The sequence below is a fragment of the Homarus americanus genome, unplaced genomic scaffold (assembly GCF_018991925.1).
Source record: "Homarus americanus isolate GMGI-L3 unplaced genomic scaffold, GMGI_Hamer_2.0 scaffold51227, whole genome shotgun sequence".
NCBI classification, from domain to species: domain Eukaryota; kingdom Metazoa; phylum Arthropoda; class Malacostraca; order Decapoda; family Nephropidae; genus Homarus; species Homarus americanus.
In genome coordinates, this window is record NW_024744790.1 from 4,346 (window position 1) to 76,434 (window position 72,089).

The window sequence follows — 72,089 nt, forward strand, 5'->3', positions numbered from 1 at the left end:
TAAACATATAAACACGTGGTTTTGTTTACATAATATAGCGAGAGTTTGGAAGGCCGTAACACGTGGGTTTGTTTACATGAGAGGTGGGTGAGGGAAGGGAGGTGTAGTAGGCCCATAGACGTTGAAAATTCACACCAACCACACACACACACACACACACACACACACACACACACACACACACACACACACACATCAAGATAGAGATAGATAAAAAAGGAAAAAGTTGATAGAGAGAGAGAGAGAGAAAGCAAGAGTAATTTACAAGGTGTAATAGACAGGTACTTCGCGTGTCACTCACCACCTTGGCTCACCTGTTGACTTGTCTTACCTGTGTTCTTCATTTGTTATGGTGTTCACTATAATGTTCGTCTTAGCTGATTAGATTTGCCTATTAACGCGTTGGAAGTTCATTATCTAAGTGCGTAATGTTCACTCAGTGTTCAATGTAGAATCTTTACTTTCCTTCAGCTAGTGTTCATAATTATCTACAGTATAGTGTGTGTGTGTGTGTGTGTGTGTGTGATGTTCTTCTTGTTCAAAATGTTCAAATGTTCCTTCCTCTCTCTAATATCGCCTGATGTATCTGAAGTATTAGCCAGCTTGCGTGATGTTCATTTTGTACATGTCATCCATAATCGCGATCTTGTTCTGTTCAAAATGTTAATCATAGAACAAAAAATAACAATTCTTCAAGCTCATCGACTCTTATCTTCACTATTAACTAAACCACACACGAGACACGATAAACCACGATAAGCACTGATAAACCACAGAGACACGATGCTATTTTGTTTTGTTCTTTTACACTCCAAGGTGGCGTGTAAAGAGAAGAGAGAGAGAGAGAGTAGTATATATGTATGGGACATGACCTACCCGCTTATAGGTTGACCTGCATCACAGCAGCAGGTAGGTTAGGGCGACGACCTGCCAAGACCTGTTCCGTAAAGGTAATTGTTGTTGTGTCCATCAGGTGTTTACTGTAACCTGATCGTGTTTCTGAAAGTACAGTTTAATTACAGTAACCTGTAACCTAGTCGTGATTTTACAGGTACAGGTGAATTACTGTATCCTGTAAGTGTTTCTACAGATATAGGTTAATTACTGTAACCTGGTCGTGTTTATACAAGTACAGGTTAATTAATGGCTGTAACCTGGCGCGTTTCTACAGGTACAGGTGAATTAATGATTGCAACTCATGACCTATACTGTACCTCCGTCTGGCTGGCCCAGGGGCAGTATTAACATAGACAAGCATAGTTCCTCACCAGGGTCTTTCAACACCTCCTGACCTCTCTCTCTCTCTCTCTCTCTCTCTCTCTCTCTCTCTCTCTTCCTCCTGCATCCTACGGAATCCTTCTGCCTCGTGGAAATCCTTAATAGTGGTGATGATGATGATGATGATGATGATGATGATGGTGGTGGTGGTGGTGGTGGTGGTGGGGGTGTGTGGTGTGGTGGTGGTGGTGGTTGTTGTTGTTGTTGTTGTTGTTGTTGTTGTTGTTGTTGTTGTTGTTGTTGTTGTTGTTGTGATGGTTGTGGGTTTGTAGTGGGTGTTAAGTATATGTATTTGTGGTTTGGTTGTGGTGGATTTATTTGTGATTTGTGGTTGTGGTTTGGTGGGTTTGTTTTTTGTGATGGTGGTTGAGATATGTTGGTGATTGTTGTGTTGTGGTTGTAGTGATGGTTTTGTGTTGTGGTTGTAGTGGTTAAAATATATTTGGTATTGTGGGTGTGGTGGTTGTAATGGTGGTTAGGACATATTGGTGATTGTGGTGGTGATGGTTGTTGTGTGGTTGTAATTGTGGTTAAGGATATGGAGGTAGTAGTGGTGGTGGTGGTGGATGTAGGGGTCGTGGTTGGTGGGGGGAGGAGGGGAATGGCCCAGTTCGACCTGCAGCTTGACCTGTCGGGGGAAGCTGAACATCAAGCTGGGTGTGACCTAATTCACCCCTACCCCTACCCATTCCCTCCTCCTTGCCTCTCACCCTTTCCTTCCTAGCTCTCATCTTCTCCCTCCTCCACCCTCCCATCTCCCTTCCTCCTCCACCCCCCCACCACCTCCGATTCTCCTCCCCTCCACATTCCCCCATTCCTCCTCCACCCCATTCCCTCCCCACCCTCGCATTCCCTCCCTCCACCCTCCACATTCCCTCCCTCCCACCCTGCACATTCCCTCCTCCACCTCACATTCTCTCCTCCACCCTCCACATTCCCTCCCTCCACCCTCCATTCCCTCCTCCACCCTGCACATTCCTCCCTCCACCCTGCATTCCCTCCCCCCACCTCCGCATTCCCTCCTCCACCCTCCACATTCCCTCCCTCCACCCTGCACATTCCCTCCCTCCACCCTGCACTTCCCTCCTCCCCCTGCATTCCTCCCTCCACCCTCCACATTCCCTCCTCCACCCTCCATAAGGCCTCCTCTTCCTGCATGACACTCCAGTAATTAAGTCATTTCAAAATCAGTTCTGCATTGCAGTCACTCGCTTGACCTGAGGGCCGGAAGGTGTGTGTATGTGTGTGTGTGTGTGTGTGTGTGTGTGTGTGTGGGGAAGGGTTAGTAGTCGAGTGAAAAAGTGTGTGGGTGGTAGATGTTCTGACACACACACACACACACACAACACACACACACACACACACATTTTTCTTGGTGATATAGAATTAAAAAGACCCAGGATATCCTCCTCCTCCTCCCCTCCCCTTCTTCCTCTCTTTCTCCCTTCCCTTCTCCTCATCCTACAAGCCTCCTAACTTTTTTTTTTTTCTCTCTCTCTCTCTTTCTTGTATGTGTTTTTGTCTTTTGTTTAAATCTTTTCTTTTTTTAGTAAAATTTGAGACTTGCATTTGTTTTTCTGTTTGTTGATGTTTTTTGTTGTTTTCTTCGTCTATTATCGTTATTGTTTTTATTTTCAATTTTCTCATTTTCTATGTCGACTCTTTGTTTAAATCACCACCACCACCACCACCACCACCACCTCCACCACCTCCACCACCACCACCACCACCACCACCACCACCACCTCCACCACCCACCACCTCCACCACCACCACCACCACCACCATCACCACCACTAGACCGTGTAGCTTTCTGTTGTGTGTGTTGTTAAGTGTGTTGGATCTTTCACCGTCTATACATACCACCATGATAGTCTTAAAACTGTCTTATATATGTGTGTGTGTGTGTGTGTGTGTGTGTGTGTGTGTGTGTGTGTGTGTCTGTGTGTGTGTGTGTGGTTTTTAATTTGTTTCCTTTGTTTTTGTTTATTTTTATTTATTTTTTATTTTGGTATTTCATTACTATCACCACTCATTATCATCATCACCGTACCACAACCCTCCACCACCACCACCATACCTACTGACTCACACCACCACCATCAGAGTATGACCAAGTATACCGTCCCACGCCACCGTCCCACGCCACCGTCACGCCACCGTCCTCCACCGTCCCTCTACTGTCCTCCACCGTCCCTCCACCGTCCCACGCCACCGTCCACGCCACCGTCCCACGCCACCGATCCACGCCACCGTCCTCCACCGTCCTCTACTGTCCCTCCACCGTCCCCTCCACCGTCCCACCACCGTCCTCCACCGTCCCACTCCACCGTCCTACTCCACCGTTCCACTCCTACTGTCCCACTGTCCCTCCACCGTCCTACTCCACCGTCCTCCACCGTCCTCCTGTCCTACTCCACCGTCCCTCCACCGTCCTCCACCGTCCCTCTACCGTCTACTCCACCGTCCTCTACTGTCCCTCCACCCTTCCACTCCACTGTCCCAACCAGTCAGCATAACCCCGCCCTCTCATTTACCTTCTCCTTAACATACCTGACTGCTTGGTTGACCTTCTGTGACTTGGTGGATGATTGACCTTGGTGGATGGTTGACTTGGTTATGGTGATAGTTGACCCTTAGGATGGTTGACTTGTGGTTATGGTGATAGTTGACCTCTTAGGATGGTTGACTTTGGTTATGGTGATGTTGACCTCTTGGATGGTTGACTTGTGTTATGGTGATAGTTGACTCTTGGATGGTTGACTTGTGGTTATGGTGGATAGTTGACCTCTTAGGATGGTTGACTTGTGGTTATGGTGGATAGTTGACCTCTTAGGATGGTTGACTTGTGGTTATGGTGGATAGTTGACCTCTTAGGATGGTTGACTTGTGGTTATGGTGGATAGTTGACCTCTTAGGATGGTTGACTTGTGGTTATGGTGGTAAAAAGTTGTTGATTAGTTCACCTTGTTTGCCCTACAGTTGTGCAAAACCTCGCCTCACCACAACGTAACCCAAGAGGCCAAAACACTGACCACCACCAAACAACAACAGCCACTATTTACAACACTCCTTAAGAGCTATAGTTAAGTTACATCCCCCTTGCAGAGTTTCATTATCAGCCATTTGTGTTTGCATTATCGCATTCACAAAGTCGATTATTTACCCATTCTGGAAAAATAAAATAAAATGGTATAACTCTCTAAGGTATTAAGGGATAACATTGATATTTATAGTGATTTAAGTTCTTGTTGTGATGTGACCGCACACTAAGTTTTGTTAAGTTACTTTGTTATTTGTTCGAGTTATGGCGTTTAAAGGTGTCGGCCACTCCCCACCCTCCTCTCCCCCTCGGCCTGCCATGGAAAACAAATCAGCCACAACTTTGCAAAATAAAGAGCAAAACGACTGAAATTTATCCTGATTTAAAGTCTTGTCGTCATCTCCCCACTTACCAAATTTAGTTAAAATCCTTTGTAATTTAATCGAGTTATGGCGTTAAGGTAACAGAACCCTCCCTGACGGACGGACGGACGGACACACGCACACACACACACAACACACACACACACACACACACACACACACACGATGAAGTTAAAGTATGCATTCTTAAGCCTTCCTTCGGGGGCCCACGCGGAGATGGTAAATCACTCCTCGGCTGTCAGCCTAGTGTTACCAGGCAGTACAGTAGCCGTGTTACCACGATCACCATCACTAACCACCACCACTACTGCTACCACTACCTACCACTAATCAATACCAACACTAACCATTAATCATTGTACGGTTTACATATTCCTACTATTTATAACCACTAACACCATACTAGTAACCCTATCAGCTACTACCACCACCTTCCACCACCACCCTACCCCTACTCACATCCTACCACCACTAAGGTACAGCCACCTGTAGCTACAACTAATCACCAGCCGATACCACCACTCACCCTGCCACTTCACTGCCCACCACCACCACCACCACCACACTTCACGGTCATTGCTACTCTCTTTCACACAATTTATCTTCTCACACCCTGCTGGATCTTCCTCTCTCGCCCACACAGAGAGAGAGAGAGAGAGAGGTAGGGTGAGATATAGAGAGTGATAGTGGGGAAGTGTGTGTGTGCGTGTGAGAGTCATGGCCGTGGGAGGTGGGGTGCGGAACCACATGCATGACTGTGTGTGTGTGTGCACTAGACCGGAAGTAAGTTACTACTCCTGTTTCCTGTGTTATGTTTTTTCTTGTTCCTCTGTTTTCTGTCCGTCTGTCTCTTCCTTCCTTCCTTCTTTTCTTTTCTTCCTTCTTTTTTGGAAGAAAGAGGTCATTTGGCGGCCATTTTTATTTATTTTTTCCTATTTTCGATTAATTAAAAAATAATGTAGTGACGCTGGTGAGTACAGGTTGTTGACGTTGTGGCGTTACTGTTGTTTGTGTTCACTGCTGTGTTTGTTGCTGTTAATGCTGTTTTTTTATTGTGTTTGTTGCTTTTGCTGTTTTTGTTAATGCTGTGTTTTTTTTACTGTTGTTTGTTTGTTTTGTTTGTTGCTGCTAGTGCTGTTTGTAGTGGTGTTTGTTTGTAATACTGTTGTTTTGTTTTTGGTTGTTTATTCATGTAAGGTGTGCATTCGACGACCAATTGAACAGATTATTAATAGGACTTGGCTGGACTGGGTGGCTGTGTCATGCACCATTGCCCAACCACTTGCCTCCCAGTGCCCCTACCCCACACCCCCTCATTCCCTCACCCCCACCCCAGCCGCCCTCCCCGTTGCCTCACCCCCCACCCCCTTCCTCTACCCCACCCCATTCCTCTGCCCCCACCCCACCTCTCAGCCCCCTTACATGCAGTTTGGGTGGTTGGTACTGGAGCCCTCACCCATACCCACGTGTCCTACAGGCTAAAGGTATGGTGGAATGATCTCTGTACTGACCTCCCCATGTCCATACACTGCCATGATCTTCACTACCCCATGAAGCCTTATGGGTGGTCGTGGGTTAGTGTCGTGGGTGATGTTTGGATGGGTGTGGTGGTGAAGGGGTGAGTGTTGGTGGGTTCGGTGGGTGGGTTTTACATAGGTTGGTTCAGTCGGTTGGTATGTACGGTGGCGGTGGTGCATGTGAATGGGGGCGTGAAACTATCTCACGGGTGGATGGGCGGCGGACAGTGATCGACACGATACAAAACATCATCTAACCTTTTTGCCATTACCACCTGCCCCTTCTCCACCACCACTACTTTCTTCTCCACCACCATCAACCTCCTTCTCCTACCCACCACCACACTTCCCCTTCTCCACCACCACTTCCTTCTCCACCACCACCACTTCCTTCTCCACCACCGCCAACTTCCTCCACCACCACTACTTTCTTCTCCACCACCATCAACTTCCTTCTCCTACCCTCTTCCTACCTCCCTCTCTACTTCATAAGAACATAAGAACATAAGAATGAAGGAAACTGCAGCGGGCCTATTGGCCCATACTGGGCAGTCCCGTTTACACCCAACCCCTATTGCTCATATAAGCATCCAACCTATGTTTGAAGCTATTCAGCGTATTCGAGTTAATGATGATATTTGGTAACTTGTTCCATTCATCCACTACTCTGTTTTCAAACCAGTGTTTACCTATTTCACGCCTAAATCTAAATTTGTCTAATTTAAAACCATTGTTGCAGTTCGCTCTGGTTGGATAGTTTGAGTACCTTTAGCAATGTCCTTTGTTTAGCCCTGACTTCCACTTATACACCTCTATCAACTCGCCCCTCACTGTACGTCTCTCGAGGGAGTGCAAATGAAGATGCTTTAACCTGTCTCTATACTCAAGGTTCCTATTGCCCGGGATTAGTCTTGTCATTCTCCTCTAAATTCTTTCCAATGATTCTATATCCATCCTGTAATACGGTGACCAGAACTGAACTGCGTAATCCAGGTGTGGTCTCACAAGCGCAAGATACAGTTTTAGGATGACCTCGCTAGTCTTGTAACTAACACTCCTTTGTATGAACCCAAGTACTTTATTAACCTTGTTACGAGCAAAAACACATTGTTTACTTGGCTTGAGGTTCTTACTTATCATTACTTCTAAATCTCTCTCGCAGTCGGATTTCTCTATGGCATCGTTGTTCATCTGGTATCTGGTTTCCCTGTTTACATCTCCTATACTGAGTACTTTACATTTGTCGACGTTGAATTTCATCTGCCATTTTTTAGACCATTCGAAAAATTTGTTTGGATCTTCCTGTAGTTTTGCCGAGTCCTCGTCAGATTTCATAACACGTCCTATTTTAGTGTCATCAGCAAATTTACTTATGTTGCTGTCTATGCCGATATCTATGTCGTTTATGTATATAATAAATAATAATGGTCCAAGTACTGAGCCTTGGGGAACTCCACTTGTGACGTTGCTCCAATGGGACTTAGTGCCATTAATGCTCACTCTCTGTTTCCTGTCCTGTAACCACGCCCTAATCCATTTAAGGATATTACCTTTGATGCCATGTGCTTCTACCTTTCTAATTAGTCTTTCGTGGGGGACTCTGTCGAAGGCTTTGCTAAAGTCGAGATATACCACATCATAATTGTGCCCCTCGTCCACCGATTCAAAAACTGATGAAAAGAATGTTAATAGATTAGTTAGACAAGAACGTCCGCTTGTGAAGCCATGCTGGGAATCATTGATCAACTTGTGCTTCTCCAGGTGATTTCGAATAGTGTTTGAAATGATTGCTTCCAGTAATTTGCCTACTATTGAAGTTAGACTGATTGGGCGGTAGTTAGAGGATAGTGATCTATCCCCCTTCTTGAAAATCGGTATTACTCTTCCCTCTTTTCACTCTCCACACCCTCCCTCCCTCCCCAATCTCACCTCCTTCTCCCTCCACTCCCTCCCTATCGTTCCCCATGAACCTCCTTCTCCCCCCCTCCCCTCTGCCACGGTCAGTCAGTGGTAGGCTGAGGTGCCCCTGGGGTGTGGCCAGCCGTCATCATCCTGCAGATGCTCAGGTGAAACTCTTGCTAATTACCTTCCTCACCTGTAATTACCCCCGCCCTCTCCCGTGTTACCTGCCACTACGGCCCCTGTTGTCTCCTGTTGTGTTGTCGTTGTCTGTTGCTCCTGTTTTAATTTTCTTCTACTGCTACTGCTCGTCCGTTGATGTCTGCTGTTACTGCTGGTGCCTTTGTCTGCTGTTGATACTGTTGCTGTCTGCTATTGCTTTTGTTCTGTTGGTGTGACGTTGCTGATGTTGTTGTTGTGGTCTGCTGTTTGTGCTGCTGTTGTGGTCTGCTGTTTTTGCTGCTGTTGTGGTCTGCTGTTTTTGCTGCTGTTGTGGTCTGCTGTTTTTGCTGCTGTTGTGGTCTGCTGTTTCTGCTGCTGTTGTGGTCTGCTGCTTCTGCTGCTGTTGTGGTCTGCTGCTTCTGCTGCTGTTGTGGTCTGCTGTTTCTGCTGCTGTTGTGGTCTGCTGTTTGTGCTGCTGTTGTGGTCTGCTGTTTTGCTGCTGTTGGCAATTCTCTGCTGTTTTTACTGCTATTTGGTCTGCACAAACACTGCTCTTGTGGTCTACTGTTTCTGCTGCTTTCAGGCTGTGGTCTGCTTCCTGCTGCTGTTGTAGTCTGCAGCTTCTGCTGCTGTTGTGGTCTGCTGTTTCTACTGCTGTTGTGGTCTGCTGTTTTGCTGCTGTTGTGGTCTGCTGTTTTGCTGCTGTTGGTCTGCTGTTTCTGCTGCTGTTGTGGTCTGCTGTTTCTGCTGCTGTTTTGGTCTGCTGCTTCTGCTGCTGTTGTGGTCTGCTGTTTCTGCTGCTGTTGTGGTCTGCTGTTTTTGCTGCTGTTGTGGTCTGCTGTTTCTGCTGCTGTTGTGGTCTGCTGTTTCTGCTGCTGTTGTGGTCTGCTGTTTCTGCTGCTGTTTTGGTCTGCTGCTTCTGCTGCTGTTGTGGTCTGCTGTTTCTGCTGTTGTGGGTCTGCTTCTTTTTGCTGCTGTTGTGGTCTGCTGTTTTTGCTGCTTGTGGTCTGCTGTTTCTGCTGCTGTTGTGGTCTGCTGCTTCTGCTGCTGTTGTGGTCTGCTGCTTCTGCTGCTGTTGTGGTCTGCTGTTTCTACTGCTGTTGTGGTCTGCTGTTTGTGCTGCTGTTGTGGTCTGCTGTTTCTGCTGCTGTTGTGGTCTGCTGTTTCTGCTGTTGTTGTTGTCTGCTGTTTTCGAGACGTACCCGAGTGTGCTCTCTTTACCATTTTCTTTCTTTTTTCTTTCTTTCTTTCTGTCGTTCGTAGTGTTGTCGTTCACTCGGTGGGATTTAACACCCTGTTTACCTTTCTTCAACAGCTTCACACAGGTAGACAGGTCCTCGGGCCTCTGTGTTTACCTACCCACCACCACCACCACCACCACCACCACTCAGCTCATTTCACCTGATGATTCTACACCTTCCTACCGCTACCTGGAGAACTTAGGTTAGGTTAGGTTAGGTTAGGTTAGGTTAGGTTGAGATATTTAATCACCAGGTGGACTAAGCTTAACGCCCACCTTATTGCGAATGTATCTCACCTAATTACAACTGAATTTTGTGGTAGTGATGATGTTGGTAGGGGTGGTTGTAGTGGTAGTGATGATTATAGTGGTGGTGATGGTCGTGGTGATGATGCTGGTAGTGTTGGTGGTTGTATGATGGTTGTAGTGGTGGTGATAGTGGTAGTGATGATGGTGGTGATGGTGGTCCAGAGATTAAGGTAGAATGACGGAGCATTAAATAGACTTATCCAGCGCCTTTAATTAAGATTAGTATCAAGGTGGTGGTGGTAGTGGTGAGGGAGGTGTGGTGGTGATGGAGATGGTGGTTACTGGTAATGGACATTGTGGTGGTGTGGTGAGGGAGAGGTATGATGGTGGTGGGGGTGGTAATGATGGTGCATGGTGGTAGTGAGGGAGGAGCATGGTGGTGTTGGTGTCGTGGATATGGGTGGTTGGGTGGTGATCAAACCAGGTAGTAATGCGGACATCCGTGGCTGGGCGGACACACACACACACACACACACACACACTAAAGTATAGTGTGTGTGTGTGTGTGTGTGTCGGTCGTTCATGCCTCAAGACTTGTCGTTCTAGTCGCTTACTTTCCCTTCACGTTCAAGGTCACACACCTCTCCCTAGCCGCGTCTGTCTGTCTGTCTGTCTGTCTGTCTGTCTGTTTGTTTGTTTGTCTGTCTGTCTCGGTGTTTACTTGTTTGTCTTTGTTGCGTGTGCGTATTTTTGTAAGTTTATATGTGCGTAAGTAGGATTGTTTGATTTGTTTGTGTGTGTGTACAATACATATATGTGTGAGTGTATGTATGTATGTATGTATGTATGTATGTATGTATGACACCAAGACACCTCAGGAAGTCCTTCAATGTCTTTGTTTACCTCTGGGTGGGCGTCCGTTACCTGCCTGGCATTGTTGTGGGGTGGGTGGTCAGGGGGGTGGGGTGTGGGAGCGGTTGTGTGGGCAGGGAGAGAGAGGAAGATGGCAGGTGTGTGTGGGGGGCGTCGGAGGAGGCGTGGGAGGCATAGGGAACTGCCATGTGCCCACTAGACGTAATCCTCCAGCACTATATTGTTATTAAATACCCACCTAGCCCACCCACCCACAATCCCATCTATCCTCCTTAGAATACCGTTGCTATCCACCACCTTCCACCCATCAGTAGCATCTCACCCATAAGCACCATCACTACCCACCCACCCCTCCCCGCCCTTGGTGAACAAATATCAGGTAGAGAGAGAGATGAATCATAATAACCACTAATTACAACACAGGGACTAATTATGACCTACTATACGTCACTTCCGGTATGGTAATGACGTAAGAACCATTCGCACCAATTAAACCGCGACCTTGTTACAGACTTAATGGTTGTTTGCGGATCATAACGAGCGGGCAGTTGTTGCTGGGTGGTGTTTTTTCTTTTCTTCAGTCGGTTGAGTTGTTAGTTAAGGATTGTGAAGAAGGTTGTGGTGTTGTGGTTGTGGGGTTGGGAACAGTGGTGTGTGGTAGTGCTAGTGGTGTGTGGTAATGATGGTGGTGATTGTAGTGGTGTATGGTGGTGTTGATGGTAGGGATGGTATGGTAGTAGTGATGGTGGTAGTAGTGTGTGTGTGTGTGTGGTAGTGATTGTGGTAGTGGTGTGTGGTAGAGGCAGTAACGGCAGAGGGACCTGGAGGCTGGTGGCTGGTCAGTTGCATGGAAGGAGAGGTGGCGAGGAGAGGAGGGGCGAGGAGAGGGAGGCGAGGAGAGGCGAGGAGAGGAGGCTTGAGTGACCCGCTAGACAAAAAGGAACTATGCTACTGCTCTACCTGTGTGAATCTTAATTACTCCCCTTCACCTGAGATCACCTGATGAACTCCTTTGGTCAGCTGATTAAGGGGAGACTCACCTGATACATTCACCAAGTCACCTGTTACCTGGTGATGCTGGCCTCGTCGTCATGGTGACCAGCACGTTCCAGCTCCCGCCCCCAACACACACACAGTACCGAGTCATTAATACAGGTGTGTAGGCTGGGGCTGTAGGCTAAATGAACGCCAGTCTAACCTAACCTAACCTAACCTAATCCCGACAGATAGATTTAGGTCAGATTGGGGTCGAGTGGGAGTTAGGGGCCATTTGACCATTCAACGTGGACCTCAGTGATGGAGGGGGGTGGAGAGGGGGTCAGTATGGACAGGCTGATGTACAGGTGTTGGTGGGAGTTAATTAAAGGTGTCTGATGGCGCTCCCTAGTCTTACCTGTGATGCTGATTGTGTAGAGTAAGTTGTTGTTGTTGTTGTTGTTGTTGTTTCTCTTCCTCTCTCATTTACCTCCCCCTATCTCCTCTTCTTCTCCTCCTCTCTCACTTGTCTATCTCCTCTTCCTTCTCTACACCATTTCTCCCTTTTCCTTTCATCTTCTCTCTGTTTCTCTTATTTATCTTCTCCTCTCAATTTTGTTTTATATCTCTCCCTTATTCTCTTTCTTTCTCGTTTCTCTCCTTTCCTCTCTCATCTCTCATTGAGTCCTTATTGGTACACCCCGTTCCATCTGTCCCTCTCCCCACCCTTCCCCTCCCCCCACCCCTCTGGCCCCCCCCACCCCTCCTGGCCTCCCCTCCTGGCCTCCCACCCCTCCTTCCCTTCCCCCACCCCCTCCTTCCCTTCCCCACCCCCTCCTCCCCACCCCTTCCTGGCCTCCCCACCCCCCTCCAGGCCTCCCCCACCCCTCCTTCCTTCCAGGTGTTAATCCGTTACGTCATAACTGTTGATGCTGGTTGTTGTTGTTGTTGTTGTTGGGGTGGTGGTTGTTGTTGATGATATGGTTGTTGTTGTTGTCATCAACGGTCATCTGATGTAGGTCTGGTCAGCTGATTCTAAGACTCATAGCTATATTTTTCAATGTGTGTGTGTGTGTGTGTGTGTGTGTGTGTGTGTGTGTGTGTTCCCAGTATGTAATCTGTATCCGTCCCATCATAAAGACAACCTTGGATAACTAATGAACGAGACGGCAGGTGTGTGTGTGTGTGTGTGTGTCACTATACTAACACAAGACAAGGTGACACGCCCATCCCCACCATAAACAAAGCGGGCACACGCACACACACACCTTGAGGTAACCGTAATATTCAGCACAAGCAAACACCTCCTCCCCTTCCCCCAACACCCCTACCCAACTTTATAATGGATAACTGTAGGTCAGCTGAGGGCAGGATGTGACCTTGCTCTGGGCATTGGAGGGGGAATTATCGAGTGTGCAGGTGACATGAGAACCATTTGAGGGCGAGGTGATAAAGTGTGTCTTGTATGTGGGTCTCGAGGTGCCTATGTGGGGTCTCAGTGCCTATGTGGGTCCTTGAGGGCCTATGTGGGGTCTCGAGTGCCTATGTGGGGTCTCGAGTGCCTATGTGGGGTCTCGAGTGCCTATGTGAGGTCTCGAGTGCCTATGTGGTCTCGAGTGCTATGTGGGGTCTCGAGTGCCTATGTGGGTCTCGAGAGTGCCTGTGTGGGGTCTCGAGTGCCTATGTGGGGTCTCGAGTGCCTATGTGGGGTCTCGAGTGCCTATGTGGGTCTCAGTGCCTATGTGGGGTCTCGAAGTGCCTGTGGGGTCTCGAGTGCCTATGTGGGGTCTCAGTGCCTATGTAAGGTCTCAGTGCCTATGTGGGGTCTCAGTGCCTATTCTGGGTCAAGTTATTTATTGAGTGTATTATTCCCCCAAAAAAAATCTTAATCATATTGAAATTTATAGTTTTATTTTTTCTTATAAATAAATTGTATGAGTTTTATCAGTTATTTATGCTAAGTAAATAAAGATAAATAATTTTTTTTATCAATATTGTTTATACTAGGAAAATGCGTTTTGTTCCTTTCTGTATTCAATTTATTAGTTGTATCTGTATAAAAGGTGGGTTAGGTTAGGTTAGGTTATATGAGGTTAGATTAAAGTTATATTACGTTATTATAGATTAGTTAGGTTAGGTTAGGTTAGCATTCGAGTGTTTTAACAGGTGAAATAAACTAGGGTGTGTAATCTTCACATGAGTCCTATAGTGTGTTTACAAGTGTTGCGTTAAGTAGAAAAGTATTGGGGTCAGGTGATCACTACTGGCTACAGGTAGTGTTGGGTTCAGGTGTGTTAATTGGGTGCTGTAGGTACGTGCGCCACACCTGACTGCTGCTGCTCTACGTGACTACTAGTAATATACCTGGTGTTTACGAGTACACCTGAGTGACCTGACTACTACCACGACAGTTTAATGACGCTACAGAAGTTTACCATCATGATTGTTACATCTTGTTTACCACTACTCCTCTCTCTATCACCCTTACACCTGGGTGGGTGGGTGTGTGTGTGTGTGTGTGTGTGTGTGTGTGTGTGTGTGTGTTATTATACGCAACAGGATATATGACCCATGATTCTTTCCGTATGTCACGATGAAAGGGGAGGGAGGTAGTGGGGGAGGGGTGGGAATCTCTCCTCACCCCTCCTCACTGTGTGGTGTTTATGTTAGGGAGGGTGTGGGTAGAGGTGAAGGTGGGAGGGTGTGACAGGGGAAGGAACAGAGGTGGGGGAAGGGGTGGGTGGGTGGGGGGTAGAGGTAGTAAGAGGGTCAGGGTGTCACGGAGGTCGGACTGAACCGTGCCAGGGAAGTCATGCCCTCCTCCTTACCCCCTCCTCTCTCTACTCATAGCACCCCTTACCCCATTTGTATGGGGAACAGATCCATCACCCTCCCCACCCCCACCTCCTGTTGTGTGTGGTGAGGATGTTGCCTCACCCCACACCAACACCACCCCTCTCACTCCTCCACCCCCCTCTCCCTTCCTCTTCTCTCTTTATCCATCTCTACCCCTCCCCCCTTTCCCCCTCCCTACCCTCCTCATCCCCTACCTCCTCCTCCTGCTCCCTCCTAAAAACAACCCTCACACACACACACACACACACACACACACACACACACACACATACATCAATCACCAATACAAGGGTGACCAAGAGTGGGTAATAGTCACCCTTGAATCTCCCTCATACTGGAAAAGTAAGATCAGTCAGGTCAGCCAGGTCAATCTTAAATACCTGTACCTTCCTTAATATGGAGTTACCTTTTGTCTATCAAATGTAAATAATAATAATAATAATAATACCCGTAATAATAATAATAATAATATAAGCATTAATTTGTATTATTACGTGTTTCAAATGTCCCAGGTGTATTAATTTAAGCTCGTAACCGGAAATACACCTGTAATTAATCCCTGTAATGATTAATAACACACCTGTCCGTATTATCCAACTGTAATTTACACTTCTTAACTGTATAACCGACACACGAACGATGCCTTTGTGAATCTAACCTTTCAATCGTCTTAACCTATAACAATAACAATAACTATAATAAGAACACTAACAACAATAGTAAAGATAATAATAACAATAACAACAATAATAATACAGTAATAACAATAACAGCAACAACAGTATCAACAATAACAAAAATAACAGCAACAACACCGCGATATATTTCATTGGCAGGGAAAAAAACACAGATTAATACTTCCTGCTGTTATAATTTCCCCCTGTATTTCCCCCCTGTATTCCTCCTCTACTCCCTTATACTTCCCCCCCTGTGTACTTCCTCACCCCACTTTATTCCTCCTTTAACTTCCCTCTGCATTCCCCCCCTGTCTCCCCCCCCCCTGTATTCACCCCCTTTAGTCATTACACACAAGGCACAGTAACACACCATGGGGGAGGAGGGGGGGGTATTGGCTCACCGCTCATTGTAGTGTTGTGAGGCCATTGTTTACAAGTGTGGCCAGACAGTCATTTGTTTGTTTTTTTTGTTTATTGTTTTTTTATTCAGGTGACAGTATGAGAGGAAATGTATCTGGACCTAACCTAACCTGACCTAACTTAACTTAATCTTACCTAACTGAGCCTAAACTAACCTAACTTAACTTAACCTAACCCAATCCAACCTAACCAATCCACATGTTATCCACCCTAAAATCATTCTATCCATACGCTATCCACCCTAAAATAAGCCATCCACCTCAAAATCACGCTATCCACCCAGACACGATCCACCGCTCAAACTCCGTTACAATAATTACCCCTTAAGTGCTGGTTGGTGTACCTGTATTCACTTAGGTTAGGTTAGGTTAGGTTTTTACAGGTAATAACAGTTAAGGTACAGTACGTGTGTTTCTGGTCGATAAATTAACACAGCTTCTTAACTTCTTTTTAAAAATAAGTTAATTCATTTTGATATTTTAGTTGATTATTAATTTAAATTTTTTTGAGTTGTGATTTTTTGACGCATTTAAATGTTTTTTGAAAGTTTTTAAAAATATGTGAGTTATTGAGTTAGATTTTATTGGTGTTTTTATTTTCGCTTATTTTTTTTTTTTAAGGAAGAGTCTAGCAGGTGGTAGGGGGTAAATCTTGGTGAGGTGACCCTGACCCGTGTGTGTGTGTATTGGAAGTTAGTATTCTATTTAAGGGAGAAATGTATCTATGTTGGCAGGAGGGGAAGTGGCTGGCAAGTAGTGGTAGTGGCCATGGAGATGTGGGTTAGCAGGGTATTGTGGCAAAGGGCAGGTAATTATACAGGTGAGGGGGAGGGGAGAGGGAGGGAGGGAGGTGAGGGAGGAGTGTGACCATATATATATATACGCCTGCTGGTAGTGGTGGTGGTAGTAGTTGTCGTGGGGGGGGGTAAGGTAGAGAGGGTGAACAACTTGTGTCACCCTGATTCATCCTTCATTAATTAACATACGAGTAGTTTTTATTTACCTTATGCCAACAGGTAAAGAGAGACAGTCTTATTGGTTCATTTAAACGTACAATATTTTTTTAAGATGTCTACGTTGATTATATTTACTCGTTACTTATATTGCAACTATGATTTAATTTACGAGTTTTTTTAGATTAAATAAGTGACTTAAATATACGTTGCTATGTGATTTGTATGGTAATTATTGTTGTTTTTGTCGTAAGTTAAGATTAAAGAAGTGTCTTGTATGTATGTGTTTAAGGTAAGGTGCAAAAGAAGATCTGTTAATGTTTCAATAATCGTAAGTGTTTTTGTATCTCGTAAACATATATTGATATTTACGTCTGTGTGGTTGACTATAGTGGTGACGTCTGTATCTTCTCCAATAATGGTTCCTTTTACTCCACCATGAATTTCTCTTCTCCAACAATGGTTCCTTTTACTCCACCATAAATTTCTCTTCTCCAACAATGGTTCCTTTTACTCCACCATAAATTTCTCTTCTCCAACAATGGTTCCTTTTACTCCACCATAAATTTCTCTTCTCCAACAATGGTTCCTTTTACTCCACCATAAATTTCTCTTCTCCAACAATGGTTCCTTTTACTCCACCATAAATTTCTCTTCTCCAACGATGGTTCCTTTTACTCCACCATGAATTTCTCTCCTCCAACAATGGTTCCTTTTACTCCACCATGAATTTCTCTTCTCCAACAATGGTTCCTTTTACTCCACCATGAATTTCTCTTCTCCAACAATGGTTCCTTTTACTCCACCATGAATTTCTCTTCTCCAACAATGGCGTCTCTCTTGCTTAACAGTGAATCTTTTCCCCATCACTGAGTCACTGACCAGCTGTTTGGGGTCTTTAGTTGACCATCTGGCACAGCTGGTAGTATTAGGTCACGGTCACCAGCTGGTAGTACACTTGTCTGGACCATCTGGCACAGGTGGTGATAGTACTGGGTCACGGTCATCGGCTACCATCCACCACACCAGCTAGGTCACGATGGCCCTGAGTGTTGTGTTGTGTTAATGCAGTCGAAATCCCTACAGGTGTGTGTGTGTGTGTGTGTGTGTGTGTGTGTGTGTGTGTGTGTGTGTGTTGTCCTCTGTGGCCACAACACACACGAGAGGTGGTACAACTGTAGGTAACAAGACGTGGTTGGGTGGCGTAGTTTCAGTGGAGGTGGTGTAACTGTAGCTCAAAGACACTTGGCTGTAGTTAAGAAAGAGGTGTGGTCGAGTACAGTAATTGTAGGGGGGGGGGTGAGGGGATGGTGTGACGCTACCTGTAATTTATATCATTTTCTACCTGTTGTGATTTTTTTGATTTAAGGTATTGTTGTTTTTATTTTGGTTATTGTTATTATTGTTGTTATTGTTATTTATTTATAAACTCACATACTACAGACAAATACAATGGGGGGGAAGGGGGGGGGTGCATGACCAGCACAATTTACCTGAGAAAATAGTTGGTTATGACAGATGGTGATGGTTAAGAGTTGACAGCTGGTAAAACCCCGCCCCCCCTCTCTCTCTCTCTCTCCCCTCTTTGTTGATGTCTCTCTGGCCCTGACCCGACCCCCATGACCCCAAGGGAACCCCGAGGTGACCCCAGGCGCCCGAGCGTGGGAGTGTTGGTAACTGTTCAGCTCCCCTTCAGTAGTGGATTACACCTCACTACCCACAGACCACAGGTAGCCATTTGGGGTCATTAGCCAGGACGTAGGTAGATAGGCAGGTGTAGTAGGTAGGTAGGCATTTGATTACTCCTTCTCCTTCTCTTCCTTCTACGCCCCCCTTACCCTCCATCTACGCTTCCCTCCTCCTCCTCGTCCTTCGCCTCCTTTTTTCCTCTCCTTGCTCCTTCTACGCCTCTTTCCTCCTCGTTATACTCTTCCTTCTTCCTCTTCTCCTCCTCCTCATACGCACTGAGCCTCTTCTTTCTCCTCTTATGCTACGATCATGCCTCCATTCTCTCTTCTCCTCTTCCTCCTCCTCCTCCTCTCACTCCTTCTCCTTCTCCTCTCACTCCTTCTCCTTACTCCTCCCCTCCCTCCACACCACCAACTCCACCTCTTCCCATATACACGCACGTACGCTTAACTCTAACGCACTCGGCGCCATTCTTGGATTTTATTGCGTTAGTTTCCGTTTTATATATATAACGGGGATGTGTGTGTGTGTGTGTGTGTGTGTGTGTGTTATCATTATTTTAATCACCATCATCACTAGAACCACCACCACCACCACCATTACCACAATTACACTAGCTGACTAGCGATTGGTGGCAAACTATCATACAATAAATGACAAACAAACACTTAGTAAATCATGAACCATTATTATGATAGGTTAATGGTGGAATTTCTAGATCATTGACTGTGTAACTTGTCTGTTTACATTCCCACGATATAATGCAGTATAATGAGAGTATGATGACTTCAGGGTGTAATGATATGATGATGTGTATAACAGAATAACATTGGGTATATCCAGTATAATGGGGTGAAGTATATTATGACTGAGTATGATAAAGTGTATTTATTGGTATAACGAGAGTATGATGGTGTATGATAGGGTAATGTTGGGTATATCGGGAGTATAATGAGGTACAGTATGCTATAACTACAATGAAAGTATGATGGAGTATGACGGGATATACTAAGATTTATCATACTGAAGGCAGTAAGTTATTATACTCAAGGGGTTAAGTCATCGTACTCAAAGGGTTAAGTCATCATACTCAAGGGGTTAAGTCATCGTACTCAAAGGGTTAAGTCATTGTACCCAAGGGTTAAATTATCGTGCTCATGGGGTTAAATCATCTTACTAAAGAGGTTAAGTTATCGTACTCAAGGGATTAAATCATCGTATTCAAGGGGTTAAGTACTCGTACTCAAGGGGTTAAGTACTCAATGGGTTAAGTCACAGGAGATGAGGTTCCCGCGTTTTATAAGTATAAGTGTGGTAATGGTGATTAGGTTGGTCTACACTCCCACGTGATGTGAAGTGTAAGTGTGGCAGTGTAGGTTGTGTAAGTCAGGCTGGTGTTAGTAGTACGAGTAGTAGTGGTATTAGTAGTAGTAGTAGTAGTAGTGGTGGTGGTGATGGTAGAAGAAGAAGTAAACACAACTGCACCACAATCTGTCACACACACACACACACACACACACACACACACCATCACGCTGGTCATCTAAAGTGGACACCACTTAGCCTGCATAGCAACACTTTATAAAAATATGCGGTCACACCCACAAGTATTTATACGCCATCACACTTAAACGCATTTACCCTCTATCATACTTAAGTGTGTGTGTGTGTGTGTGTGTGTGTGTGTGTGTGTGTGTGTGTGTGTGTGTGATGGGAGAAAGTATCCGGCAGGCGACCACAATTGCTACAGATTGGCGGTCAAGTGTAGTGTTGGCTAATAGTATCGTTTTGATGCCAAGGTTGACGGTGTGGTGGTGATGGTGGTAGTGGTGGTGGTAATAGTGGTGGTGGTGGTGGTGGTGATGTTGACAGTATGGTATTGATAGTGGTAGTGGTGGTGGTGGTGGTGGTGATTTTGACAGTGTGGTGGTGATAGTGTGGTAGGGAATACAGTAGGTAGTGTTGGTATACCGCAGGGTAATAATCCCACTGTATATTAGTTCAGCGTTATACCCTGTTGATGAACTTTGGTGATAGGGGCGCTGTGTTGTGTTCCGGCTGTTTCCGTTTGTTCTGTCCGTTGTTCTGCGTCCGTTTGTTCTAATGCACTTGTCCGTTGCTTTGCTTTGTCATGTTCTGCTTCAGTTCCTTTGTTTTGCGTTCCGCCGTCGCCTTACGTCCCCTCCTCGTCCGTTAACTATCCGTCCGTCCGTCCGTTTCTTACCCATCCATTGTCCCTCATTCATTGTTCTTAAATCCATCTTTAGTTACCAATCCTTCTCCTTGACCCTGTTCCTCTCCCCCATCTTTACCCCTCCCCCCTTCCTTCCCCCCTTCCCCTCCCCTTCCCCCGGGGACGACAAACAGTTCATCACCGTTGTACGCAAAATCCTGTATATAGAGTTAGTACCCGGGCCAATTGTGTGTGTGTGTGTGTGTGTGTGTGTGCACAGGGTTGTGTATGTGAAGTGAGGTTTGTGGAATCTCTCTCTCTCCTCTCTCTCTCTCTCTCTCTCTCTCTCTCTCTCTCTCTCTCTCTCTCTCTCTCTCTCTCTCTCTCTCTCTCTCTCTCTCTCTCTCTCTCTCTCTCTCTCTCATAGCTCCAACAGGGAGAGCTAAAGTTATAACTCTGTTCTATTTTTGTTTTTTGTTTGTTTGTTTATTTAGACGTGCGCGCGCCTCCTCCATTGTTGTCCAGTTGCATAAGGCGCGTGGGGGGGGGGCGTGGGTGTTGGTGGTGGTTGTTGTAGTGTAGCACCTCCTGGTCTCCTTGTCTGTCTCTCTTTTCTTCCTCTTCTTCTTTTTATTTCCTTTTCTGTGTCTCATGCTTTCTTCTTGTTCTACCCCCCCCTCTCTCTCTCTCTCTCTCTCAGAGCTAAATTAACCTCTGCATTCTTTGTCGTTACTTTTTTTAATAAACAGGTGTAGTAAGTGGAAGGCCTGAGGCTTGTTGAGTCAGGGAGACCGGCCGTGGCTTCCTGACTAGGGGGTGTTTCGTCCGCTACACCAACCTTCGTTGGTGAGTTCTGAGGTGACGAGAGAGGCCGATACGGGTCCGGCAGGGTCGATCACAGATGTTGCACATGTGGAGGGCTACATCTAGTGCGGGAGGGGCGACGGTAGCATCTTTCTGGCGTTGGCGCTTGTCTGCCTCGGTATGCAGTCGGGCTAACTCAAAGTATTGACACCTTCTCGTGTGGTGCTCCTCCAAGCGTTACGGTGTGGAGTAATCGTCTCCCAGGTGACGGGGTCGATTTGGCACTTTTTCAGATTTATCTTAAGACTATCCTTATATCTTTTCAGTTGCCTGCCAGCGGTACGTTTACTATTCGTTAGATGACTGTAAAGTAGCTGCTTTGGCAGGGTAACATGACCAGTCCAGCGCTGATGCTCATGGATAATGGTAGCCTCGATGCTCCTACAGTTGGTGTCAGCAAGCATACTGGCATTTGTTCTCTTGTCTTCCCAGCGAACTCGGAGGATGGAACGTAAACTACGTTGGTGAAAGTTTTCAAGTGCCTTTAGGTGTCTCCTGTATGTGACCCACGTCTCGCTGCCATATAGCAGGGTGGGGAGGACCACTGCTCGATATACGTGCAACTTTGTAGATAATTTCAGCTCCCTATACAGCTGAAGACACGGGTAAGGAGTCTGCCAAAAGCTTGATATGCACATCTGATCGGATGCTGAATCTCTTCATCGATGTCCGCGCTGGTGGACAGGTGGGGCACACACACACAAGGTCAACCATAGATCACAGTCACCTGATGTTTACCTGTTTTCACTCTCAGTATCTTCTTTCTTTCTTTCTTTCTTTCTTTCTTTCTTTCTACATTTGGCAAGTGAGGAGGTTTTTTTTCTCGGTATTCTATGGTGCTTATGATGTAAGTATAGTGTTTATGGTGGAGAAGATAAAGGTAATGGTGTAATGTGGTTGGGTTAACGATGTTGTGGTGGTGTTGGTTGTTGTGCTGAAGGTGGTGGTGGTGGTGGTGGTGGTTGTTTTTGTGGTGGAGGAGGTGGTTGATTTGGTGGTGGAGGAGGTGGTGGTTGTTATGGTGGAGGTTGTTGTGGTGGGGGTGGTTGTGGTGTGGAAAATTTACTAATGGTGGAAGTGTGGCAGTAGTAGTAGTGTTATTAAGTGTGGCAGTGATAGTGGTAATACATACATACATACATACATACATACATACATACATACATACATACATACATACATACAGATAAGAACATACCTGCACGTTACGTCATCTACCTGGATATATGTGGGTCATACAGGTGTGTCACACAGGTAATGAGGGTATTTATCAAGTGGCCAGTCAGCTGTTCCGATGATCAGCTGTTTTTTGATTCTATGTTGATGAATATTGGGAGGAGGGAGGGAGGGAGGGTGAGTGAGAGAGTGATGGAAGAGTGAGAGGGAGGAGGAGAGTGAGAGTGAGGGAGAGTAAATGTGTGTTTCATTGGTACAGGTGAGAGGTCTATGGAGAGAGAAGACAGAAGAACGTCGTTGCGTGGGCGTATTGCGTCACTTGACAACCGTGTGAATACAGAGACCATGACGGGCATCATGGTCGTGGGGGGCGGGGAGGGGTGTCATGGGGGGTCAGGGGTCGTGAGGGGGTCAGGGGGGAGGGTCATACCTCTACATCACCTGTGCGTTATAATTCACTTCACCTTGAGATCATTACAGCGTTAGTACCTCCACCTATGTGCCTTCCCTCCCTCCCACCCACTTCCACCCATTCACCTCCTGTAGCGACCCACCCACTGGGTCCACCCTCTCTTCCCCTCACCTGCCGACCAGCCCCCTTCCCCTCACATCCTAATCTGCAGCTCCCCCTCTCAACCCCCTCCTTCCTTCCTTCCTTCCACCTCCGTCCCCTCTCTTCTTTCCCTCCTCTCTCCCCCCCTCCCGCCCCCCGCACCTGTCAGCTACACGCCCTCCTTCACTGTCGCAATATAGTCACCTCCCCAGGAGATGAAAAGAGCTTGTGTTTCTCGCCTTCTCTCCACCATCCTGTGAGCTCAATACTGGTAGATGGTGGTAGTTGTCAGTGGTGAAGTAGTGATGGGTTGGTGTGTGTGTGTGTGTGTGTGTGTGTGTGTGTGTGTGTGTGTGTGTGTGTGTGTGTGTGTGTGTGTGTGTGTGTGTGTGTGTGTGTGTGTGTGTGTGTGTGTGTGTGTGTTGTTTGTGGGGGTGTGTGTGTGTGTGTGTGTGTGTGTGTAATAATAATAATAATAATAATAATTAACGGTTTATTGAAAGAGCTTGGCAGCCAGAAGGCTGAAAATATACAGTTACATATTTGGGGAATGGGTTACGAATTACAAATAATATACAAGTGACATAAGTGACACAAATAAGACATATAGTAACTTAGATGTACAGTAACTTAGATGGGGATCAGCTCAAACTACAGTTCATTTCAACATAGTGACAGTGTAGGGAGCAGTGTTTACTGGGAGTGAATACACTGATTTATTACATGTTATTGATAAGTTTTACAATGGTTGGGACTGGGCTGTTCTTATAGCGATCAGTTCGTGCACGTATGGGCTGGATGCGGTTGTGGTGTCGAACAGCAATTCTCGGACAGGGGATCTCAGGTGGTAGTAGGGGCCGGTGTCGGGGATGGTGTAGAAGCTTCTTACCAAATTTGCAGATGAGGCTGTGGTGATGGTCAGTGAGAGTCGAAAGGGTCAGTGTGTTGAGCGCTTCTTGATATGTGGTGTAGGAAGGGGAGAGAATAATCTTGCATGCCCTCTTTTGCACTTTTTCTAGGTGTTTACGTTGTGTGGCATTTAGAGAGGAAGACCAGGTGGGGGAGGCATAGGTGAGCTTGGGAAGTATGAATGTTGTGTATACACTGAGGAGCTCGTGTGCGGGAACTCCGAGGGACTTGAGTCGGCGGAGGAGGTGGAGACGGAAACTGGAGGATTTGACAACTTCACTGACGTGTGGTTTCCAATTTAGTTTGTTGTCTATGGTGACGCCGAGGAGCTTCGTGGAATCTACAACCTGGAGTGTGTTCGGACCTAGGGTAATGGAAGGAGGTGGGACAATGTCGGAGGAGAGGTTGATGTGCATAACCATGGTCTTGGTATGGTTGATGGTGACATGGTTGTTGGTGGCCCAGTTTTGGAGACTGTTCAATAAATCCTGAAGGGCGGTATAGTTGGGAGCAGAATTGTTGACGCTGATCCCAATGGTGGAGTCGTCGACATATTTCCAGCGAGCAGGGGTTTCTCTTAGGGCATCATTGATGAGCATAAGGAAGCAGAGTGGTCCCATCTTGGTGCCTTGGGGGACGCCACAGGTGAGTGACTGAAAGGTGGAGACAGCCCCTCGGAAGCGTACAGCTTGGCGTCGGTCACTGAGGAAGTCTGTAAGCCATGGTATGAGATTTCTCCGAAGCCCGAGGTCAATAGCTTTGTTTATGATTATATTGTGGTCGACTAGGTCGAACGCTTTAGTGAAATCAATGAAGGCGACAGCTACAGACGTTTTTCGTTTCTCGAGATGGCGGTATATGTAATCGAGAAAGCTGACAAGACAGTGAGTGGTGGAGGAAGTTTTCATGTTGCCAAATTGCTGAGGGTCTACGACTCCTGCAATATCAGCATAAGCCCAGTCAAACACAAAACTTTCACAGATTAGGCTGGGTATTGGGGTGATTGCAATAGGTCGTAGCTGATTTAAGGATTGTGGGCTGGTTGACTTGGGCACTGGAGATACATAAGAGGTCTTCCAGTCAGCTGGGCATCTGGCTTGACTGAGAGAAGCATTGATGATGGAGCAGAGGGGTTTAGCAAGCTCCGGGGAGAACTCCTTGAATAGTTTCATTGGTAAGTCAATGGGGGTGGTAGAGCGTTTTAATTTTAGTTTGTCCAGGCGTTTTGCTACGTCAAATTCTTCTACTAAGTCAGTGGGAAGGGGGGGCTGGTAGGTAAGCAGGGAGAGTGGTTGTGTCAAGCCGTGGGAGCGTCTGGCATATAGTAGCGAAATGGTTATTTGTTTGCTCAGCTGCGTCAACATTAGTGAGATGGCTGAGGAAGGGGAGGGGATGTGTCATATTGTGTGTGTGTGTGTGTGTGTGTTTATCTCTTCACACTCCCACACCCACGCTACACCCCCACACCTGCATTTCTAGACTAACTTTTAAAAGCGTATAATAATTTGCTGAGTCCGATGAGAGAGAGAGAGAGAGAGAGAGAGAGAGAGACATGTGTGTGTGTGTGTGTGTTTTAGAGGAGAGAGAGTGTGAAGTCGAGGAGTGTGTGTTGAGAGAGAGAGAGAGTGAGAGGTGAGAGGGAGGCAGGCCGGAGGTGTAGGGTCACCTTTATGCAGCCGCGACCAAGGTGTTGAGGAGGTGAGAGAGAGAGAGAGAGAGAGAGAGAGAGAGAGAGAGAGAGAGAGTTTTATACTGATAGATTATATAACACAGACAAAACAAATACAATACTAAATGTAAACAAACACACGTACCAATATTTTTTTGTGATGGCAAGAACAACAATTTTTTCCTAGATATAAAATTTATAGCAAAACAAATTACCTCTTAAAAAATAATATATATATATTTTTTTATTTTTGGGGAAACTTGTAGAATTTGTGGATGAAAATATATGATAAAAATAATATTAATGTAGTCTGTTTACTTAAGTCAACCATAGGATATTGATAGTATCTTTAACCTACCTTTAATAACCTTAATTAAACCTCAGGTGTAAGATGATTATTAATGGCTAAATTGTCTTAGGTGTTTCTAAACGATGTGTGTGTGTGTGTGTGTGTGACTAGGTTGTTGCTTGGTGAGGTAGATGGGTTGCCAGGTAGGTGTTTTATTACTCGAGTTTATCTCCCGCTGTTTGAGACGTTTACGGTCGAGTTGTTACACACACACACACACACACACACACACACACACAGAGTCAGCCACACAACTAACCAATAAGGAGTGTTAATGGTTGTGAGGGAGGCTGGGTGGTAGAGTCTGTGGTTGTAGTCATCAGTAGTTAAGTGACCTCAAAGATGGCCTCTCATAATCGCACAGAAAATGAAGTGACTAACTGCGTAACTCCTGAAGCGACGCAGAAGGAGGCGTAGGTGATGGGGATGATCTGCGTATAGGGCGTATCAGGGAGAGGATGGTTACGCAATTCTGGATTCTGAGTGTGGTAGGTTGTGTGTGGTATTGTGGTAGTGGTTGATAGTGGTTGTGAGGGGTGATGGTGAGGGGTGATGGTGGTGAGGGGTGATGGTGATGGTGGATGGGTGGTTAATCCTCCCAGATCTCCTCCTTTTCCTCTTACCTTCCTCCTCCTCTTCTTAGCCCCTCTTCCTCTCAGCCCCCTTCCCTCAGCCCTCTCTCTCCTCTTCCAGCCCTCCTCCTCTTCCCAGCCCTCCTCCTCTTCCCCAGCCTCCTCCTCTTCCCAGCCCCTCCTCCTCCTTCCCCCCCAGCCCTCCTCCTCTTCCCCCAGCCCTCCTCCTCTTCCCCCCTCCTCCTTCCCAGCCCTCCTCCTCTTCCCCCAGCCTCCTCCTTCCCCCAGCCTCCTCCTCTTCCCCCAGCCTCCTCCCTTCCCAGCCCTCCTCGTGGCTGTCATCTTTAGGAAGTGTCCTTGTTCATATTTATTTTTTTTATTTGTGTGTGTGTGTGTGTGTGTGTGTGTGTGTGTGTGTGTGTCATCATCATCATCATCATCATCATAATTATTGCTTGTAGTTGTTGTTATTATTATTATTATTATTATTATTATTTTTATTATTATTATTATTATTATTATTATTATTGTTTGGCTATTACAGACAGACAGACAGACAGATAGATAGATATGTAGTTAGATAGATAGATAAATAAATAGATAGACTTACTGTATTAAATGGTTTGATAAGGAGAACTGACGTGAACTAATAAATGGTTATACTCAATATATACTTTCGTCCCTTCACTTGAGTATGCTATTGAAGGCATATTTATAGAGACAGTGGTAGTGGGGTATATCAAAGAGGTATACTAAAAAAAATAGGGTATACTCAAAACCTATGCTACATAATATACAGTATACTCCTGCTCTACAAAACAAACAGAGTATACTAGTGTTATATCTCATGCCCTGAAGCATACTAGATGAGGGTATGTTTTGGAAGTATGATGAGAGTATAATATTGGTGGTATGCTTGATTGTTGAGTGTGTGGTGATTGTGATTGGTGTGTGTGTTGTGTTTGTTTTTGTGTGTGTGTGTGTGTGTGTGTGTGTGTGTGTGTGTGTGTGTGTGTGTGTGTGTGTGTGTGTGTGTGTGTGTGTGTGTGTGTGTGTGTGTGTGTGTGTGTGTGAGTCTGTGCATGTTTTGTGTGCACGTATGTGTATGAGTGAACGTATTCTATGTATGTACTGTATGTATGTGAGATTGTACAGTAGTGTGAGTGTGTGCATGTATGTATGTATGTGTGAACTTATGTATGTATGTATGTTTGTTAGTGTGAGTGTGTGTATGTATGTATGTATGTATGAATGAACGTGTATGTATGTATGAATGTGTATGTATGTATGCATGTATATTAGTCTGAGTGTATGTATGTATGTAAGTTATGTCACCACCACCACCATGATAACACCCCCCCACCCCCCACACGCTGCCACACGCTTCAGGGACCCTGGCTGGTCGTGTCACTCGGCGCCGATGTTGTGTCTTCAAACGACCAGGTACGACGCATGTTATACCTATTCCTCCTTTTCCCCCTTTTTCTGCCCCTTTTCTCCTTTCTGCCCCCTTGCCCCTTTCTGCACCCCTGCCCCCCTTTTCTGCCCCCTTGCCCCTTTTCGCCCCTTGCCCCCTTTTCTGCCCCTTGCCCCTTTTCTGCCTTTTCTGCCCCATTGCCCCTTTTCCTCCCTCCCTCCCCCACCTCCATCCTCCTGTGTGTGATACACACATCTGCATGTCCGTGATCTTCCCCCTCCCTCCTCTTCCCCCTCCTCCCCATCTCCCCTCCTCATCTCCCCTCCTCCCCCCCGTTTCCGTGTACGCATGAAAGTGTTTGTTTGTTGTTTGTTTTTTGCTACAAGTGGACACGTGTGATACAGTACTTCATACGTGTCCCGCATGTCAGGTTTTAAGATACATAGCTCCTGCGTGGGTCTGTCAAGGGTTATTACCGTGTCCGCCTGTCCCGTGGCTTGCACCTTGTCCGCATGTCAGGGTGTGTTAACAGGCTCCATGTCAAAGGCCCTTGTCGTGTCGCCCCGTGTCCGCATGTCCGATAACCTCGCTGTGTTAACATGTCTGTATGGTCTTTTAAGTGGGTAGTAAACCATGTCCACATGTCAAAAGTCTTCCAATTCGATTGTTAATATGGCCATTTTGAGTGTCCTAATGTTAACCCATGTCCTCGCCGTGTCCATAATTTATTGAGTCGTTCACCTGTCTCTATTCACCGTGTCCACATGTCAAAGCCCTGGGGTAGTTAGTTTGGCCCTTACCATGTCAGCGTGTCCAGATTAGACCATAGACGTGTCCTGAATCTGAACACCCATATCATGTCTACTGTATATACGCAGTCCTAGGGCGTACATACTCAACCTATTTTGCGTGTCATATACCTGTTTTGCGTGCATTACCTCCCTTTTGCGTGCATTTCCTTCCTATTTGTGTGTAATCCTTCCCTATTTGCGTGCACTCCTTCCTATGTGTGTGACCCTATTTTGTGAGTGCATTATCTTAACTGTTTTACGCGCGTTCCCTCCTTAATTTGAGTGTATGACCCCATTTTGCGTGTATGACCTCCCATTTTGAGTGTATATTTTTTGTGCAGCCTCCCATTTTGAGTGTATGACCTCCCTATAATTGTGTGCCTCCTTTCTTTTTGAGTGTGGTTTTCTTATTTTGCGTGCAGTTGGAACACATCTTCTATTTTGCATGGGGTCTATCTCCCCACGTTTGAGTGCAGTGCCTATTTTTTGCGTGTGTGTTCTAGTGTGTGTGTGTGTGTGTTATTTCTACCGTTTGAGTGTGAGCCTCATTTTGCGTGTGATGTCTTCTCTTTTCTTGCGTGCAGTCTGTGTATGCATTGCAGTGTCTACCTTTATGGTGTATCTTCTTCCCTCCAGTTAAACGTGTAGTCCCCCAATTTTGCGTGCACCTCACAATTTTGCGTGCAACTTCTTGATTTTGCGTATAATACCATTTTGTTGCGTATAGTATCTAAATTTGCGTGCAGTTCACCAATTTTGCGTGCAGCTCACTAATTTTGCGTGCAATTCACCAATTTTGCGTGCAAGTCCACCTCACTCTGCGTAGTTTCAGATATATATTGTCATGTGAACCACATGTAGTTTACACACACACATGTACGTATAGTTGATGTGTACATAATAGTGTTCATGTGTGTATGTGTAGTTTTTCATGTGCACCTGTAGTTGTTCAAGTATGTGGGTGTGTGTGTGTGTGTGTGTGTGTGTGTGTGTGTGTGTGTGTGTGTGTGTGTGTGTGTGTGTGTGTGTGTGTGTGTGTGTGTGTGTGTTTGTGTTTTGTCTTGTGGTTTGCTCGTATGCCCTCATGTGTGTACACAGACTATGTACGTAGAACTGCTCGTGTGCACTCTTAAAACCTCTGTTGAACGTAATTTTAGAACCTAAATTTCATGCACTGTAAGAATCTGTATTTAACATGTAATTAATTATTTGACCTAAAAGACCTTCATTAATGTCTTAATTAGTTCCAGACATTAAACAAAAAGACAGGTAGTACTCAGACACGTGATGGCTAAGAGACAGTACCAGCCATGATAAAACATCTTATTTTGGGGGGAATAATTCTGATCTTGTTTGAATATGCAAATTAGGGTCATCGTCTGGTTAGGTGTTAAATAGTAAAGAAATAATTGACTCTCTCTCTCTCTCTCTAACCAACCTTGTCCTCTCCATATGGTGTCGCGTCTTCCTCGCCTCCTCTTCCTCCTCCTCCTTCCTCTTCCTCTCCTCCTCCTTCCTCTTCCCCTTCCTCCATGTGGTTGTATAGGTAGTTATCTCAGTACCAGCACCGTGACGGACCCCTCCCTCTCTCCCCCTCTTCCCCCCTCTCCCCTCCTCTCTCTCTTCGTTGAGGTCACCACCAGCATCATGACCACCTATGTTGGTTGGTCCAGTGTCGTCCTTGTCGTCGTAAAAGTGCATTCATCTCCTGCTCCTCCTCACTCTCCTGACGTCCTCCTCCACCTCCTGACGTCCTCCTCTCCACCTCCTGACGTCCTCCTCCACCTCCTTGTTCCTCCTCCACCTCCTGACGTCCTCCTCCACCTCCTACGTCCTCCTCCATCTCACCCTTCTCCCTCCTGCGTCCTCCTCTCCACCTCCTGACGTCCTCCTCCCACCTCCTGACGTCCCACCATCTCTGGCGTCCTCCTCCACCTCCTGACGTCCTCCTCCCCTCCTGACGTCCTCCTCCACCTCCTGACGTCCTCCTCCACCTCCTGACGTCCTCCTCCACCTTCTGAGCGTTCTCCTCCTCTCCTCCCCCTGCCTCTTCTCCTCCACCTCCTCGCCTCTTGCACCTCCTCCTCGTATCCTGCCTCCTCCTCGTATCCTGCCTCCTCCTCGCCTCCTGCACCTCCTCCTGCACCTCCTCCTCGCCTCCTGCACCTCCTCCTGCACCTCCTCCTTACCTCCCGAGCACCTGCCTGAAGTGATGTCGTGGCGATGTACTGGTAGGTGTTTGACTCGTAGCTGTCACTCACTCACTCATTCACTCACTAATTCAGTCACCATCACTCATCATCCTCACTCATCCACTCACTCATCCCTCACTCATCCTCCTCCTCCTGACTGACTCGCTCAATGTCCGCACAGATCTGACATCATCATCACCACCACCACCATCATCATCATCATCTCTCATCATCATCATCATCATCATCATCATCATCATCATCATCAATGGCGGTTACGTTAGGTTCAGGTCAGGTTAGGTCAGGTCAGGTCAGGTCAGGTCAGGTCAGGTCACCACTTACCACAGGTGATTGTGAAAGACGGCTGGTAAAGAACGTAGACTTTATTTTCGGGTTAAGAAAATGTCTGTTCTCACTTCTGTTTGGTGATTGTGGCTGACCAAGGTGTATTAATGACCGCTGTTGTGTGTGTAGTGATTGTGTAGATCCAGTGATGGTGATTGTGTAGTGATTGTTTAGAGTCATTGATGGTGATTGTGTAGTGATTGTTTAGTGTCATTGATGGTGATTGTGTCGTGATTGTTTAAACTCAGTGATGGTGATTGTGTCGTGATTGTTTAAACTCAGTGATGGTGATTGTGTAGTGATTGTTTAGAGTCATCGATGGTGATTGTGTCGTGATTGTTTAAACTCAGTGATGGTGATTGTGTCGTGATTGTATAGATTCAAGTATTGGCGAATCTAACATTCTCCATACCCAGAAGAAGAGGAGGAGGAGGAAGAGAGGAGGGAGTGAAAATGGAGTAGAATTGGTGACATTGGAGTAGGAGAGAGAGAGAGAGAACAACTGACCAATGATAACCAAGAATAGTAAGAGAAGACTTAATCATTGGCTGAATTAATCTGTAATATAAAAAATCCCAAAACAATGGAAAAATAGAATCAGCCAAGTCAAGAAAGGCGGGGTTAGGTTTGTGGTTTGGTTGGGTTAGGTTAGGTTAGGTTTGGAGGTTTGGTTTGGTTAGGTTTTTGGTTTGGTTGGGTTAGGTTTGGTTTGGTTGGGTTTGGTTTGGTTTGGTTTGGTTAGGTTTGGTTTGGTTAGGTTGGGTTAGGTTGTTGGTTAGGTTTGGTTTGGTTGGGTTTGGTTTGGTGGTTAGTTGAGTTGGGTTAGGTTAGGTTAGGTTGGGTTGGGTTGGTTAGGTTAGGTTGTTATGTTTGGTTTGGTCGGGTTTGGTTTGGTTGGGTTGGGTTGGGTTGGGTTAGGTTAGGTTAGGTTAGGTTAGGTTGGGTTGGGTTTGGCTGGCGGTTAGGTTTGGTTTTTATTTAATTAGTGAAATAAAAGTGTAAGGGGAATAAAGTGCTATTGTTAAGTGTTATGATAAGATGTGAGGTCAATAGGGTAAGTAAAATCCTTCTATCATCCATCCCCCTTCCCTTCTCCTCCTCCCACTCTCCCCAATCTCCTCTACCCACCCCCCAATTTCCCCTTCCTCCCTCCCCTCCCTACTCCCTCCCTCCCCCACCCCCCACATGAGGCTTCTCCAGTATCCTGGTCTTTGGTGTGATATGACCAGTGCTCATTCACTCTAAGGTCATTAACTCCAGGTGAAAAAAAAAGGTTTAATTGGTCCAGGTGAAAAGGGTTTATGTCGAGTGATAAAAGGGTTTAATTAGTCCAGGTAAAAAGGGGTTTAATTAGTCCAGGTGAAAAGGGTTTAATTAGTCCATGTGAAAAGGGTTTAATTAGTCCAGGTGAAAACAAAATTGGTACAGATACTCGGCAACTCGCATTAGTCCTATTTATTGCCTATTTAACCCTATTTATCAATCTGTATGTATGTTAATGTGTCTAGTAATAGTATATTTTATCTTTAAGTTGTGTTAGTACCGTATTTAAGGAGTTATGTTAAGTTAATAATTGTGTTGCAGAGTGTGAACGGGGGAACGGATGATGAAGGGATCGAACGGGACTCCGGTGATTCTGAGGACGAGATGGATCGCAGTGCCAACTTTACCATGGCAGAGGCGCTACAGGTAACACTCTCTCTCTCTCTCCAGTATGTGTGTCTTATATAAGTATCTATCTATCTGTGTGTGTGTGTGTGTGTCTATGTCTGTATTTGTCACACACACCTACAGCTAAATGTAATTATTCTGACCTGATTAACACAATTAGGGTTGAATTGGGTCATTACATTTTTTTAGTGTAATTACCTTTATTTTCAGTGAAATTTACCTTTGTTTTAAATGTAATTATCTTAGTTTTCAGTATATTACCTTTATTTGCAGTTTAATTAGCCCTTGTCAGTGTTAAATCAACCTTTCTCAGTGTAAATCAACCTTTGGTTAAAGACCCAGTGTTAAATGAACCTTTCAGTGTTAAATGAACCTTTCAGTGTAATACCTTTCAGTGTAAATACCTTTCAGTGTTAATCAACCTTCTCAGTGTAATCAACCTTTTCAGTGTTAAATGAACCTTTCTCAGTGTTAAATCAACCTTTCTAGTGTTAAATCAACCTTTCTCGTGTTAAATCAACCTTTCTCAGTGTTAAATCAACCTTTCTCAGTGTTAAATCAACCTTTCTCAGTGTAAATCAACCTTTCTGGTAAATCAACCTTTCTCAGTGTTAAATCAACCTCTCAGTGTTAAATCAACCTTTCTCAGTGTTAAATGAACCTTTCTCAGTGTTAAATCAACAACTTCTCAGTGTTAAATCAACCTTTCTCAGTGTTAAATCAACCTTTCTCAGTGTTAAATCAACCTTTCTCAGTGTTAAATCAACCTTTCTCAGTGTTAAATCAACCTTTCTCAGTGTTAAATCAACCTTTCTCAGTGTTAAATCAACCTTTCTCAGTGTTAAATCAACCTTTCTCAGTGTTAAATCAACCTTTCTCAGTGTTAAATCAACCTTTTAAATCAACCTTTCTCAGTGTTAAATCAACCTTTCTCAGTGTTAAATCAACCTTTCTCAGTGTTAAATAAACCTTTCTCAGTGTTAAATAAACCTTTCTCAGTGTTAAATAAACCTTTCTCAGTGTTAAATAAACCTTTCTCAGTGTTAAATACAAAAACTATACCCCCTCCCTTCTCTCCTCCTTAGGTGTGTGAGAGCCGGCTGACGAACGGGGGCCTGGAGGGCGGGGTGTGCGAACACTATCGGGCGGTCATCAGGGCACAGGTGGCTGAATCCATCGACCTGGCCTCTTTCCTCATTAAGGTGGCACAAGGCAACAAGTTCTCTACCCAGTCTTCTGACCTCCTCAGCTCCGAGCATGACCTTCGTGAACTACAGTCTGAAGATTGGGTGAGTTGGTGATTGGTTTAGTGATTGATGTGTGTGATTGGTTAGTTTGTTTGGTCTTTAGTGTGTGGTTAGTGATTGATGCGTGTGATTGGTTAGTGATTGATGCGTCTGATTGGTTAGTTTGATTGGTCTTTAGTGTGTGGTTAGTGATTGATGCGTGTGATTGGTTAGTTTAATCTTAAAAGTTTCGTGTGTGGTTGGTGATTACTTAGTGATTGATATTTGTGATTGTTTAGTTTTATATTCCCAGTTTAATGTGATTGGTGACTAGAATTATACAGTAGTGATTTACGTGTGAAATTGGCTTATATTATGGTATATACTTCTTAATATAGTAATTATGTTAAAAAAAAGACCAGAATCCTGATATATTTCACTATTTACGCTTTGAAAAATAGGGAGAAAATACTCGTACCAATAATGTACTAAATCGTAATCTGTATCTAAATATATATCATTATGATTTGCTATTTAAATCTGAGGTTCGAAATCCAGCACCAGCACCACAGGTATTATTAATTGTCAGATTTATTGAGGGAGGTAACCGTGTCTCACCTGTCCTGACCTTCTCGTTTCACCTGGTCGATATATTTAAAGGGGGAAGGGGGGAGAAGCTGGTACCCTGATGGCGTATACTAAAGGTACAATAGGTAATTCCCTCAAAAACGTCATTTAATTAATTGATTCATTTACCTGTAAGTTGATGAGGTGTAGTTAATTATTTAAGAGTTTTTAGTGAAAAATAGATATAATTGTTGGTTAGAGAAATAAGATAATTGTGTTAGCCAATCAGATGCCCAGGGTTGATCAAATGCATTATCTGTTGTGGGTTTGTTTTGACAGCCGGGTACCAGTCCAGTCCTTGTGGGGGGGTTAATTATTGTTATACCTGAGCTGCGGGATTACCTTATGTTATACCTCGTGTTGTCGTCAAATTACACCTGTTATTAAGGGAATTACAGGTGTGTGTGTAGAGGTTAGACGATAGTTAAAGACAATGGTGTAATTTGGTGGTGTTATCTGTGATCCTCTCTCTTCTCTTCTCTCTTCTCTTCTCTTCTCCAGGTATCTCCTTCCTCAATATCCCCTTTAGGTTAGGTTAGTGTTACGTTAGGTTAGGTTAGTGTTAGGTTAGATTAGGGTTAGTGTTACGTTAGATTAGGTTAGTGTTACGTTAGGTTAGTGTTAGGTTAGGTTAGGTTAGTGTTAGGTTAGGTTAGGTTAGTACTGTTAGGTTAGGTTAGTGTTACGTTAGATTAGGTTAGTGTTACGTTAGATTAGGTTAGTGTTACGTTAGGTTAGTGTTCGTTAGGTTAGTGTTACGTTAGATTACGTTAGTGTTGCGTTAGGTTAGGTTAGTGTTACGTTGATTAGGTTAGTGTTGGTAGATTGTTAGTGTTACTGATTAGGTTAGTCGTTAGATTAGGTTAGTGTTACGTTAGGTTAGGTTAGGGTTAGATTAGGTTAGTGTTAGGTTAGATTGGTTTAGGTTAGATTAGTTAGTGTTAGGTTAGATTAGGTTAGTGTTAGTTAGTTAGGTTAGTGTTGTGTTAGATTAGGTTAGTACGTTAGATTAGGTTAGTGTTACGTTAGATTAGGTTAGTGTTAGGTTAGATTAGGTTAGTGTTACGTTAGATTAGGTTAGTGTTACGTTAGATTAGGTTAGTGTTACGTTAGATTAGTTAGTTTTACGTTAGATTAGTTAGTGTTAGGTTAGCATTAGTTAGTGTTACGTTAGGTTAGTTAGTGTTACGTTAGATTAGGTTAGTGGTTAGCATAGGTTAGTGTTACTAGGTTAGGTTAGTGTTTTAGATTAGGTTAGTGTTAGGTAGCATTGGTTAGTGTTACGTTAGGTTAGGTTAGTGTTACGTTAGATTAGGTTAGTGTTAGGTTAGCATTAGGTTAGTGTTACGTTAGATTAGGTTAGTGTTACGTTAGGTTAGGTTAGTGTTACTTTAGATTAGGTTAGCATTAGGTTAGTGTTACGTTAGATTAGGTTAGTGTTACGTTAGATTAGGTTAGCATTAGGGTGATCAATCGTAAAGTGAAACAAACTGTTGGTTGCTAATCTTCAGGTGATCCATATTTTTTTTTTCACTTCTGGGAAAAATAAACCACAACTTTACCGAAAATCCTGACCCGGCAGATAAAAGTGTTGGTTTACGTGTGATCAATGGAGGAAGACGGGCATTACCGCTTCCCTGCAGCTGGGTGACGGCATTACCGCCTTCGTCATGCAGCTGGCGGGCGGATTAGCCGTCACTCACTGCAGCTGGCGGGGCGGCATTACCGCTGTCACCACTGCAGCTGGCGGTAGACGGGTTCGCTCGTCACACGGCTGGCGGAGACGGCATTACCGCCTTCGTCACCACTGCAGCTGGCGGAGACGGCATTACCGCCCGTCACACTGCAGCTGGCGGGGAGGATTACCGCCTTCGTCACCACGCAGCTGGCGGAGACGGCATTACCGCCTTCGTCCACGCAGCTGGCGGGGACGGCATTACGCCTTCGTCCCACGCAGCTGGCGGGTAGACGTGGCATTACCGCCTTCGTCACTCACTGCAGCTGGCGGGTAGACGTGGCATTACCGCCTTCGTCACTCACTGCAGCTGTCGGGTAGAGAATTTTATTTCTTTTTTTTTGTATCTGAAAATCTGTAATGGTAGAAAAATCTGTATCGCTGCCAAAAGCTAATCCAGTTAAATCGAGGCCAAAGTTACTGTAATCGGATGTTATATACTGTAATCGGATGTTATATACTGTAATCGGATCTACAGAACGAAGATTGAATAGTGAATAAGAAGAATTATCGGGCTGTGAAAAACGAGATTTATTTTAAGAGTTAAAAACAAAGAATTAACAGCGAAAACAAAACTGTGAAAAACTCGCTGTAAGTAACTCTAGCATTATAAACACCAAGAAATAAGACTTAAAGAAGAATTACCTAAAATAATCCCTTTATTAGGTTGACATCATCATTGAATTCATAGTTGAAGGAAAAAAACAGTTGGTGGTGATAACGGGCGTTTCCAACAATTTAACACAAATACTCTGGTTATATAGTATATTTAATTATACACTCTTGAGAGTTTATATACAGAGTCTAGAAACTGGTATTATTAACTCTAACGTATCACTATCAAATTCATCACATCTCATTATCACTTATTTTGAGCATTTATATTTATACAACGACGTAAATACCTTTCCTATAGATGGCTAAAGATAATTTAATCAGCTAATTTGACCCATTAGTTGAGAGGAAGGGCGGGAGGGGTAGCGTAGCGTATTGGAACAAAGAAATGGCCGCGTTTAACTCTCTTGGCTGGGGACGCTGGCAGTTGCACCTCTCTCCCTCTCCTCTCCTCCTCCCCCGTCATGAAGACTTGCTTATCATTAACTTTATGGCATTAGTGGACTAGACCTCCCGCGGGCTGAATGTTGATAAGAAAGTTAGAATATGTTTATAAAGTTTATTTGTAGCCAGAGCTCGTGATGCAGATCTTGTATACCCTAGTTTTTTTAGGTAGATTTACTGCTTGATGAAGGAATGTTTTTATCTTAACATAAATTAGAGGAAGCTAATTATGTATATGTGTATTTCGTGGCCACACTGTATATATAAACGTCTCATGGTATTGTATACATAGGGCGTTATGTCATGTACAGTAAAAATATATATATACTGCATCACGTAGGCATCTTTTCTCCTAATTAGTGTTTAATGAACTTATCAGACGTACGGTAGTCTCATTCTAAACTTTTTTGCCATTTGGGAAGTTATTTATATGATTCAGATTACATCAAGATGTTATAAACTAATTTATGTCTCAATTTACGAAGAATAATTTACGTAAGAACTGATGAGAGTCAAGCCAGGCGAGGCACCACACTCCTACACAAAGAACTACACCATCCAGCTCTTCCTAGCGTGAATGTTTCCGTCATGAAGGCTATTAAACACATAATTTATATCTGTGTCATTATCTGTAAGTTTTTCTTTGTAACCATTAAACAAGTTAACTCCACCTCCGGTATAATAGAGAAGCCATTAACCAGATTACTTATTTTCTTTCCCTCTGGTCTAGTGTAATGGCGAGGATAAATTTAGGACGCTTCCGTTCTTTTCTCGGCATTGTTGGATCTCTTTGAATTATTTAGCGCGCTTCGTTTAGAGGTTTACAGGGGTTAGGCGGTGCTTTATAGTGACATAATGCAATCTATAAATAATCCAAAGGGCTCACGATCATAAGAGATAAGAGCCTCTATGACGTCACTGAGAAACAGACGTGGGATTGGCCAAAAATTCCAGCCATAACGTCACGACAGCAGCTGATTGGCTCACGAGGCTTTGGCGTCATGGTTTCCATGGTGACGTTCCTGGGAGTGGGAGTAGACGGGACATACACCCAGCGGTTTGATGTGATTAAAATTAGCGACTGGGCCGCAAGCTTGATATTTTTATATTATAATAAGTAGAATTAACTTATTTTACATGTTGGTGGTGGTTATTATAAGTTTTAGGGATAATGATTGCGTGTTAGAACAGATTAAAGGGAACATGTGCGTCGAGTGTGTAGGGGGGGGAGGTGGGGGGCGCCGGCCATTGATTCTCATGGCTTTATAACCCTCTCACTGGCTCCCCACCGTGACCCTCCTGCTGAGCCCCTACCCCCCACCCTTGTACCCCCCGTGGTGTGTTCCTGAAGCTGTTGTCTTGGTGGTGTTTTAAAGTCAAGGAGATGGTTATCCGGGGGTCTGTGAGGGGACACACTAATGTCCCAACACACATTCCCTTCTCCCGGTCCGCCCCGCCCACCGTGTCCACACCCACACTTGGTTTATACATTCCTTGACAATAAAGTAAACAAAGGAAAAATAATGATACGCGGTGCAGATTTGTAGAGAAAACTTAAGTAGGTTAGAGGTGATTTTATAACTATTATTTAAAGAAGTGAAAAGAATAACGTTTGTTGTTGTTTTGTAGAAGTTGTGTGATGCTTTAGTATTAACCCTCTTGAGTATCAGAGTACGATCGATGACTTAACCTTCTGAGTACGACGAATTAACCCTGTATGGTACGATGGCAATCCTCTGAGTACGATGACAACCCTCTGAGTACGATGACGACCCTCTGAGTACGATGACAACCCTCTGAGTACGATGACAACCCTCTGAGTACGATGACAACCCTCTGAGTACGATGACAACCCTCTGAGTACGATGACAACCCTCTGAGTACGATGACAACCCTCTGAGTACGATGGCAATCCTCTTGAGTATGATAATTTAACCTGAGCACGATAACTTAACGCTCTTGTGTACGACGACCTAACACCTTGAGTACGATATCATCTTACGGAAAGGAATATACAATGAAATGAAAGGACTGTATACTCAAAGGATTCAATCATCTTACTTAAGGACTCAAGATATCTTACTTAATAGAGCAATTCGTCGTATCTTTTAAATCAATACACCTTTTATACGCGAGACAAGATGGCCCGATAGTCATTTGTTTGAAAGTATCGTAACCAATATTAATTTTTTAATATCTATTTTCACTCATATATCATTAATCCTCCTTATAAGAATAAATAAATGACATCTATTACTGTACTTCTGTAGTAGATAACGAGCATTTATTGATCGAATTACCATGGTGCAATTTATTTTATTTGCTTCCGTATTCTCAAAGGGTTAAAAGATAGATGTTTTCCCCCATACCATATTTGTGTCTGCGTGGATAGCAATATGCAGATGATGATGGCATACAATAGTCTGTGAATGTAGGAAGGATGAAAAGGATTCCCCGGGGCCGCATCCTCCCGTAAACAAGTTGCTTTAGCTCAGTGGAAAGGTCGTGAAATATTGAGAACCTTCTACATATTTCACCTGGAAAGAGTCGGGCGAGAGGGGGGACGAAAGTGCCTAGTGTTACAAACGAACCACGGACAGAACCACTTCACTGTTTTTTTTTTCCCTTTGTTTATTGTAACGACCCGGATTTGTCAAGCTTAACTAAAACAAAATTTAAATTGCTCTTATATCGTTGGATTATATTATTTTCGTTTGGTTTAAAAAAAATAATATATGGTTTAGTCACTTTAGTTTAGTGGGTTGTGTTGCTGTGGTACTTGATTAACATTAGTCGCATTGCTGGGAGGGAAGGGTCGATGTATTGCGGCAGGACACCTGTTGACATACACCCGCAGATAAACTCATATTAAAGCTTTTTCTCTCAGTAATATGAATACAATTTTCAGTGAAGATTTTTTATTTGGCGATGCAGATGTAAAAGTCACGCTGCAGATTGCATTCCGTATTTTTTTTTTTATGGAAGAAGCGGGTAATTTATATTTTTTCTCATCAAACTCTAAAGAAGAAAATTTATTATTATCGAAATTCGTTGAGTGCATATCCAGAAATTCACAATTCTTACATAACTTAACCCAACTAGCGCTCGTTAGATAAATCGATTTCATGTTAGCCCGTAAGTTATGTTTGGGTAAAAATCTGAATTCCCGAAAACAGATTCCAACGAATTTTGACAATTACAACATTTCTTCTGTAAGGTTTGGTGATAATGTATTAGACCAAGAAATATACTGAAGCGCTGTATAGGAAAAAAAATCTCTCATCTACTAATGACCGCAAGTGGGCTGACCAACACATATCAGCAATTGGACAAAATCCTAATAAAGCTTTTCCCCTGGACAGAATCTCAACACCCAAAATAATTAATCGGACAAAATGCCACTACCATGTTTTTGTTACGGTAGAATACATTACGTAATCTAGCTTGTATTACTGTAACAGGCCGACCCTTGATTGGAGTTCATTGACCTAGCCAACTACACACCACCTCATGATACCATTAACCTATTCATTAACTATACTTAGATAAATATACAACAATAATATTATCCAAAATGAAATTAATTACGTTTAATATAAAATGCAAGATGCTAGATGAATTGGTATTTTTCAGGGTCAACAATGCCAAGATGTGCTCAAAATATACACAATTATACTATATTTAATTTTTCCGGTTAAGGGAAGTATTTTTTAAGACTGTCCCTGAATTCGTGACTAAAATATCTCTTCTCTTTCAGGCACGACTTTGGATGCAGGTCATGTGGGAGTTGAGGAATGGCGTCAAGTTGAAGAAGTTTGAATACTCGCGTGGACCCATCGAGTATGCTCTTACACCTTATGAAATGCTTATGGACGATATCAGATCACGCAGGTTAATACCATAATAAGACTTTTTCAGGCTAAGATTAGATTTAGTTTAGTTTGTGGAGTTCGCTTGTTGCGGACATCAGAATAATATAGATGAAAATTGGTTACTTTTGGCCTCTGTGTCTTTGGTACTTCAGTTAATTGACAATAACCATCACTGAAAAATAAAGATATATATTGTCAAACGCTTGTATTGACGTCACTATTGTTTGGTTAAGTTTTCTGATGTAAGTGGAGCCTTAAATAGATGTGTTTCAGTCTGTTTTTGTCACTTGTATATTGGAATAGGTATGTTTGAGTAAATTGGTCTGTATTTAGACAGCAATAGGCACCTAATAGAACGATAACAATGTAGGAGACAACGAAATAAAAGCTCCATTGTTTGATTGGGATATTTGTAATACTCTAGTGACAAAGGATTAAGGGTCAACCGTCTAGTTGTTGTTGTTTATTGTTAACATTGTTTTATTGGAGTAGTTTAACACTGCCACTACAGTTCTCAACGGTCAAACCAAAAACTGTAAATTTAGAATAACTTAATTGTTTCAGGTTTGATTTATTTTTATTTTGCAAAGAACTGGACAATGATGACTTAAGCTCTAATTAATTACTGCAAATGATCATTATTATTATTATTTTACTGCCATTTTCTTATCTTGTATGGGATGAATGTGAATATGAAATCCTGAAGTATGTACAGGTATTGTACTGTACTGCATGTACTGTACTGTAACGTGTGTTTCATAATATTGTACAGAATAGTAGAACATTTTTATCACAGGTTTATCCTGATTGAGATAAATGTACATATTCTAAATTTATGAACATTTGACCTTATTTTTGTAAAACTATTAATTGAAATGATAATGAAGTTTGTATGGATAAATAATTATTCAGGTCCAAAATGCATTACCATCAAGCCCTCTGAAGTATTAATTAGCTGTGGACAGTATTCTAATTTTGTTCATGAAAGTCAGATCCGTCGGGTGTGTATTAATAATGTGAGACCAAAACTAAGAGCTAACCATCAGTTCCTCCCACAGATACACTCTCAACAAGGTCATGGTAAATGGTGACATACCTCCACGTGTCAAGAAGGACGCTCACACTATAATCCTGGACTTTATTAGGTCACGCCCACCACTTAGAAAGGTAAGACTAAATCTAATTATCTCCCAAAACACAATACTGTACCACCATGATAATTTATCACTTAAGCTTTACAACAACATATTATTCAGTGAACGAGTCTTTCTCCTTCAGTTGGCCGGTTAAGAGTGCAAGTGGAGATGGATTTTCAAAATACAGTATACTGTACATACTGTATTTGGAATTTGATTTCCATATAGTGGAATCATAAATTATCATACATATGTTAAACAAAGGAGCAAATGAGAAAGAATGCAGCTTACCCCCAGTGCAGCTAGATCGTGCACACATTCATAGTGTGTAACACCACTGGGTTTTGCCATAAGGTTACCAAGATGAATTTGATAAAGTTTCAGGATCTCAGCCAAAACAAGTCAAGGTGAACAAAGTGTCATAAATCATCATTACTATTTTCCACGCCGGTCTGTGTTTGTGTCAACTCCCCAGGCTGCAGGGTCTCTTGTAGTCCTTCATCAGGTTCTCACCCATTAAGGCCATTTCTCACAACCTCTCCTCATTTATTCCTACTCCTGGTTCTCTTCCATGCCACATTCAAACTCTTGACCCAGTAGTTCTCCTCCACATGCCCCGACTCTCTCAGCTGACCTTTATGTAAAACATCACCAATGCTCTCAATACCCAGCCTCCCTCTTAGCTCTCAACAGATTTTTGTATATATCAGTGTCACATTACACATCCTTCTCACTATTATCATTTTGTCCCACTCAGTCTATGAGTGTTATCATCTTTAATTGTCCGTGTTTCACTGCCATACAACAACATGCTGTTCATGCTGCTCAAACTGGCAACAGAAATATTTCCTTGGAAGTGAAGAGAAAGTCTTCTCACTATCAGTTAAGGCAACACCATAAACTGCTCTTAGCTTTATTATACAGTACCACAGGTATTTGATTTATCATGATCTTTAAAATTACAGTACAATATGCCCTCCAAGTGGCCGGCATTTTCGCGGCTGGGACAGGGAGCCATTTGTTCTAGAGACAGTGATTACCTTTACCTGTATTGTAAATATATATATATATATATATATATATATATATATATATATATATATATATATATATATATATATATATATATATATATATATATATATATATATATATATATATATATATGTGTGTGTGTGTAGACACACACACACACAAAACATACACTACAAATCAATAATAATTGGAAAATCCTCTCACAAATAATCAGAAACAAATATATTAAAAATGTGACAGTCTACCCTCAAATTCGTGCTCTATTACTTTAGTAATACAGCACGAATTTGAGGGTAGACTGTCACATTTCTGATTATTTGTGAGAGGATTTTCCAATTATTATTGATTTGTAGTGTATGTTTTGTGTGTGTGTGTGTCTACACACACACACATATATACAATACTACAGGTAAAAGAAATAATTGTCCTAAGGGCAGACACATAAAGGGAATACACATTTCTTTGTACACAGCAGGTTTTTAGTGAATCAGAAAAAGTCTTAAGTTGACTACTATGACAATTTTCCATTGAGTAGGTCTTGAGTAGAATATGAGGAATGATTAGGTTGAGCATCTGATGGAGGAAATTTCCCAGACAGTGTGAGCAAATACTGGGGAAGTTAGTTTTTGAAGCTTCTGAGGCAGAGCTAAGGGATCTCTTTCTGTGTTTTGTTCTTAAAAGCTAGATTAACAAACAGCATGGCTTAATTTCCCAGGAAGCTCGAGTGTTCTTCTCGGTGGTGGGAGTTGTTAGAAGACTCTGGGGTTAAGACAGATGTGTTACACAGGATGGAGTCTTCATTCCTTGGATGGTAGGGAAGTTTGGTTTCCTTCTATGTCAAGGATATTTATCAATGTGAAACAATTCATTATTCCATTGTTGTTTCTCAGTCATATAGGAGAGAAATTTTGGTGGAGAAGTATTTTATTTTGTACTGATAACCTGTCAACTATGGTGTGTATCAGGAAGAAGTATTCATCTAGCTCTCTTGTATTATGTTATCAAAGACTGTTTGGGTCATGTAAGGAGCCTTTTTTGGAGTGTGGTGTTTGTTTTATAGGGTGTGGGGAACAACTGTGTTTATATTGAGAGCTTCTAAATGGTTGAACAATGATGCATTCAGGGGATGTGAGACCTTGGCATGTAAGGGAGAGGATGCTATCTGGTAGTGACCCCAAGTGACAATCACCATCAGTCAACTTACCTTGCAGGCACTAATACAGTATTCGGAGTAGGATTTTCTTACTTTTTACTACCTTATTATAAAGACAGATCAGTGTTTTCAGCTCTCCTCAACAGTATCAAGATCAGTGCACATTAATATGGTCAGTAACCACATTTTCCACATCCTGTCTCATCCTGGTGTACAGAGGGACTAAGCAAGATTAAGAGAGTATTTCCTATACATCTTTACACATCTTGAATTCCTTATTTACTCATGGACTTAAGAGTAATAACATGTATAAGTCATCACAAATACCTGTACATATGTTAGGCGCTGACCTTCTCCATACCTTAAGTACTGAAGGCAACTACTGAAACATTAGCTCAAGAATTTTGCTTGTTTGTTTGTTTGGTATCTACGTAATTGAAGATGCAATCATTTACTTGCTCTGAGTGAGAAGATTTGCCATAGTGAGCATACTGGAGGAGGATAATGGGATGAAGGGTATTTCTCAATATGGTTCTGGTATCATAAACCATGGCATCTAGAACTGAGAAACAGGCTGTGTGGAGAGGAAGATTTAACATAGAGAGAAATAAGAATAAATGAAGGAATGGTATTTACAGACAGAATCTCTAGATACCTGACCTTTTACTAACCAGTTATCTCCTTATCTTCACATAACAAGCACCCAACTGCAGAAGGCGTTTAGAACATCTTATCAACAACTCTCTTATCTTTTTGGTATTGATCTGTTTTTGGTAAGAAGCGAGAACTTATTTAGGCTTTGAAAGAAGGTATAAGGAAGCAGGAACAGGCTGAGAACTGTATAAGACGAATACAGATGGTGATAGTGTAGAGTCTTAACCTCACAAATAGGACTGCGGTTATTTTAGATTAGATTTTTGGAATTGATTAAGGACTGGAGGAAGGACAGCTGGCATGTCCTTACCATAATGTAAGAAAAAGTATTTAGCATATACAGTAGAAGTTTATGAAGAAGATGGAACAAGAGCTCTTTGGCCAGCTTTTATTTGGACATCAGGGTACTGTACTGTATACTTTGAAATCTTTTGTTTCTTATTTATTGATGGCTCCTAAGATTATATGCATTGGTCATTTTTCTTTCAGGCATCAGAGCGAAAACTTCTCCCTCCACCACGAAAAATCTCGTCTCCAATGGAACTTCTCATGGAAAGCATTAGAAAGGACCACACCTTAAAGCATGTCAACACTCCCATGCGGGCCCGTCCAATGTCCAGTGAGTACCCGATCCGTTCTCTCTTACTTTCGCCATGCTGTCTGACCATAGTGATCAAGTACCTGTCCTATCATTGTAGTCAGATGATGTAGCCTAAGTAGTTCTTGTGTTTTGATTAATTATTGTACATGACATTCAACAAGTTTATATTTTTTTTTAAGGTGGCCTAAGGATACCAGGTTAGTTAACTCTGAGCCAGATTCACTTTCTCACCGTTCATGATTTTTATTTACCCAATTACCCTGTACTGTACTGTATGCTTTAGTACTTCATCACTGTAGTGTAGAAGAACCTATGCCTGGTGGGGACAATCCTTCAAGATGATTCTTTATGTTCAACTGTCATAAAACCTTTTGTGTATTGACGTGTGTCTTTTTGAGTAATGTAGTTTGTTCTCTCTTAGTATTCCTGCTGTGATTGAAATCCTGAATGAGGGATGGCATTGTTTAGTGATGGTTGTTGTAGTTTAGTCTACCTTTGTTATGTGGATAATATTAGTCTGTTGCATTCTGGTTGACCTCTGTGTTTAAATCAGGTTCCTGGATACTCACGAATATATGTGGAGAAATTTTTTTGTTGAGGTTGTGTTTTCAGGAGTTATATGACACCTTACCAGGATTGTTTTGTAGTGTAGTGTAGTGTAGTGTTGGGTTTATTTCGTTCATTTGTTTTTGCGTGTTTCCCAAGTACTGTAGTATAATAGTATTGATCCAGTGCTGTTGTGGTGTTGGTGTTGTGGTAACATGTATACACACCATCCTCCCACAAGTAAGCCAGAGTGACTTACATTTCTTGCTCGAATGACTTTTGTGGTCACTGATAACGTGTCAGTATGTGTGGGTGATGCAGTGATTTTTTTTGTGCTGAACTGAACAGGAACTACAGTGGATGGTGACCAGATACGACAAGGTAATGTACTATATTCAAGAAAAGGAATAAAAGTTAAATGCTTGTAAGAATTAAGTTATGGAATTTAAGAGGTAGAAGTTTACTGTAATATAGTGAATATGGTAAGTCATCGGAAATAAAAAAATATACTGAAGAAATATATTTAAAGATTTTGATGAATTTTACATCATCTTTTGCTGTTAATTACAATCTTCTCTGTCATTTCTGTTATGTTCTCCTTCCTCTTCCAACCAGGATCCTTTTACCACATTCGTTCATTTATGTAGCGTCAATAGTTATCTTATCTTGGTACAGAATATCGAGAGTTGAATGTTTACTTTCATTAGCGGATATGTCGTCTTTATCCATCAGTAGTTCTATTGTGTACAGTCACTCAAAAAATTATATTTACTGGGGGGGGGGTTCATGAATGTCAGAATGAACACTGTGATTCCTGTTGTCTTGGCATAGATGTTTGTTATGTGTTCGCTATAGTGTTCTTGTATTGTGTTTACGATAACCAAGAAGAATAAGGTGATATGATACTGCTTGGGGCGTCGCTACAAACAATTACTTGCTGTAGGAGATTATTCTGTGATTTTGAACTTGAAATGATTGTTGGCGGAGACTTCTCAGCGACGTTGGTGTTGAAGTGTTTGGTGGAAGAGATAAAGAATTGAAATGTTTATTGCAGGGGATTATTCTTCTTCTTCTTATTCTTATTCTTATTCTTATTCTTATTCTTATTCTTCTTCTTCTTATTCTTATTCTTATTCTTATTCTTATTCTTCTTCTTCTTCTTCTTCTTCTTCTTCTTCTTCTTCTTCTTCTTCTTCAGTAACCTTGATTTTGTGGGAAGGTCTTGGGAGGAACTTTAGGTTTGTGTTTTTGTTTTAGAAGACTTTATTGATATGGTAATTAAGTTCCCTCGCTAGTTCCCTCCCTTCCACTCTCCAAGCCTCCCTCCTCCATATAAGCCATCTTAACAGCCTCACCGCACAACACCCTCGCTAATGCCTTCTCCCCCTATTTACATTCTTCGTTCCCCACCCTTCACATCTTTGTATTTTAACCTCCTTCTCACACTTCCCCTCTCTGCACCTCCCCAACTTTTCCCCACACATTACCTTCCATTGCACCTCATCATTCCTCCCACACTTCTTATATATCCCACACCCTCATCCCCACCCCCACACTCTCATCCCACCACATCCCCACACACCTCCACACGTCCCCCTCCCACACGTCCCCACACCCCCCGTCCTCACACCCCCCACACGTCCCTCCACACGTCCTCACCCACGTCCCTCCACCCCACGTCCCACCTCCACACGTCCCCCACACCTCCCACACGTCCCTCTTATATCCTGAACCTGTCCGTCGTCTCAGTATTTCCTCCCCACACCTTCTTGTCCCCAGAGGCTGTCCCCACCGCCCCAGGGAGGGAGTAACACTGTGGTTACCTCCCTCAGTTTTTGGCAGCACCAGCTCTTGTGTTTGCTTCCCCAACAACCACCTATAATTAGAATAGACTGTATTTGTCTGGCGTAATGAGAAGTTACTCTTTTTGTAGTGGAGAGGAACGTGTCAATATGCTGAGGGAGGGAGGGATGGAAGGGAGGGTAGAAGAACAGAGGAGAGAAGGGAAAAGGGAGGGAAAGAGGGAGGGGGGAGGGGTGGAAGGAGGGGTAGAAGAACACAGGAGAGAAGGGAAAAATGGGAGGGTGGAGGGAACTCTGTTGATATGTTTTATGCAAGGAAACAGCTGACTGGATTTTGTGTTTCTCTTGTTTTGTGTCTGTCTGGGAGAACACATGAAATTCCCATCACTAGATACAATTATCGATAACGAAGGCACCGCTTATTGGCCGCCGCATAAATTACCAACCACTGAATTGCCAATTACATACTGTGTGTTTAATGGAAGAGAGAGAGAAACTCCATAATTCCTCCTCCTCGCCGTCTTTTCTCCACTTGAGCCGTTGAGGTTTATAACGAGACACAGGTACACCTTCCCTCGCTCGTTCCCATCCAGGTTTACTTGCTGCTTGAGTACGTTAACAAGTTCAGTGGCTTATGGGGAACAGTCTCTATGTAAACCTCTTCCCGTCTGTGGTCTCCCAACTGTCGAGAGATTCTGCTTTTCTGTGTTGCCTATGTGTTTCGGTGTGTGGGGGAGGATCTTTATGTTGTGTGGTGTGTGTATATGTGTGTGTGTGTGTGTGTGTGTGTGTGTGTGTGTGTGTGTGTGTGTGTGTGTGGGTGAATGGATGAAAATCTTCTTTTCTCTTCTCTTCAAAACAAAAGAAATAAAAGTATAAAATGTACAGCCCAATTAAAGGTTTGAACCCAGAGAGACGATGTTGACATATAACCTCGAGGGGAAAAGGTGTTATTATGGGATGATCTGTTGTGGTGGAGGGGTGGGTGTTCTGGCCAATCAGGAGCAAGGTCTGGAATAGATTTGGAGTGATGGGCCAATCGGGAGTAAGGTTTTGAATACGTTTGAAGTCATGGGCCAATTGGAGTGAATGTTCGGGATAATTAGAAGATGGGTTTTAAATAGGTTTGGAAGTGATGGGCCAATCAGGATTAAGATCTTGAAAAGGGAGAAAATTTTGAGCCAATCAGGAGAATGGTCTTCAATAATTTTGGCTAATGAAGATCTGGGTCTTAAATAGTTTTGGAATGACGGGCCAATCAACAGAAAGATCTTGAACAAGGGTTGACAGCTCTGGCCAATCAGGAGCAAGATATTGAACAGTTTTGGAGTGACAGGCCAATTAGAAGCAAGGTCTCAGTGTGTAAATAGAAGGATGAAAGAGGTGATGGTGGCCTGATGGTATATGTATGTATGTATGTATGTATGAGAGGGAAAGGGATACAAGCGGTGTGGAGGACAGTGTGGAAGAGGTAGGACACTGTGGGAGGGGTGAGGAGTGTGGAGAACAATATGTGGGAGGGGCAGTGAAGAAAGGACAGGGAACGTGGGAAGGGGGGCAGCATTGTGGGAGGGGATGGGAGGGGTGTAAGAGCTCTCATAAACAACACCTGGGGGCTCAATGTCCTCTTTCATAATTCTTTATCTGGACGTGTGCTGCTGGGGGGGGAGGGAGGGCAATGAAAGAGAAGAGGTTGAGTAAAGAGGGGGAGGAGGAGGGGAAAAGAGGGCAAGTGGGTGTATGTGAGATGTTTACTCTTAAAACACCATTGTGAGGGGGGCGAGGAGGAAGAGGGGGAGGAAGAGGGGGAGGAAGAGGGGTGGAAGAGGGGTGGATATGTATGAGGTATTTGTGACGTCACATAGGTAAATTCACACCTTAGTTTTGTCATACTTTAATTTTTTTTTTAAAGAACAAATAAAACTTTTAAAAAATTTGATGTTTATTTTCCAGTGTGGCGGCATGACTTACATTATAAACTAACGACTTAATTGCCTTGTTTGTATTGTAACGGTCGGCAGGGATATTCGAAGCAAGGGTTAGGTTAGGTTAGTCCTTGATTAGAAGTGAGTAGATGACTCAGGTCAAGGTCGAGGTCAAGGTTAAAGATTCACACTTGAGGAACAACCACTTGTTTATGCATCAGTCGTTGGAGGAGGAACTTGAAGAAGATGTTTTGCGTGTCATTGATGAGGAAAGAATCTGTACGGTACATGTCTTATGCAGGAGAGAGAGAGAGAGAGTGTGCGTGCGTGCGTGCGTGCGTGCGTGCGTGCGTGCGTGGGGGATGAGTTGGGTACACGTCCACACATTCAAGTCGGTCATAGTTTGCGTGCGTGTGAGTACTTGCATGCTTGAGTGTTTGCGTGAGTGATTGTGTGCGTGCGTGTGAGTCTTTGCATGCGTGCGTGGGGGGTAAGTTAGGGTTCACTTACGTCCAGGGCGGCCACAGGTAGCGGAGGAGCCTCTGATAGAATCTTTAAAGTGAGATTCTCTTCACGCCTTTCAATTTTCCCTCACTCCCTCCCTCCCTCCCTCCTTCCTTCCTTCACTTCCTCCTTCCCTCCTTCATACCCCCTCCTCCCTCCTCCTCCTCCTCCTTCCTTCCTTCCTTCTTCTTCATCCTTCCTTCCTTCGCCTTCATTCTTCCTTCCTTCCTTCCTTCCTTCTTCCTTCAACCTTCCTTCCTTTGCCCCATATTTAACCTTCTCCTTCCTTCACTCCCGTATTCATTACTTCCTGAATTTATATGCAGAGAGAGAGATTAGTTGACAGTTCTCTAAATCATTTCGAATTTGACAAGGACATATTATTTTTTTACAACAACAAAAAAACAACAACAACTAGTCCCTGGTATTAGGAACCTTGAGTACAGAGACAGGTTAAAACATCTTAATTTATACTCCCTTGAGAGACGTAGAGTGAGGGGCGACATGATAGAGCTGTATAAATGGAAGTCAGGGCTGAACAAAGGTGATATAACAAAGGTACTCAAACTATCCAACCAGGAGCGAACTCGTAGGGATGGTTTTAAAATAGAGTAGTGGATGAGTGGAACAAGTTATAGACCCCGCTGTAGTTTCCTCAATTCTTACGTTCTTTGCACCATTTATTTTCCTCTTTATTTATCAACTTTACTTAAAAAAAATGAATAATTGAACTTTTTTTTTCCCTCCTCCTTGTGTTCGTGTTGACAGTCCTGATGAATGAGGTGGAAAATTTATCCACGAGAATAATGTAATATAATGAAGCTGAAACATATTGTATTACACGAGGGATGGTGGAGTTAAGTTAGGTTAGGTTAGGTTAGGTTAGGTGCAGTGGTGAGAGAATTGTTTACTTCGTCTTGAGGTGTGAGAGAGACGTGTTGGTGAGAGGATAATGGAGATACCAGCCCTCTCAGCCCTCTCAGCCCTCATACCGGCCCCCATCTGCCGTCGGCACCACACCTGACTCCGCTGCCCACTCCACCTGACCTCTGCTGCCCACTCCACCTGGACCTCCGTCACCACTCCACCTGACCTCTGCCGTCGGCACCACTCTGACCTCCACAACACACTACCTGACCTCCGCTGCCCACTCCACTCACCTCCGCTGCCCACTCCACCTGACCTCCGCTGCCCACACCACCTGACCTCCGCTGCCCACACCACTGACCTCCGCTGCCCACCTCCCCACCCTCCGCCGCCCACTCCACCTGACCTCCGCCGCCCACCCACCTGACCTCCGCCGCCCACACCACCTGACCCTCCGCCGCCCACACCACCTGACCTCTGCCGCCACTCCACCTGACCTCTGCCGCCTACTTCCACCTGACCTCCGCTGCCCACTCCACCTGACCTCCGCCGCCCACACCACCTGACCTCCGGCTGCCCACACCACCTGACCTCCGCTGCCCACTCCACCTGACCTCCGCCGCCCAATTTGACCTGACCTCCTGCTGCCCACTGACCTGATCTCCGCTGCCCACCTATTCTGATCTCCGCCGCCCACTCCACCTGACCTCCGCCGCCTACTCCACCTGATGGTTAGATAATTCCATAAAAATACAAAGTCAATCTCCCAGTGCTGACGTCACTCTCATTATTGGGTTAACTTTGGCTCCGAATTCTTACAGCCAATGACAAGTGATGTATGTGTGTGTGTGTGTGTGTGTGTGTGTGTGTGTGTGGTGCAGACTCGTTTAGTTGAGTGTGTATGTTTTAGAGTGACTAATTTTGTGGAATGATCCGTGGATGTGTGTGTGAGTGTATGTCTGTATGTGCGAGAGACATACATACATACATACATACATACATAAAATGATAGCTAGTTGGATAGATAAAATGGATAAATGGATAAACTAGACGTGGATACCCAGGCTGGATGAGTATGGATGAGTGGATAAGGATAGAATGACCTGGATAGTTGGGAAGTTCTTGGATATTACACTTGTCTGAGAATTATTAAATGAAAAGAATAAAATAAAAGAGGTATTTTTGTGTGGTCCGGGAGAGTGTTTGTTGACCTGTTCTCTCTCTAATAATTTCAGTGGTGGGAGGTGACACTTAACAATCCAGCACGCACCAAGTGTGACAGATCTGATTACGTGTAACAGCTGTACCTGTGGATGGGGGTTGTGGGTGGGGGGGGGGAATAGGTAGGTCGGTAAGCTCGTTGATAGGTATTTTAATCTTGTTTTTTTTCTTGTGTTTTCCTTATTATTTACTTGTTTGTTTTGTTTACTATTGGTTTTATTAAGTATTGTGATAGTTTCTGTATGTGACTTGGCCATTAGACTTTATATTAAACATGATGTCCCGTCGACGCTTTTTGTGTGGGTGTGGAGTTAGAGGGATGGATGTGACGTGAAGGTAGAAGAGGTGGAGTGGGGGTGGAGTGAGAGGGTGAGTGAGGTGGAGTGGAGTGGTGGGGAGGGTGGAGTGAGGTGGGGTGGAGTGGGGTGGGGTGGAGTGGTGGGTGAGGGGAGGGGTGGAATGGTGGGGTGGAATGAGAGGGTGGATGGAGTGAGGTGGGGTGGAGTGGGTGGTGGGAGGGGTGGAGTGGGTGGGGTGGGTGAGGTGGGTGGAATGAGAGTGGGGTGGAGTGAGGTGGGGGTGGAGTGAGGAGTGATGGACGCAGGTAACATTGAGATAACATATTAAAATATCTTTATTCCTCTCGTTTGAATTAATTAGTTAGTAGACGTTGTTTAACTTGACCTGTCCTGTGACCTCTGACCCAATTAAATGATAAACTATCGGCTTGGCAACGGGACGCGTGACTGGGGCAAGTATGGGTCGTGGTGGGTCATCATGGGGTTAGGCTGTGGTGGTCGACCTTATGGAGGTTTGTGGCTTGGCACTGTCTGGTCGCTAACGTGTGGAGGCAATTAATGGGAGTGCGTCGATGGGGGAATAATCCTTGAGTTGTGACGCTCGTGGTGGTGGTGGTTGATGGTGGTTGGTGGGTACTGGTGGTTGCGATTGGTGGTGGTTGCGATTGGTGGTGATTGGTGGTTGATGGTGTTTGATGGTGGTTGATGGTGATTGCGATTGGTAGTGGTTGGTGGCGGTTGATGGGGGTTGGTGGGTACTGGTGGTTGCGATTGTGGGTTGTTGGGGCGGTGGTGTTTGTGATATTTAGAACTGGTGGTGATTGATAGTGGTGGTTGATGGTGGTGATTGGTAGTAGCGCTGGTTGGTTGGTTCCTGTTATTACCATCCACGCTTGAGCGACGACAAAGTCAACATCTCTTAATTAATTTCCAATTTACCCGCCAGCGTCTCATTTCGGTTGCGCGCCAAAATCCATCAAGAGCCACACACTACTATACTTGAACTTTCGCGCCAAAATTTAACATCTACGCCATAACGCCATCATATCCGCTGAAACTCTTAACTCAAAGCACCAAATATTCCGACAGGAGAGAAAAACACCCCATAAATTTCGCTTCCCGCCGCCAAAATCCCGACTTGCGCGCCATAATCAGAACTCTCCCGCCAACCTGAAACTCTCCGCCAAACCAAACTCTCACCAGACACTCTCCCTTAAAACCTGAACTCTCCCGCCAAAGAAACTCTCCCGCCAAAACCTGAAACTCTCCCCAAAACCTGAAACTCTACCCCCAAAACCTGAAACTCTACCCCCCAAACCCTGAAACTCTCCGCCAAAACCTGAAACTCTCCCCAAAACCTGAAACTCTCCCGCCAAAACCTGAAACTCTCCCCAAAACCTAAACTCTCCCTAAACCAGAAACTCTCCCCAAACCTGAACTCTCCCTTAAAACCTGAAACTCTCCCTTAAAACCTGAACTCTCCGCCAAAAGCTCTCCCGCCAAAACCTGAAACTCTACCCCCAAACCTGAACTCTACCCCAAAACCTGAAACTCTCCCACTAAAACCTGAAACTCTCCCGCCAAAACCTGAAACTCTCCACAAAACCTGAAACTCTCCGCCAAAACCTGAAACTCTCCTAAAACCCTAAACTCTCCCGCAAAACCTGAAACTCTCCCAAAACCTAAACTCTCCACTAAAACCTGAAACTCTACCCCCAAAACCTGAAACTCTCCCGCCAAAACCTGAAACTCTCCCACAAAACCTGAAACTCTCCCGCCAAAACCTGAAACTCTCCCTTCAAACCTGAAACTCTCCCGCCAAACCCCTAAACTCTCCCGCCAAAACCTGAAACTCTCCCTCAAAACCTGAAACTCTCCCGCCAAACCTAACTCTCCCTTAAAACCTGAAATCTCCCCAAAACCTGAACTCTCATAAAACCTGAAACTCTCCCGCCAAAACCTGAAACTCTCCCTTAAAACCTGAAACTCTCCCTTGAAACCTGAAACTCTCCCCCAAAACCTGAAACTCCTCCCCAAACCTGAACTCTCCCTAGCACCTGAAACTCTCCGCCAGAGACTCTCCCGCAAAACCTGAAACTCTCCCTTAAAACCCTAAACTCTCCCGCCAAAACCTGAAACTCTCCCCTGAAACCTGAAACTCTCCGCCAAAACCTGAAACTCTCCAAAAACCTGACTCTCCCTTAAACCTGAACTCTCCCTTAAAACCTGAACTCTACCCCCAAACCTGAACTCTCCCCCCAAAACCTGAAACTCTCCCCAAAAACCTGAAACTCTCGCCAAAACCCTGAAACTCTCCATAAAACCTGAAACTCTCCACTGAAACTGCTCTCGCCAAACCCTAAACTCTCCCTTGAAACCTGAAACTCTCACTTACCTGAATTCTCCTTAAAACCTGAAACTCTACCCCCAAACCTGAAACTCTCCCTTAAAACCTGAAACTCTCCTTAAAACCTGAAACTCTCCGCCAAAACCTGAAACTCTCCATAACCTGAAACCTCGCCAAACCTAAACTCTCCCGCCAAAACCTGAAACTCTCCCCTAAAACCTGAAACTCTCCACAAACCTAAACTCTCCTTAAAACCTGAAACTCTCCCTCAAAACCTCAAACTCTCCCGCCAAAACCTGAAACTCTCCCACAAAACCTGAAACTCTCCCGCCAAAACCTGAAACTCTCCCGCAAAACCTGAAACTCTACCAAAACCTGAAACTCTACCCCCAAAACCTGAAACTCTCCCACCAAACCTGAAACTCTCCCTTGAAACCTGAAACTCTCCCGCCAAACCTGAAACTCTCCCCTTAAAACCTGAAACTCTCCCTTAAACCTAAACTCTCCCTTAAAACCTGAAACTCTCCCCTAAACCTGAAACTCTCCCCAAAACCTGAAACTCTCCATAAAACCTAAACTCTCCCCTAAAACCTAAACTCTCCCTAAAACCAAACTCTCCACCAAAACCTGAAACTCTCCACCAAACATTTCCTCCCCATAAAACCTAAACTCTCCCCAAAACCTGAAACTCTCCCATAAAAACCTGAAACTCTCCCGAAAATATGAAACTCTCCCGCCAAAACCTAAACTCTCCCTTGAAACCTGAAACTCTCCCCGAAAACCTAAACTCTCCCGCTAAAACCTGAAACTCTCCCGCCAAAACCTGAAACTCTCCCGCCAAAACCTGAAACTCTCGCCAAAACCTAAACTCTCCCTAAAGCCTGAAACTCTCCCAAAACCTGAAACTCTCACCAAAACCTGAACTCTCCCCAAAACCTGAAACTCTCAAAACCTGAACTCTCCCGCTAGCCAGAATCACTCCCCAGCGCCACCCCTGTGCACTGAGGCAGAGGAATATCATCGTTTTAGCCACAATTTTTTTTTAGAGAGTTTGGGAAGAATCCATCTTGATGAAGTGGTGTAAGTGATACGGTGTTTTAGTCTTGATATTCTTGTTTTAACTTTTTTTTGTGTTTTGATGTTAGTGAACTTTGGTGTGTGTGTGTGTGTGTGTGTGTGTGTGTGTGTGTGTGTGTGTGTGTGTGTGTGTGTGTGTGTGTGTGTGTGTGTGTAGAGGGCTATATGAACGTCTCTTAACTAATTCTATCACTTCCTCCACTCTTCTTTCGTCACTTTCCAATTATTCCTCCCTCTTGTGGTCTCAGTGCCCTCTTACCAATCCTCCTTCCCCTTCACCCTTCCCCCTCACCTCCTACCCCCTCACCCCACACACACAACAAATGGCAGAGGAATCAGAAGAATAGACAAAAATGGATAATATATTTTTTTACGACCTAAGTTTACACATTTATCGTAGCGGGAGTTTGAGAGTTGAAAGTCAAGTGTTGAATAGGTCCATATAAATGCCTCTTATTATTATTTTTACTATTATTTATTTTATTTGAGATTTTAATATTTTTTGTTCTTTTCGGATCACCTGATGATTAGACACACTATCGTTACCTGAAGGTGTTAGGTTAGTTTTAGTGTTAGGTTAGGTTAGGTTAGGAGGTTAGGTTAGTTGGTTGGTTGTTAGGTTAGGTTGTTGTTAGGTTAGGTTAGTGTTAGGTTAGGTTAGGTTAGGTTAGTGTTAGGTTAGGTTAGGTTAGGTTGAGTTAGGTTAGTGTTAGGGTGAAATAACTTGGGGTGGTTAATGTTCAGGAGCTATATCGCCGTTGTTGATCTCTCTCTCTCTCTCTCTCTCTCTCTCTCTCTCTCTCTCTCGTGAGTGGGTTCGCACACATTACCTGACCTGGAAGTCGGTGAGTCGGAAGCCAGATAATGTTCAATATATGAGGCGTCAACACACACACACACACACACACACACACACACACACACACACACACACACACAGAGGCTCGTACGTTGAATTTTTTTACGTAATTCGAAACACCAAAACGTTTACGAAGAGTAATTAACTTAAAACCATTACATCTAATTACCTGTTTCTCCAATAACACGAGAATTACACCAGACACCTTAATTAGCTTCGTTCATTTAACACCTGTAGTTAAGAGACGAAATTAACATATATAGAGTTAATTTCCAAAGGTTGTAGTATTATGTTAATCTTAATCCCCCAAACTGGTGCTAAGTTAATGTTCCTAGTTAATTAAGTTTGGTTTGGTTTGGTAAGGTCAGGTAAGGTAAAGTAGAGTCTCAATTCAACTTTACAGACATATTTAGATATTTTGTGTGTGTGTTTTAGCTTAATATAACAAATTAAGTGAATTCTTACGATAAAAAAAAATCACTTACGATTTTTTGTGACTGGTATTAACATTTTATTGGGCCATTTATTCTCTCTTAAGATCTTGTCGTTTATATTAAGTGACGCTGATAATTTGTATTAGAGGTCGTTTGTGTGTTTTTGTTATTATTCTTTGTATTATTATTATTATTATTATTATTTTGATTATTATTGTTGCTATTATTTTTGTTTTTTGTTTCATTTATCACTACATATAGATGAAAACACCGAAATAACACAATTAAAAGGCGATGGGGCTGTGTGTAAAGCCCACGTGAGAGCAGGTATAGATGAAAGGTAATTGGAGAACCTTTGTTTCGTGCGCCTACCTGGTGGTGAGTGGCTGATAGATAGATAGGCAGTGAGTCAGGAAACAGTTGAAATATTTTTCCTTGGTCAGGTTAGGTCATGTAATCCGCTCAGTGTTTACAATGGTTTCTCAGTGAGGGAGGGAGGGAGAGAGAGGGAGGGAAGGAGAGAGGGAGGTTAGAATGAAGTAGAGGGATGGAGAGAGGAAGGATAGGAGGGAGGGAGGGAGGAAATGAATAAGGAACGATGGAAAGGAATGAAAAGGGGATGGGAGGGAAGGAACGTGTATATGATAATAGGGGAGAATGTTGGTGAGAATAAAAAAGGAAGAGAGAGAGAGAGAGAGAGAGAGAGAGAGAGAGAAAAGGGAGGAGGGAACAGGTCACGTTCTGATGTCTCACGAGAGAAGGATTACACCTGGCACGTGTTGTTGCTCCACCTCTGCTCCTGCCACCTCGTGTTTGTGGGCACGTGATGGTGGGGGTGGAGGGTGGAGGTGGGCGTGGGGTAGAGCAGGGAAAGTTGGGGGGAGTGACGGGGGGTGGAGTGACGGAGGATGGAAATGCAAGTGGAGGTGAGGGAGGCATTCATTGCACGCAGATGATGGAGGAGATGAAGTGTGTGTGTGTGTGTGTGTGTGTGTGTGTGTGTGTGTGATGGTGGAGGGGGTGGCTGGGCTTACGGTACAACATAAGAAAATAAGGAGTCTGCAATAGGCCGGTTGGCCTGTGCATGGCAGCTCCTGTAGAGAGTTACTACCACTCTCTATCATCCATGAATCTATCTAGCTTCCTTTTGAAACTTTCCAGAGTTCCCGCACTTACTACAAAGTTGCTAAGCTTGTTCCACTCGTCCACCACCCTATTTGTGAACCAGTTTCTTCCTATCTCCCTCCTAAACCTAAACTTATCCAACTTAAATCCGTTGCTACGAGTCCTATCCTGCTCGGATATTATAAGAGCTTTATCTATATCCCCTTTATTGATTCCTTTCACCCACTTAAATACTTCTATCATATCTCCCCGCACTCTTCGTCTTTCTAGGGAATGCAAGTTTAGTTTCTTTAATCTATCTTGATATGGAAGGTTTCTAAGTCCCGGAATCATATTCGTCATTCTTCGCTGCACCAACTCTAGTGAATTGATAGGTGGAGGTGGTGGAGCTTCTTTCCTGGAGAACACACACACACACACACACACTGGAGCACACAAAGACTGACTCGTCCCTCTGGGGAATGCACATTACATGACGATATTACCATTTGTTTGACGTAAGCGGCTGGGGCTGGGGGCTTGTGTGAGCGTGGGCAGAAGTTGAGGGCCCCCGCGCATGCCCCACGGGGCAGCAGCAACGTCAGGAGGAGAAGCAAGAGGCTCCCGTGAAAGTAGCAGCAGTGGCGGCGGCAACAGAGGGCCAAGCCAGGAGGACGTTCAGTCGCGTACACAGTGAGCGGCAGAACACACGTCTGCCCTACGCGCTCTGTCTCCCACTCACCCTCTCTGGCTCGCGGAAGGCAGTCACCTCTCCTCCCTCCCTCTCCCTCCTTGCGCCTGGATCATACACAAGTGCGGCGGGCAGTGAACTGATAGATACTTAGTGTTAGGTGGCGAAGTGAGTGGGGCCCCCTCCTGGAGACTTGACTGACCACCCCTCCTCCTCGAGATGTTGGTCGACCTGGTGCGTGACCCTCGTCGGGACCCCAGCCTGGTCACTACAGGTAAGACAGTACCCCCCTCCCCCCCCTTCTCCAACCCCCTGTGTTTCGGTGCCCTCCCCCCCCTTTTTTTCCCTCAGCTTGGTGATCACAGGTTCCCCCTCCTTCCGTCTCGCCCGAACTTGGTGCTTCGTCGTTTCTTAATGCCTATATATGTAACATGCCTCACCCCGCCCCTCCCTGCCCCAACTTTGATGACCATTGGTAGCCGAGGGCAAGGTGATGCCCTGCCCCTTACAAGAACACAGTGACCCAGAACCCCACATCTTCCTGTCTAGACCTGATCACACACACAGTTTAAGGTATTAACCACAGCAACAGTAATAATCCAGTAGCGTATCTGGAAGCTGCTAAACTAGGTCACCTATTGGCGTATTTTTAAAGGTGCGAGGTGCGTTAAAGTAGGCACGGTAGTAGGTTAAGTTCACCTATTGGCGTATTTTAAAGGTAGCTGCGTTAGAGTAGACATGATATCTTCGTAAGCTTCACCTACAGTATACCTGATTTTAACACCTGTTCATGATCACATTTCTAACACCTGGTTTTAACACCTGCTGCCCACCACCAGCCTGTACACCCAATTGGCGGGCGGATTTAAAGGTGGGCGTGTGGCAGGAGTGACAGAAGAGAGCGGAGGTGGCAGAGAGAGATAGTTTGAGTGTGGCAGAGAGAGAGTTTGAGTGTGGCAGAGAGAGATAGGTTGGAGGTGGCTGAGAGAGAGAGAGTTTGAGTGTGGTAGAAAGTTTTGGAGGTGTGTTCTAGAGAACTTAGTGGTGTGTCTCTCTCTTCTAACATAAAGTTGTAGTGGTGGTGTTGCAGTAGTTCACCCGGGCTTGGTCAGGTTGTCTCCCCGCTGTTCCACTACGATCCTGGGAAGGGGAGGAGGGGAGAAAAGGGTCGGGAGGGGCAGGGGAGAAAGAGTTTGTGGTAGGGAGGGAGATAAAGGGTTGAGCGAGGGAGGGAGAAATGGTTGGGGAGGGGGGAGGAGAGAAGATGGGGAGATGGAGAAAGGATTTGAGGAGGGGGAGAAAGGGTTAGGATAGAGGAAGGGTAGGAGAGGAGAGAGAGGAGAAGGGGGAAGGTTAGGTCATCTCCCTGCTGGTCAACAGAGATCATAGGTGGGGGGGAGGAGGAGGAGGGAGGGGAGCAGGTGAGGAATGCCACTAACGGTATGAACCCGTTGGTCTCGGCAGTGAGTGTACCCAGGGCTGGCTTTCACACACACACCACACACACGATATACTTGGTCTGTCCTCGCGGTAATGACTGTGTGTAGCGTTGTTGCGGCGGACTTGCGGTACTGGGTGACCCTGTGTTGCAGATTTGCGGTACTGTGTTGCGGGCTTGCGGTGCTGAGTGACCCTGTGCTGCGGGCTTGCGGTACTGACTGTGTATAGGGGTACTGACTCTCCCTAGTGACTCCCTATAAAGCGGTGTGTCCACTACCTATCGACGGTGAATATAAACTACCTCTTAAGGACTATGACTGACGGAGGTTAAGTGGGGCGCACCTCCTGACCTCCTGCTTCGGCCTCTCAACTCACCTCACTTAACCTCACCTTATCAGACCTTAATAAACCACCCTAAAGCACGGGTTAAGTTAGGTTAGGTTAGGTTAGTTTAGGTTAGGTTAGGTTAGGTTAGGTTAGGGTTAGTTAGGTTAGGTTAGGGTGGACTTGACTTATTTCTTGTCCCTGACCTAGACCCTCAGCCTCTTGATCCCCGTCTTACCCGGCCAAGACCCTCAGAGACTTGCAAGTTCATCATCACCGCTTCCTCCTCCACCACCACCAGGCTTAAAGCGTCCCGGTCTGAGTGGTGTTGCTATTATTGGTGTTGTGGTGAGGTTGCAGTGGGCGTGGGGTTGATGGTGGGAGTGGGCGTGGTGGTTGATGTGGGTGGGCGTGGTGGTTGGTGGTGGGGTGGGTGTGGTGGTTGATGGTGGAGTGGGCGTGGGGTGGTTGATGGTGGAGTGGACTTGGTGGTGGGGTGGGTGTGGTGGTTGGTGGTGGGTGGGTGTGGTGGTTGGTGGTGGGGGTGGGTGTGGTGTGGTTGATGGTGGAGTGGATGTGGTGGTTGATGGTGGAGTGGGCGTGGTGGTTGATGGTGGAGTGGGCGTGGGGGGTTGGTGGTGGGGGTGGGTGTGGTGGTTGATGGTGGAGTGGGCGTGGTGGTTGATGGTGGAGTGGGCGTGGTGGTTGATGGTGGAGTGGGCGTGGGGTTGGTGGTGGGGTGGGTGTGGTGGTTGATGGTGGAGTGGGTGTGGTGGTTGATGGTGGAGTGGGCGTGTGGTTGATGGTGGGTGGGCGTGGTGGTTGATGGTGGAGTGGGCGTGGTGGTGGCAGGGTATAGAGTCGTGGGCGTGACGTCTCGTGAGCAGGAACAAGATAGCCCACAGGTCAAGCGTGTTGCTAATAATGCCACTCTCATTTGTTGTCACTCTCTTCCTCCTCTCTCTTCCTTCTCCACCTCCTCCGTCTTCGTCCTCTCCTCCTCCTCCTCCTCCTCCTCCTCCTCCTCCTCCTCCTCCTCCTCCTCCTTTACATATCTTTATCTTCACTTCCTCTACCCACCTCCTTCTTTCCCCCTCCCTCATCCTCTTTCTCCTCCTCCTATATCCGTCTCCTCCTCCCTCCTCCTCCAACCTCTTCTCCTCCTCCCACCTCTTCTCCTCCTCCCCCTCCTCTTCCTCCCACCCATCCTCTTTCCTTCTCTCTCCCTTCCTAGACTGGAACAGGAGTCATAATGTACTGGCCACTGTTCCATGATGACTCGTGTAACGGAACCAACGTGAGTTATGTTGACCTGTGAGTGGCAGTGATAATTCTTTAGTGGTAATTGGATTCTTGGTCGTACAGGTGTGAGGTGTGAGGAGGTTGTGAGGTTGTGGTGTGAGGTGTGAGGGAGAGGTGTGAGTGGGAGGGTTGTGAGGTGTGGTGTGAGGTGTGAGGAGGTTGTGGTGTGGGGAGGGTTATGAGGTGTGAGGAGGGTTGTGAGTGTGAGGGAGGTTATGAGGTGAGGGAGAGGTTGTGAGGTGTGAGGGAAGGTTATGAGGTGTGAGGCATTATATCTCACTAACAAGCTGATAACCCAACTGGACACGGTATTGTACAGTGAGGATAAGACCACACGATCAGCTCCGCCCTTTCTCACTCAACCGTACTCTCTCTCTCTCAGTCAGTCAGTACCCCCATCACTCGAGTGCCACCTACCTGTTGTCCTCCATTCACCTCCTCCGCCCTCAAGTAACCCAGTATGGTCCTTGTTACCTATTCTCTCTCTCTCCTATTCCTTCAACTGGATAGCTGATGAGAGAGAGAGAAAGAGTGTGTGCTCCTTGTAGTTGTTGTCTGCTGCAGGTAATTAACAGCTATTTACCTTTCCCGTATTAATTAACAAAGGTGTTTATACGTCAAGATATTACACATAATACGTAACTAACCTAACCTAACCTAACCTACTTCTAACCTATACCTAACCTAACCTATACCTAACCTAACCTAACACAACCTCCTAACCTAACCTATACCTAACCCCATACTATACCTAACCCCTAACCTAACCTAACCCTAACCTAACCTATACCTAACCCAACTAACGTAACTAACCTACACCTTCAACCTAGCAAAGCCATGTCCTTACAACCCAATTAGCCTAACCTTACCAAGCCTAACCAACCTTTCAACTAACCCAATGCCTATAACACAACCTCCTGCAAGGCCTGTTGGCCTGTGTTCAATCTAGCCTGAGCCTGACCCACTTCCTGACACAGCATGACCTGTTGAGCCAGACCTAAGACCTAACGCTGTCTATACCAACAGCCTAAGCCTATTTAGCCTACCAACCTATTGGCCTGAAGCCAGACTTATTTCATCCTGACCTAGCCAGGCCTAACCAGGCCAGGCCTGACCTAGCCCTCAAAGCCAAGCCTGGCCTGGCCTGAGGTCCTGGCAGGCCTAGCCTGTCCAGGCACAAACCTGTATATGCCCTTGTGTAAGATGTGTTAATATGAAGATGATGATAGTTTATTTTTCGCTAGTGTTCTTATTTTTTATTTTGTTTAGCGGCAAGTTAAGTTTACTGGAAAATTCTTTAGTTTTTTTGTTTGTGTTTGTTTTTACCGTGTAGAATGTCGCTATTTTTCGATGTTTTTTTTTTATTTTTATTTTTTGTCTACCGAGATTTAAGTATTCACAGTTTCCTTCCTTGACTCTATTTATTTATTTATTAATTTATTTATTTAATTTATTTATTTGTATGTATTTATTCATTTGTTTATTTTTGTCTCTCCTGCGGTCAAGGGCATTTGGGAAGGGTGTGTGTGTGTGTGTGTGTGTGTGTAGGGAGGAAACAGGTGTGGGGTGGTGCAGGTGTGTGTTTTGGGGTGGTGCAGGTGTGTGTGTTGTGGGGTGGCGCAGGTGTGTGCCTTGGGATGGTGCAGGTGTAGGGAAGAAACAGGTGTATGTTGTGGGGTGGTGTAGCAGGTGTGTGTCGTGGGCAGGTCGATACACCTGGCGTGGCGGAGGAGGGGAGTAGGGGTGTGTGCAGGTGTGTGGGTGTGGGGTTGGGGGTTACTCAGTTTATGCAAATATTTTGTGGCGACGTTTCGCTCGGCCTCCCTCCTCCTCCCTTGTGCATTCTCATTCTCTTTCTGTCTCGCTTCGCATTTCTTCTTCTTTCCTTCCTCTACCTCTCTTTCCGACTCATTTCTTTCTCTTTTCCTCTTTCCCTCTCTCTCTTTTTTCTGTCTTTCTTCTTCTGTTTCCTCTGTCTCTGGTCTTCTTATCCTTCCCTCTTCCCTTTAATCCACACCTGAAACATGCATTCATCACCCTCACCTCACTTCTCCACCTCCTCGCTTCCACCTGCCCTGACCCTCCCTGCCCACCTGCCCTGCCCACTGCCTTCCACCTGCCCTGCCCAACCCTGTCTTCCACCTGCCTTACCCAACCTAACCACCACCTCAGTCCTGCCCTGCCCACCCTGTCTTCCACCTTGCCTTACCCAATCTGCCTGGCTTACCCACCCCACCCACCCCACCCTCACTACCTGGACAATTGAGTGTCTGTCCTGCGCTGTTGCTGCTTCTGGTTGAGGCTGGTGTGTGTGTGTGTGTGTGTCGGTGCCGGGTCAGTCTGGTGACACTGTCGGGTAGCGGTGGTTCCTTCACGGTGACACTATTGTCTGCTGTGTGCCAATCGCCTCCTGTCACCGTCGCCGTCAGGAAATTACACACCATCCTGTCGTCTGATCGTCTGGGTGGCTGTGACAGGTGTGTAGAGGCTGACAGGTGTAGGAGGGTGATAGGTGTTGAGGAGGTGTGTGTTTTAATATCTAGGTAACAACTCCCTCCTGCCCTCATTATTAATTAGTTACCTGTGTGGATGGTGGCAGGTGTGTAAAAAGAGACAAATGATCTGTGTAGTACTCTGTCATTGCCCTCACCATTAATTAGTTACCTGTGTGGAGGGGTGACAGGTGTGAGAGTGATAGGGTGTGGAGGGTGGCAGGTGGAGGGGAGGGTGACAGGTGTAGGAGGTTGACAGTGTGGAGGGTGACAGGTGTGGAGAGTGATAGGTGTGGAGGGTGGCAGGTGAGGGAGGGTGATGTGGGGGTGACAGGTGTGGGAGGGTGATAGGTGTGGGAGGGTGACAGGTGTGGAGGGTGATAGGGTGTGGAGGGTGACAGGTGTGGGGGGAGGGGTGACAGGTGTGGAGGGGTGACAGGTGTGGGAGGGGTGAAGGTGTGGGGTAGGTGTGTGTGTGTGTGTGTGTGTGTGTGTGTTAGTGAATGCATGCATCCAGGTGACATAACTAACTCAACTTTTACATTCTATGTAGCACACACACACACACACACACACACACACACACACACACACACACACACACACACACACACACACACACACACACACAGCACACACACACACACACCTCACACACACACACACTCACACACACACCTTTCTCTTCCTGTTCTTCCTCTTCATCCAGTGTCTTCTTTCTTCTTCTTTGGTCTCCTTTCTCCTCCTTCCTCACCCCCAATCTCTCTCTCCTCCTCCTCTTCCTCCCTTCTCTTCTCCACTTCCTCCTTACTCTTCTCCTCTTCCCTCCCTCCTCCTCTCTTCCTCCTGGTACTTAACGTGTTATTACAAGAAACTACAACGACATTTATACTAATATTGCAAGGAGTTATTTATCCCATTCTCAACCAGCGTCGTGATTTAACAGTAGGTTATTGTAAGAGAATCTAAATCAATAACGTGATTTAACTTTATCCAATGACAATAAGTTAATAAGACTATTCATTAGCGTGTATGATACATTACGGGTGTGCAATGAAATTATCGGGACGAGGTATTGCAACAAAGTAATGGATTCTCTCTTTGTTGCAATATAATACGCCACTGATATAATCTGCTTGTTGTTGTTGTTGTTGTTGTTGTTGTTGGTGGTGGTGGGGACGAAGATTTACTGTAGCAAGTTGTTAATAAGATTGGCTCTCTCAAGTTGTTAGCAAGAGTGTGTGTGTGTGTGTGTGTGTGTGTGTGTGTGTGTGTGTGTGTGTGTGTGTGTGTTTTATGGTCAGAGAGTGTTGTATAAGTTTTGTTTTACTGTTATTGTGGAGAAAGTGTGTTGCAACATATGGATTGGACGAATTCCTGCAACACACACACACACATTTATGCTTTTGCAACTTGTGCACATTCTAACCTTTCCTAACTTGTGTACATATTTTGAGCTTTTGTTTCCTTGTGTACACATTTGAGCTTTTTACGGCGTATAATATTTTTGAGCTTTTGCGCCATGTACACCTTTTTTAGCTTTTGGCCGTATACGTATTTTACTTTGCGCCGTGTACGTATTTAGCTTTTGCGTCGTGTACGTAGTCAGATGGTGCTCACCTTCTATAACACCAGCTGGTTTATTACCAATACCACCTGTAGCACCATCTGACACTACCACTTACCACCACCTATCACCACCACCTACCACTACCACCTACCACCACTACCACCACTATTAGCTGACACCACCACCAGAGGTCACTTAGTGTGTGTGGTTACTGAAAGTGGTAGTTAAGGGGTGTCAAAATACACGCTTATAAGGGCATGGCGCCTGCTCATTTGGTTAACTTGGGTCCAGTGGCTGAGGTGGAACAAGGCTCGTCTCTGGGCCTAAAGATCACGGTTCGCACCCCACCCCCCAGTCCACTCAGGTATAAAGAGTTACGAAACCCTATTACATTATCTTAAACAGGTTAAATTTCTGGTTAAGATTAAGGATCAATTGGTTCCGGTAATGGAGGTAACGTTAAATTATGTTTAAAAGGTGTTGTAATGACGCAGTGTTTTAAAAAGGTTATGGTGATGGTGGGGAGGAGTTAGGTGAAGGGTGTGTGGGGTGTGGGAGAGTGTGTGGGGTGTGGGAGAGTGTGTGGGGTGGGAGAGTGTGTGGGTGGTGTATGTGAGAGGGGGTGTGTGTGTGTGTGTGTGTGTGTGTGTGTGTGTGTGTGTGTGTGTGTGTGTGTGTGTGTGTGTGTGTGTGTAATCAAGCCGGAATCCACTGCTATGTATTTTGAAAACTTTTTCTCTCCCATTGTCTTGCCATGTGAGTGGGAAGTTGTATTAGAAAGTATATAGAGTTTTATTTTAAAGTTGTATTCAAGGTTTGTGTGTGAGTGATCTTGGTTTAGTTTACCAATATACATTTTTATACAGTGATTTGTATTATTGTTGTATTTATTTATTTATTTTTAAGATTTCTAGTCCAGATGTGTTGTAAATCATCTCTTTAGGAATGATTAGAGATGCTGATTAGATTTGGTTTTTGTTGATTGGATAAATATATTGTTGTTGTTTTTGTTAGTATGTTTGCTGGGTGTTTTCTTTCTCTCTCTATTCCTCTGTTTATTCTCTTCTCCTTCTTCCCTCTCTATTCACCTTCTTCTCCCCACCTGAGTTCCTCCCACCCTGCTCATCTCCCTCACCTCACCCCACTCCCCACCTCACCTTCTTCCTCTCACCCCCACCTTCTTTCCCCTCCCATCTTCTCTTTCCCACCCCCTCATCTCTTTCCTCATTCATCTCCTCCTCATTTCCCTCCTCCCCACCCCACCTCCTCTCCCACCCCCACCTCTTCCCCACCACCTGCCAGGGATCTCTCGGCCCCCTGCCAGCGTTACTGCCCCACCCGCTGAGGTTCGCCCTGGATAGACTAACAACGTACAGTTTTCCTGGTGATAATTGTCGTGTTATACAGGTTGTTTTGTTGACACGCACTCACATATATAGAGACACACACACACACACATACAGTATATACGCCCATACACATATATAAACATACAGATACATGCATACAAGAATACACACATACACAGAGAGGTAAGTCAACCAATTTTGTGTTTTATGTGTTCAGCTTAAAAGTGTATCGTTTTGATCCCTTGCGTGTGTGCGTGCAAGGCAGGGCTTAGTGTGTGTGTGTGTGTTTGTGTGTGTGTGTGTGTGTGTGTGTGTGTGTGTGTGTGTGTGTGTGATTCAATGAGTTTTGGTGTGGTAGTGTAGAATGGCGTGGTGGTATGGTTGTGGTGTGATGTGGTATAGTGTATTGGTGGTAACGGCGTGGTGGTGTGACGTGTTGTGTAGTGGTGTGGTAATGGTGTGGCGGACAACCGTTTCTGGGTTTCACACGTGTAATTGAGAATCATGTGAGGTAACACTACACTACACCTGACATCTCAATCATCACCACTAACAACTCCCATAACAACAACAACAGCTGTAGGAGGATTAACAACAACAAACAACAAGATACAACAACAAAACAACAACAACAACAACAAACAACAACAACACTAAACCACTCTTAATAGAATGATGGTTGTCGAAATCTCAAGAGTGTGGTCATTGTTCCTCCTTCCTCCTCCCCCTCTCCTCCCCCTCCCCCTCCTCCCCCTCCCCTCCTCTCCTCCCCCTCCTCAACCCCCTCCCCCCCCTCAACACCTGCCATCAGTGTACTAGTGTTGTGTGTGTGTGTGTGTGTGTCCGAGTAAATCAAATATACACTCCAGTGTGTTGGTATTGGAGAGAGAGAGAGAGAGAGAGAGAGAGAGAGAGAGAGAGAGAGAGAGAGAGAGAGAGAGAGAGAGAGAGAGAGAGAGAGAGAGAGAGAGAGACATAAGTCACCCAGTCAGTTGGTATATATATAAACACAAAGGTCATTCACTTAATTGGCCAGGGTCATTTTTTTCTTCACCTGGTTTAAATGAAAGTTCTAGCTATTCTTGTACCGTGTGTGTGTGTGTGTGTGTGTGTGTGTGTGTGTGTGTGTGTGTGTGTGTGTGTGTGTGTGTGTGTGTGATAATAATAATAATAATAATAATAATAATAATAATAATAATAACGGTTTATTAATAGAGCTGAGCCGGTGGCTGAAAATATACAGACTTACATTTGATTTAGACATAATGCTATAATATGCATTGAATACATTTACAAGGCTGTACAGTACATAAATGAGGAGTTGTTTATTATTTTAACAATAGATGGGATGGTGCTGTTCTTATATCTATCGGTGCGGGCTCTTATGGGCTTGTGCGATAATATAGATAGTGTATATATTTGAATCAGATATACACGAGTTAACTGTGACGTCATCTGTTTGTTTCTGTGTGGTTATAATTATAGCTTCATGTTTATCTTTATGACGTCATCCATTGAGATATTTACCTTTGTGACGTCATTGATGGTGTGGTAGTTAATTACTCTCTATAATTACTGTGGTTTATGGTTATAGTCTGTTTAATTCAGTGGTGGTGGTGGTGATGTTATTCCCCTGACAGGTGGTAGGGGAGGGTCTGTCTGTCTGTCTGTCTGTGTGTCTGTCTGTTCTGTGTCTGTTTTGTCTATCGTCACACCATCTTACCGAATCTATCTGGCTGTCTGCGTGTGTGTGTCTGTCTCAGTGTGTGTCTGTCTCAGTGTGTGTGTGTGTCTTAGTGTGTGTCTGTCTCAGTGTGTGCGTGTGTCTGTCTCAGTGTGTGTGTGTGTGTCTTAGTGTGTGTCTGTCTCAGTGTGTGTGTGTGTCCGTCCTCGCACCATAACCACTGAACTCTACACCGACGACAAAACGACAGACAATAAAACACTCAGGAACGAACGAGATAGTTTAGATATTCTCTTTCCTTTCCCCTCTTCCTCTTCTTCCTTTCCTCTCCACCCCCCCAGACACTACCAGTATTGGACGTATTGTGCAACGTGTGACAGAGCTTTGATTGTCGTTGTGCAATTGAAATAAAAATGTTGAATGGGCAGCAATATCGTCCATTTTTTGGAGGGGGTGGGTGGTGGGGGGGCAGGAGGGGTGGGTGGGGGGGTAGGGGAAGGGGGTAGGAGGGGGAAGGGGGGTAGGAGGGGAAGGGGGTAGAGCTATATTGGTACAGTGTTTTAGGGTGTAGTAAATAATTGTGTTGTGTCATTATATTATTATCTGGTCATTGAGGTTGTGTGGGTGTTGAGGTGGGGAGGGGTGGGTTGAGAGGGTGGGGTGGGTGGAGTATAGCGTGTGTGTGTGGAGAGAGAGAGAGAGAGAGAGAGAGAGAGAGAGAGAGAGAGAGAGAGAGAGAGGTGTGTGACACGAAATTAAGGGACAGTATTACCACTCCCACGCACCTCTTCTCTGTCTCTGTCCTCTCTCTCTGTCTCTCTCTCTCTCTCTCTCTCTTGAATTATTCTCGCCCACGTTTGCAATTCTCTTTCTGTTTTATCTCCCTTCCTCTCTCTCTCCTTGACTCATCCCCATCTCATCTTTTATTTACGTTATTCTTTCATTCTTACTTTTTCTTTCTCTCATTCTATCGTTCATTCATGACATTTTTTTTTTGGCTGTTGTTCCTATTCCTCTTTCATTTCCCAAACATCTATCTATCAATTTTCCTTTAGTGTCTGATTCTATATTTATTCTTCCCTTCCTCTTGACATTTTTTTACCCTTTTTCCCTTCTCTCTTTCCCTTCACCTAGGCCCTGCACACCTCGCTAATTACTGTCGACTGGCTGCCTTACCTGGTGTGTTGCTACCCTGTAATACTTGGTGAGAGGGTGTGTGGGTGTGTGTGTGGGTGTGTGGGTGGAGACGAGGGTGTAGGGTGTAGGATTGGTAGGGGGAGGGTATGGTAGAGTGGTGATGGTAGAGGAAGGTATGGTAATGGTAGGGTGGTGATGGTAGAGGAAGGTATGGTAATGATAGGGTGGTGATGGTAGAGGAAGGTATGGTAATGGTAGGGTGGTGATGGTAGAGGGTTATGGTAATGGTAGGTGGTGATGGTAGAGGAAGGTATGGTAATGGTATAAGTATGACTAAGATTTAAATGACGTATAAATCCACAACAAGCATGACTAAGATGAAAACGCACTTAAGAACCATAATACAAGTGACTAAGATTATATGTCGCTACCATAAACCATAAGATATTTCTAAGACTAAGATGAAAATCACACTTCACAACCATAGGCCATGATCTGCTAAGATGAATCTACACTTGCTAAACGATAGTGGCCATGACTAAGAAGATTTAAAACGCTACCTACAAATCCATAGGCCATGACCTGCCAGATTAAACGTTACCCAAGGAACCATAACAAGCCATGACTAAGATTTAAATGCTACAACCATGCTTAAGACTTGCTAAGATTAAACGTTTGCCAAACCACAGGCTAAAGACTAAGAAGATTAACGCTACCACAAACCACAGGCCATGACTCTAAGAACGCACTTGCAACCCAAGAGTGGCCAAGGACCTAAGAAGATAAAACGTTCTATAAACCAAGAGGCCATGACTAAGATGTGTCTTGCCAACTAAGAAAAGGCTGACTTACAGAGAAACAAGGCCCAACCAGATATGTGATGAGCAGAGGAAATAAGTATGGTACTATAGGGTGGTGATGGTGAGAGGAATAAAAGTATAACGGTAGGGTGGTGATGGTAGAGTGTCATATGGCAATGGTAGGGTGGTGGACAGTAGATAGTTGGTATGGTAATGGTAGGGTAGGTGATGGCAGAGGAAGTCAGCATGGCACCATAGGGTGGTGATGGTAGAGGAATAGAATTTATAAGGTGGTGATGGTAGATAAAATATATGGTAACGGT

General features: G+C 44.7%; 2 protein-coding genes across 2 annotated transcripts; both read left to right on the top strand.

Moving 5' to 3' along the window:
- Positions 1-3,387: 3,387 nt before the first annotated feature.
- Positions 3,388-3,873, top strand: LOC121878016 (pollen-specific leucine-rich repeat extensin-like protein 1). The gene has a single exon (XM_042383974.1). It carries the CDS (start codon positions 3,388-3,390, stop codon positions 3,871-3,873), a length of 486 nt encoding a protein of 161 aa, XP_042239908.1.
- A 9,290-nt stretch (positions 3,874-13,163) lies between these two features.
- LOC121878017 (protein spire homolog 1-like) lies at positions 13,164-46,216 on the top strand. Its single transcript, XM_042383975.1, has 7 exons — positions 13,164-13,343; positions 32,808-32,912; positions 33,980-34,183; positions 41,299-41,432; positions 42,472-42,580; positions 45,881-46,010; positions 46,172-46,216. The coding sequence occupies exons 1-7, from the start codon at positions 13,164-13,166 to the stop codon at positions 46,192-46,194; spliced, it is 885 nt and encodes a 294-aa protein (XP_042239909.1). The 3' UTR covers positions 46,195-46,216.
- Positions 46,217-72,089: the final 25,873 nt, after the last annotated feature.

Coding starts and splice junctions, on each gene's coding strand:
- LOC121878016 (XM_042383974.1), top strand. CDS start 3,388: ATGACCAAGTATACCGTCCCACGCCACCGTCCCACGCCACCGTCACGC.
- LOC121878017 (XM_042383975.1), top strand. CDS start 13,164: ATGTGGGGTCTCGAGTGCCTATGTGGGGTCTCGAGTGCCTATGTGAGG. Junction 32,913..33,979: donor CCATGGCAGAGGCGCTACAG/GTAACACTCTCT, acceptor TCTCCTCCTTAG/GTGTGTGAGAGCCGGCTGAC. Junction 46,011..46,171: donor GCGGGCCCGTCCAATGTCCA/GTGAGTACCCGA, acceptor TTTTTTTTTAAG/GTGGCCTAAGGATACCAGGT.